At 35.8% G+C, this 71260-nt stretch overlaps 7 protein-coding genes across 8 annotated transcripts; 4 read left to right on the top strand and 3 right to left on the bottom strand.

Annotated features, from left to right (window-relative positions):
• Nucleotides 1-3208: 3208 nt before the first annotated feature.
• Nucleotides 3209-3820, bottom strand: LOC121999786 (glutathione S-transferase T3-like). Its single transcript, XM_042554422.1, has one exon. It carries the CDS (start codon nt 3818-3820, stop codon nt 3209-3211), a length of 612 nt encoding a protein of 203 aa, XP_042410356.1.
• Nucleotides 3821-5034: 1214 nt separating this feature from the next.
• Nucleotides 5035-17755, top strand: LOC122002888 (intersectin-1-like). Of its 2 annotated transcripts, XM_042558270.1 has the most exons (14): nt 5035-5353; nt 7960-8712; nt 8794-9097; nt 9400-9618; nt 9762-9970; nt 10637-10711; nt 12045-12116; nt 12391-12489; nt 12593-12664; nt 12743-12857; nt 14134-14202; nt 16149-16509; nt 16748-16865; nt 16970-17755. In XM_042558270.1, exons 1-14 carry the CDS (start codon nt 5204-5206, stop codon nt 17483-17485), a joined length of 3132 nt encoding a protein of 1043 aa, XP_042414204.1. In that variant the 5' UTR covers nt 5035-5203; the 3' UTR covers nt 17486-17755. The 2 variants fall into 2 exon arrangements, with proteins under 2 accessions (XP_042414204.1, XP_042414203.1); XM_042558269.1 differs by having other exon boundaries at nt 7960-9097.
• A 1872-nt stretch (nt 17756-19627) lies between these two features.
• Nucleotides 19628-26067, top strand: LOC122002889 (ATP-dependent Clp protease proteolytic subunit-related protein 4, chloroplastic-like). The gene is made up of 7 exons (XM_042558271.1): nt 19628-20033; nt 20494-20697; nt 21944-21999; nt 24000-24126; nt 24290-24367; nt 25367-25480; nt 25570-26067. The coding sequence occupies exons 1-7, from the start codon at nt 19740-19742 to the stop codon at nt 25639-25641; spliced, it is 945 nt and encodes a 314-aa protein (XP_042414205.1). The 5' UTR covers nt 19628-19739; the 3' UTR covers nt 25642-26067.
• Nucleotides 26068-29431: 3364 nt separating this feature from the next.
• On the top strand, nt 29432-33302 carry LOC122002890 (probable calcium-binding protein CML7). The gene is made up of 2 exons (XM_042558272.1): nt 29432-29976; nt 33038-33302. The coding sequence occupies exon 1, from the start codon at nt 29503-29505 to the stop codon at nt 29944-29946; it is 444 nt and encodes a 147-aa protein (XP_042414206.1). The 5' UTR covers nt 29432-29502; the 3' UTR covers nt 29947-29976; nt 33038-33302.
• A 1663-nt stretch (nt 33303-34965) lies between these two features.
• On the bottom strand, nt 34966-35979 carry LOC122000569. Its single transcript, XM_042554942.1, has 2 exons — nt 35318-35979; nt 34966-35167 (listed from the first exon to the last, which is right to left on the bottom strand). Exons 1-2 carry the CDS (start codon nt 35901-35903, stop codon nt 35082-35084), a joined length of 672 nt encoding a protein of 223 aa, XP_042410876.1. The 5' UTR covers nt 35904-35979; the 3' UTR covers nt 34966-35081.
• A 2199-nt stretch (nt 35980-38178) lies between these two features.
• Nucleotides 38179-46282, bottom strand: LOC122002892 (probable protein phosphatase 2C 66). The gene is made up of 5 exons (XM_042558273.1): nt 45919-46282; nt 40892-41263; nt 40597-40714; nt 39801-40024; nt 38179-38948 (listed from the first exon to the last, which is right to left on the bottom strand). The coding sequence occupies exons 1-5, from the start codon at nt 46237-46239 to the stop codon at nt 38463-38465; spliced, it is 1521 nt and encodes a 506-aa protein (XP_042414207.1). The 5' UTR covers nt 46240-46282; the 3' UTR covers nt 38179-38462.
• A 2424-nt stretch (nt 46283-48706) lies between these two features.
• On the top strand, nt 48707-59212 carry LOC122002893 (AUGMIN subunit 5-like). The gene is made up of 10 exons (XM_042558274.1): nt 48707-49377; nt 49605-50144; nt 50862-51003; nt 52174-52350; nt 53138-53347; nt 54446-54631; nt 55329-55488; nt 57030-57225; nt 58257-58389; nt 58711-59212. Exons 1-10 carry the CDS (start codon nt 48929-48931, stop codon nt 58840-58842), a joined length of 2325 nt encoding a protein of 774 aa, XP_042414208.1. The 5' UTR covers nt 48707-48928; the 3' UTR covers nt 58843-59212.
• The last annotated feature ends 12048 nt before the right edge of the window (nt 59213-71260 follow it).

Genomic DNA, 71260 nt, shown 5'->3' on the forward strand with positions numbered 1-71260 from the left:
GTGAATTACCCTACAAAAATTAAACCAAAAACCTTTCTCGGATATTCAACTAATTAACAGACACTTGTAATAATAAAAAAAGAGACTAATGAAAAGATCAGACACAAATATATTTACTTGGTTTGCAATCAGGGGATTGTTAATCCAAGGAAAGTAAGCACACTATCTGATGATCTCCTTAGGGCGGAGTAGCCTCTTTACAGCGTTGACAATACAAATAAAAGGAACAGAAATGAAAGCACAGAGAAAACTGATTACAAGTGAGATGTTTTAACTGTGCAGATCAGTGCTATATTTATAGCACTGGTCGAAGCGCCCTGGGGGGAATAAAATTTTATCCCCCATCGATCAGATCGCGTTTGACGCGATCCTGGTCAAAATCCGGGTCCGGCCGCCTCAGAGTAAAAAGTCAATAGTTGTTGACTTTTTGTCCGAGACCTCTTCTCTGGTTCAGTCCCGCCTCGGTCCGGGTCTTTCACTCCAGCTCCGCTAGCTTAGGTGATCTCGGCCATCCGGAATAGGGCTCACCCGAACCCAAGTTCCGGCCTTCTCCTCGAGCAACCTTCCTTCCCGGTTTCTCGTCCCTCGAACGCCACGCACGTTCTTCTCGTCCACCGGTGTACTCTTCCGCGGTCACCTCGTCCCTCGGACGCACCGAGCCCGTCGGCTCTCTCCCGTGCCGTCCTTCTCGGTAGCCGCGTCTTCCGCTCGACTTCCTGTGTTCCTAAGCTCCTGCACACTTAGACACAAGGGTTAAACAACGTAGGATCTAACTTAACTTGTTTGATCACATCAAAATACCTTGGGGTTCCAACAATTTTTGTGTACTTAATTACTGTAAAAAGACAAGTCCAGTGTGTTGCACTTGTTCCAAATTCTTTTATACTCGATTCTCTCTTCCATAGGTATCGATAGAGTTATTTTAGTGGATTATCCATCGATAGGTTCGCGAGACCTGAGCCTTGGAGTAGGAGTCACCGAAGGCTCCAAACAAAGTAAAACTGAACCTGTGCTCTTTTACTTATTTTTCTATTTTCGCTTTCTTATTTAGTTTTTCGCTACACACTTTGTTTCTAAAAATGAAAAAGATTTGTTTTTGAAAACCACGTGATTCACCCCCCCTCTCACGTGCGACTCGATCCAACAGGTTCCATCCTTACTACCAATGGGTTACTATATTTCTCTCATTCTCAATAATCATGTTGTGCAAAATAATATATGTATACATGATGCCTTTCAAAATATCCTTGAACCAAAATTATCCTGGACCTTTGATCATTGTCCATCGAGATTGGAGCATCCCAAATGTCGGCTCAACATCCTTTCTCGCAACCTTCTGTCATTCCTTAAACATCTTTCTCTTGGGATCTTGGGGGTACGAAAAACTCTTGACGAAAGTAGTACATTCTTGATATATCTCATCAGTTAGATAGTATTCTTTTATATATTGTGCACTATTAATTGTAAAATTAACTTATGGTGTATTTTCTTATAAGACATTGTTGAATAAAGGTAATTCATTAAATACATTAATATCATTACATGACCCTACAATTCTAAAAAAGATATGACAAATCCATAAGTCTGTAGATGCGACTGCTTCAAGCTAGTCTTTCCAAGCGACAAGATAATTTTTCTATTAACAATCTATACAATCAAGACTACTTAACATGTCAAGGAAGTCGTGTCTCTGCTTATTCATTTCAAACAAGTGTTGGATGTTAGTAACATCTTGTATTCTCAAGTATTAGGCCTTAAACATTTAATTACATGTTGGTAGAAGTTGAACAAGTATTTGATGACAATTGTTTCAATAATCCGTAGGTACTAGTTGTAATGGTCGACAGAGATTTCATATGCCAATTGGCAAATAGCCGTCATATATTTCTGAAGTGACAATAAATCTTTTTACTATAGCATCGACCGACCATTGGAAATATTCAGAATGATTTTTCAAAGTATCGACTATACGAAAAATAATTCTCTTTGCATCCAGAATAAATAATGAAACAAGTCATCTTGGCTCATCAAAGAAGTAATTATTGAAAAGACAAGCATACCTAATTTCATGATCCTAGTTCAAATAGCCCCCTCGGAGTGGTGCGGTTGTTGAAATATTGGGTGTTGCCATATGAGGTCTTAGAGTTGAAACTCGATGCATCCGAGCATGCCTTTCCCCATGCCTTGCCCACCGGTACTAATGGCTAGTAGCTACTCGTGATTTACATCCTTCGCGTTGGCCTATGGATGGGTTGGCAGGGGCGTTGGAGTAAGTGAACCGCCTTTTTGTTACATGATCCTAATTCAAATACCTTCTCCTTTGTGTTCTGTCGAAAGAATTTTAAACTCTTTAGCGCACTATTTATAATTACATATATAATTGAAATATTATTTATTCATCTATATCCATCGTATCTGTTTATTAATTCATTCATTTATTTAGAATTCATAGATCTATTAGAGCATCCACAATAGCTAGGGATATTTCTCTCAAGTATTTATGACCCCCACTTCCACATCATCTTTCAAATATCCTACTATTCAAATATCTCAACTTTCACAATGAAATATTCCACCAATCAAATATTTATGGGTCCCACCCATCAAATATTCACTCTCAAATATCCTTAATTCCACAATCAAATATCTCATCAACCAAATATTTATAGGGCCCACGACCATTTAATTAACTTACATTTAATTTTAAGAAAAATATAATAGAAGATATATAAATTTAAGTTTATACAAATATAAATATTTTATAAATTTAAAATTGAAATACAGAGATACAAATCATTTTTAATTAATAAAATACATAACGATAAACTACAGCAGATAAAATAAACCATAGAAATTAACTACATGTTCAATTTTTTCTTCAGTTGTTCACATATCGCTAGATGATTTTAAAGTTGGTCATCAGTCATGCCTCGTGTGTCCATTATGAGGAGTTGATGTGCCTGGATGAGTTGATCAACTTTCTTATTGTTATTATACTCTTCCAAATGTGTCATTGATTGTTTACATAGCCTGATTCAATTCATCAATTAGGCCTACTCTTTCTTTGCCTTTCCTCTTTGCTGCCTTCTGTCCCATTGGACGAGATCGGATTTCTCTATCATTTATATCAGCAGTTGTGTTAGGATTAGAAGAGTTAGTATGTGCACCTGATGATTCTGATGTTCTTGCTTTTTTTTTTTGTAGCCCGTCACTCTGAGGATTGAGGAGCATACAAAGGGCTATCTTTCACGATTCTCCACACATGCTCATATTGGAAAGTAGTTTTAAAAGTACTCTTGTATTCTTCATAAGCTCGCACCATCAAATCCTCATCACTCCATCCGCTTGGTCGATCATTATACCATTTATTGTAGATTCCATTGTATCTATTTACGATCTTTTTCAATGAAGCCCAATGTGATTTTGCTTTCTTCGCAGTTCTCTTTTTAGCTCCCTTAGCTCGATTGGTATTGAAGTATGCCACAACTCGTTTCCAAAATGACTCACTCTTCTGGGCATTACCAACTATTGAATCTTCACTCATAATTGTGTAAGCTGCTGCAAGGAGCTTATCATCTGCTATTATCCATACTGTTCGCTTGCTATGGTCTTCATCTGATTTGTTGCCCATCTCTGGTGTTTGATTGAGAATAATATCGTTAGACCCTATTTCAGATGAGAATAAAGGAAATTGTGAATCGGGGACTGCATAAGGTGTACCTTTATCACTATCAGTTGCATCAACACCAGCTCTTTTCGATTCATTTGATTGAATCTTTGGTGATTGAAGCGGATTAAATCCATGAGATGGGGCTTGCATGAAATACTGACTACTTTGTCAATATTCTGGAGGATATGTATAAAACGGAGCTCGAGGGTCGCCACTCAAAGAATTTAGATAACTTTGGAAATTATGGTAATATGGAGGGTATGGAAAAAGTTGGAAATTTGGTGGATGTTGAGTGAGAAATGGAAATTGAGGATTGAAGAAATTAGGATGGACTCAAGAACTTTCTTCACTAGAATTTTCGTCGATATTTGGAGAGTTGAACAAATCCCTAAAATAATGACCACAATTTTTATCCATTTCTCTCTAAATTTTTGGTAGACAATGGGTATGGAAATGATGAAAATAGATGAAAGAAAGGATGTATATATAGGGAGAAATTAAATATTATCCAACGTTTAATTTCTCGAACGTTTAATTTTTCTAACATACTCTCGTTTTTAATTTTTTAATGTTTTGAATTTAATTAAATTTAAAAAACAAAAAAATCTAAAAGTCACGGCCCACCATTTTGGTGGAACCCACCCCATTTAATTAAAATAAAAAAAAATTAAAAACTTAGAATGGTGGAAGCCCACTATTGTGATGAGCCCCACACATGTGTCCGGTGATTTCTATTCATCCCTCAAATATACCCACAATGGGAGATATTTGAGAGGGGGTGGATATTTAGAAAAATATCCCCTCTAAATGTTTCTAATTGGAGATGCTCTTAGATCAATGTGGATTTTCAAATATTTTAAATTAGAGAAGATATTTATGTAGGTGAAAAAGATAATGGTGATAGAATAGAGGATTATATTTCCTTATTTATGTATATAGACTAATTTGTAACGTTAAATTTTGGCGGTTGAAAAAAAATTTAACCGTTGTCGAACGATTTCTTTTCCTATTTTAATTTTTTTTAAAAAAAAATTAATATAAAATTATTTTAATTTTGTTTATTTTTTGCAAGGAGCTCCCTCATGGTGCCACGTCATCGGGAGCTCAATTGAGGATTTCTCAAATAATTTTTGTTTCCTTATCATTTTTCTTTTTTTTTTTTTTTTTTGTCGGCAATGAATCATGGGCTGTCCGCCGGTCCACCGTAGTAAACAGGCTGATGCCGTTGGCGCGGACGCAAATGTTCCACCAACTCCATCACTGGCCGTCCATCCAATGGCATCGCGTGATCTCCTTCCCAACCCATTTCCCGGCCGTCGATCGAGCGAATCCCGTCCCATGACCTGCCACCATAACTCCACGTTCTGAATCTGTTCCGCGTCTCCCAATCCTGGTCGGGCGAAACCCCTCCATGCTTGGTCTCCTGGCCCTCCCTCGATCGGAGGAACCTGAAGAGATCTTCCTCTCGAGTTATTCCTCCTCGATCTTGCAGAGGACCGGAGCTTGATCTCGTGGTCGATTTGGTCTCGAGAAATGGCAGCGCGGCCGGATCAGGTCGTCGACATGCGGGTGTTCGATGCCTACTTTACGAGGGCGGATGCGGATCGAGATGGGAGGATCAGCGGCTCCGAGGCGGTGGCTTTCTTTCAAGGATCTGGTTTGCCTAGAAATGTTCTGGCTCAGGTAGTGCAGATTCTCGACGTTAAGTCGTTAACTCATCCGATCTCTTCTTTATTGTTTCGTAGCTTTGTTTTATGAATCCTTCTGATATAACTGGTACCGTTTATGAGTTTCGATTCTTATAATTCCTTTGCTGACTAGTGAAAACAACTTCTTTTAATCAGGATAGATCTGTTGCCTGTTGTCTTTGAGTTTGTAAAATTACATTTTATTTTGTTTCGCCTCTGGAGTAATGGCATGTCCAAAATACCCGAATTTTGTGTAAATTAATGCTGGCACGCAACAGTGAAATTTAAATTTACCATGAAGCATTGCTTTGGCACTATTTTGGTTTATTTCAAGATATTAGTGTTGATTGTTGTTTTTGCACTGCATTGGTTGTTAATTGTAGTTTGTTGCCATTGGCAGTACCTTACTCTTTTATTAGAGTGCTATAGTCATATCTTCAAGGAGTATATTATATGGTAAAAAAGCCCAAATAAGGAACCAAGTATCATATTGGTTTCAAAACACCATAATAAAGCTCGTTATTCTAGAAACTCCTTTTACCTCCAGAACAATGTTTTGGTAAAAAAACTGTTCTTGCATTGGGAGTTTTGAGGCTTCTCACATGTTGATCACCCATCAAAATGACGAGTTTTGCCTGCGCCGATTGGCTCAAAATGAAATTTAAAACCCTGCTTTGAACTGAACTGTAGACCAAGGGCTTGCCTTCATTGACTTATAAGGTTTGAATACGTGCTTTACTTTTCACAAGACAGATGCAGGCAATGATCTAGATGCCTAGTTCACACATTAAATATATTAACGCTTGTTCTTTTTCCTTTTTTGGTATGTTTCTTCTAGCATGTTTCATTTTCTCCTCAACCAAGCCTCTTTCTTCGTCAAAAGTATCAAACGCCTTATTTTTTTTTCTTTTTAAATATTAGTTCCATCCATTTTTTTTTCTTTCCATTTTCTCTGGAACATAAATGCTAAAATCAAATCTTGGCGGGAGAAGCGAAAAGTTTTAGGCTTAGTAGAATAAACACAGAATATATAAAATTTAAGTTTAGTAATATTAGGCGTAGTTTAATAATTGTTAAAATAGAAGATGACGAGTTGTTTGTAACCGAGAATTTTAAGATCATTTTTTAAAGGGATGGAGGGATTAAGAGATACAACATCTGCTAGAATCATATTTCTACTGAGATACCTTCATGTGATCAATTCCAAGTAGGCAGTGTGCACTACTCTGTCGCTTCAATCCTCTCTTTTGTAGATCAATACCTTGTAAACCCAGGATGGGTAAGCCATCTCACTGATTGAAACAATTTACTAGACACTATGTGCACATTTGGAATCAACCTCCACTTGCAACATACGGTGACTGACAAGAAACAGAAGAGACTGATTTATATAATTCAGTTTATGCCTAATCCACAGATAAATAATTGAACATGAGAGCAAACAATATAAATGCCCAGCCAGCACAATGCTCAAGGCACACTTCTACACTTTAAAATAAACATCCACTCTCTAGATGCCTCTCTCAAATAGATGACTGTACAATGAATACTTTAAGTGCCATTGGAACACATAATACAGTCCCCTTTGTATAGATCCCTCTCCTAGTGCTTCTAGCATCTTGCACTTTGAGGCAATCAAACTGTAACTGTCATGGTTCCCAAGGACTAAAACAACAAGACATAGGCTAAAAAGTTTTGACACTACTCCTCTGTGGTCCCTAAGCAATGCAAAGACCCATCTGCCCAGGATGAGTGCACACTTTTGTCTGCTAGGGGCTGCATTTGCGCATGATTGGGCTGTGGAAGCCTTCCAACCCGACAATCATTTCATGTACTATTTCGTCTTTATATTTCTTTTTATTATTCATTTTATTTTGAGGTCTGGTTCTTACATCACCTGTTTAATTCTTGCTAAACTTGAGGCTTTTCATGCATTTAACCTTGATTTACAAGGCAAAATATATTAATATCTAGCCTAAATTGAACTCAAGTGAATTGCATTAGCATTTATTCACCAAAGAGGCAAAAAAAGATGCTCCTTTTAGATCCATAAGTTGATTGATTAGAGTGGAAATGCTTCCCCAATGACAGTGTTCAAAGTAAGAAGTGACTCAATTCACATGACACATGCTCATATTGGTAGGCATGGTGCTCTAGGAGGATGAGGAGTTAATGGAGTGGTTAGTAATTTTTGCTTGCTGGACATCTCTTTGAAAACTGTTAGAAGACCTCTTTGATTTCTTTGCTAGTAGCGGCTAATGAGGGTGGTTTGTTATTTGATGGTTTAATCAAGGCTCAAAGGTCATGAGCACGAGGACATTCAAAGCCATGAGGATACCACATAAGGATATAATTTCAGGCCAGATATCAAGTCCAATGCCTAGTATTGGTATTGAACAAAGTTTTTAACTTGGATCATCAAACAAATTCATAACTCAACCAAAGTAGAGAAGCTCATGATATTTTATAATTTTGAAAGTAGAAACAAGATACCAAAATATTTAATTCGATGCATCTACTGATTAGTTTAGTGTTCTAGTTCAGCACAGTCCTATTCAGGACTAATAAATTATTTTCCCTTCTGTCATTCTTTTCATACAGGCGTGGATGTATGCTGATCAGAAACGAGCTGGTTTCCTTGGGCGTGAAGAATTTTACAATGCTCTGAGACTTGTAACAGTTGCACAGAGAGGCATACAGCTTACACCTGACACTGTCCAGGCAGTTCTTAAAATCCCTGATGCAGCTAAAATTCCTGCACCAAAGATAAATCCTGTTCCTGGCCCCCCATCTCAGATGAACATTGCAGCCAGCAGTCCCCCCTCTCAGATGGGTGCCATGGTACCAACTAATCAAAATACTGGTTTAAGGGCACAACCACCACTAGCAAATGCTGAGATTAACCGACATGCCGTTCCCTTTGGAAACCATGTGATGAGGCCACCTCAAACCACACAGGTTTCTGTTTCACCTTTGCTTAAGGAAAGTGGTCAAATTTTACAGCAAGGAAATGACCTGGCAGTTATGCATCCTCCAAGTTCAGTTACACCAAGCTTTTCGGCTGACTGGTTCAGTGGTAGGAACAGTGGAACCTTTGCACATGAAACTCAACAACTATCAGTTGCAAGGATCCCCCCCTCAGCAAACCAAGATGGTTTGGGTGTATCCAACTTAGGGTCAGCTCCTGGAATAGTTTCTAAACCTTATACACTAGCAACAACAGCCTCAATTCCATCAAAGGCTACACATTCTACTGTGTTACGACCCCAACCAGATTCAAAAGCTTTAGTTTTGAGTGGAAACGGATTCTCTTCTGATTCAAATTATGTTGGTGATGTGTTTTCTTTAACTCAGGTAAAACAAGCAAATACCTTGGGCACCTTTCCTGAAAGTGCTACACCTAACTCTTCCAATAATGCCCCTGTTATCAAAAAGGTGCATGAAGCTGATGCTTGGCAAAATATGGCATTGGTTCCTTCTGGTGAGAACCAAACTCAACCACAGGTCAAGCAAAATCAACCAGACACAAAACAGAGTGGCCTAACAATGACTATTTCAAGTGATTCAATTGGAATTGTTGGTTTTACTTCCACTCAGCCCCAGCTCCCGTGGCCAAAATTTACTCAATCTGATATTCAGAGGTATCTTGCAATATTTTTTAAAGTAGATAATGATAGAGATGGCAAAATCACCGGTGAAGAGGCGCGCAATTTGTTCCTTAGCTGGAGACTACCTAGAGGTAGGCACTGTAGATTTCCATTTTTGTGACTTCATCTTACCAACTCATTGTGTTCATCTTTTCCAAACTTTATGAAATTTTGCCGAGCTATTATATCACATTTTCTTATGTTTAATTTTAATCTACTACTTAAATTGCTACTTTTGTTATCTATATATCTCTTTGCTTCCTTTGTTTTTTTCTCCATTTTTTAATCTTTTGTTTGTATATTGCAGAGGTTCTCTCTTCTAGTCATGGTCATGTTACTCTGTTTTATTATCTGTTTGTGGCTTAAAATTGATGTTTATTTTCTGCATTTCCAGAGGTCTTAAAACAGGTATGGGATTTATCTGATCAGGACAATGATGGTATGCTTTCTCTTAGGGAGTTTTGCATTTCCCTCTATTTAATGGAGCGGCACCATGAAAAACGTCCTCTTCCAACTGTGCTTCCTGGTAGCATTGCATCTGATCAAACTTTGCTACTTGCAACAAATCAACCTTTGACTGGATATGGTGGTCCCGTTAGCCAGCCAGCTCCTGGTACTGTTCACAAAATCATGATCTCATAGCTATCTATTACCATTTTCTGAGACAAATATTTTTGTATCTTTGTCCATATAATTAATCATCATTATCATATTTAAACATTGGTTGTTGCGTTCTGATTCACTTGTCTATACAAGGTCTAGTTATGCCACAACCTCCAATGCCTGCTACTGTAGCAAAACCGCCCATGCAAAAACGGATACCTCTGGCTGATGATTCTGGTGAGCCTGTGCAACTAAAGTCAAGAGTACCAGTGTTGGAAAAATATCTAGTTGACCAGCTGAGCAAGGAAGAACAGAGTGCATTGAACACCAAGTTTCAGGAGGCATCGGATGCAGACAAAAAGGTTAGTTCATATTTCTTTATTTTCAATTGCAGTATGCACTTAGAATCATTTTTATTGTAGAGCTCACTTCATTGGAGAAAGTAAAGAAAAACAGAATCAACCAGTGATAAGTGGCTTAACTTAGTACTTTATTGGCTTGTTTTTAGTAAAAGAGAAATACTTATCTGATAATATATATATAGTTGAACAGAGATATATATGAGTATGTGTATTTCTATCTTTAGTGTTCTGGTAGAAGTTAGCCTATGGGAATTTGTTATGGAGGTAACTTTGATTTCATGAAATATACACAAGGAGATAATAAGAAAGAGAAAGAAAGCACACATGAAGGGAACTTAATAGTTACATCTCTTCTAGATTGAGGCTGATTAGTCTAAAACTCTTTGTAGTATCCCAAAGATTATAGATAACTGTTGTGATCTCTATTTGTCACAATTATGACTTCAGTGATGGATTATGATGGATGTATTTCAGTTCATGTGGTTGCTTGGTTACTTATTTATAGCAAGTAGAGTCTCACTTGGTTATCGATCTATATTAATTATAGTTTGGGTATCCCATGCACAGCAGCTTACTTATCAGCTTATGATAATTATAATTGAACTATTATTGAGAAATAAAATTTTGTTTATATAATTTAATGCACACTTATCTTTTTGCATAAAGGTTCAAGACCTGGAGAAGGAAATATTAGATTCCAAAGAGAAAAGTGAATTTTACCGCTCTAAGATGCAAGAACTTGTGAGTTTCTTTCAGAATTACTTGACACTTCTAATTTTCTAGTAAGTTAACTATCTGTATCCTTTATATGGTTCAAGTTTCAACAGTCTAAGTACACTACAGAGAAATGAATTGTTGTCCGTTGGTAAGATGACATTGTTGTAATGACTATAACTTCTGTATTGCTTATGTCATGGAGAATATATGGTATTTTCTTTACACTACCAGAGAAACTTCTGGGATAGACACTATTTTTGATGGGTAGGCATGTGATAATTGTAGTAAAAGGTGATTACGCTCACCCTAGACGCCCCTCACAACTCTTCCTCAAGTTATGTAAAGGGAGGTAAATCACGGGGTTAGTTTATAGCCGACCGCTAAGTGGCTAGGGGGTAGGCATGTGATAATGGTTGTATTGTGTACCTATTGATTGATAATGGACTATAATAGTATATGAATTGTTTCTTAGAATAATGTTAAAATTTTATTTTATGATCACAATGAACAGTAAGATTTTTAAGACATTTGATTGATAATGGACTATTAAGTCAAAGAATTATTAATTTATGTTTATGGATATATTAGATTTCTTTTGCATGATTCATGACATGTAAGTTTGGTTTAAGCTCATGAGCTATATAGAAATATTATGTTCTAAATAACCTTATTTGTTTAAACATACCAAATGTTTGTTTGAATTTTTCTCTTGTGGGGCAAAGAAAACTCTACTAAAATTTAATACCTTGCTTTTTATTCACAATATGTCAATAGAAAAAGTTAATGCATTTATCTTACTCTTTCGGTTTTCTTTTTAAGTTGATAAAGGTTGCAAAGATTTAGATTTGGGACTGAATTTTGATAGGAAAAGGCACATGGAGATCATTGAGAATGGTTGTCAATAGAAAGGCATTGCCATCTTAGAAAAATGAAAATTCTGATTCTGGAAATTTCTTAGAAATCTAAAGTACGGGGCTAGCATATCAGATGCTAGGTAGATAAATTAATAATAATCTGAAAATTTTAACTACTTGGATATATATGTTTTGTTTGAAGTTCTTTAACACATAAATTAGTACTATAGTGAGGTTTTCAAGCCATTTTCAATTATCCAATAATAATAATAAAAAAAAAGGTAGCTCGGTGCACGAAGTTCTCTCCATGTGGGGTCCCAGGGAAGGATCACGCAGCCTTACCCTACTTTTTGCAAGAGGCTGTTTTCAGAATTCGAACCCGTGATCTTTTGGTCACAAAGCAACAACTTTGCCGTTGCACCAAAGCTCCCCTTCTTTCAATTATCCAATAATGAATCCTAATATTCGATATCCTAATGAAAATTGGTTTTTATTTTGCTTAGGTTCTTTACAAAAGTAGGTGCGATAATAGATTGAATGAAGTAACTGAAAGGGCATCTGCTGACAAACGGGAGGTACTTTTCTTTCTTTTTTCATTTACTTTGCTGCTGCTTCTACTACAATGTTTCTATCTTCTCTTGGTTTAGTTTTGGTTATCTGTCGTTGTAGTTTTTTATGCTTGGCAATTCCTCTACTGAAGTTTCTTAGTAAAAAATAACAATACCTACAGGAAAATGATAGAATATGTCGAGATTTGAAACCTTGCTTTTATATCTGATTTGCTCATCTGAAAGCTTTAAATTGAGATTTGTATTCACATTCTGCTATGAATATGTATTTCATTTTTAGGCTGAATCATTAACCAAAAGATATGAACAAAAATGCAAGCAACTTGGAGATGTGGCTTCAAAGTTAACTATTGAAGAGGCAACTTTTCATGATATTCAGGTGTACTTTCACTTAGTATTGTGTTAATAGGGGCTTAGTTTGTAAGGTTTTAGACCAACTTTTCTTGCCTTTTCCCCTTGTTTTGATCCTGAGTTGTTTTCAGGAGAAAAAAATGGAAATTTACAATGCAATATTAAAAATTGGACAAGGAGAAACTGCAGATGGTTCACTACAGGTAAGTTTTGTTAGTACTATTCTTTCATGTATATATTCAAGTCAGTTAAGTTAATTCATTCGTGTATCGGTTGTCCAGGCACGAGCTGATCATATACAGAAAGACCTTGAGGAGCTTATAAAAATTCTAAATGAAAGATCCAAACAATATGGATTGCGTGCTAAACCAACTACATTGGTGGAGCTTCCATTTGGTAATCTTATATTGATAAATTTATTTTCGATTTCCTTACACTATTTTCTTAATGTTGCAATTTAAATTTCTAGAAAGTTGTTGCAATGAGTCTTTTTGTGTTTATGGTTTTCATAGTCTACTGTTTAGATCGTCAATACTTGATACACTGTCACAGATTGTATTTTGTCTTGGTTAAAGTATTTTCTTGATTAATCCAAAGTCAAGTAGCTGTTGAACTATACCAGTGTTGGATTTTTGATGAATTATTTTTCCCTACTAAATTGGTCCACTTCAAATTCTTTGTTCTTTTTTGTGTTGTATGTTCATCACATCAATTTACTTGTAAGAGCTAGGTAAAATATCAAATATTTTTAATATAGTTTTAAATAATTACTTAAAAATGGTTCTGTAAGTAAAAAAGTTTGAAGACCAAACTATATTGTTCTTATATAAGTAAGCTTGAATTACTCATTTCTGTTTGTGATGGCATGGACTAGGTTATCCTTGCGACAGACATACTTGTTAGAATATTGTAAACATAATAACTAGGGGTATTATTGTAATTATGCTGTATATCCTTCTCTATATAAGTCAATAACTCCGTGGTGTCTAATACACGGTTTTCTCTTAACAATACTCATTTAGTAGCAGTTATATATGCTCTTGAAGGCCCAAATTTTATAATGTGTTCGATAAGGTACAATGCTTAAACCAGTGAACCTGTGTTGGCATGACGTCATCTTTCAGTGGAGCTATGGGTGTTAGCAGAGCCTAAGTTGGACACCTCTAAAGAAATCTGACGCAGCTTTGCTATTATTAACAATCGCATGGATTGGCTTATATATATAATAATTATATATAATATAATAGTATATATCAGTGCATATATATATTTTGGTATATGCATATTGTTGTGTGTATATATACATTTTCATAGATAGTTATGATGCCAAACTAATATGGTGGATAGTTGGGAAGGTTGACTGGGTACTGATGCCTTAGCTTCTCACTTTTCTAGTCCAATGATTATGACCTGCTACATACTTAAATAGAGGTTTGATTTGTTTATATTCTCTGAGTTATTTTTATTCTACATTCCTAGTTTGCTGACTTCTCATATTGTTCTGCTCCGTTATTTTATTGAACCATAAGATTATGATATTTGCATTAGTTTCTCATTGAGTTAACTGTAGGTGACTATTCATTCTAGTGCTAATTCTAGTGCTGTTAATTCCCTTTGCTTAAGTTTCTAGTAATGTACTGACATGGCAAAAAAATTTCTGTTATTTGTTAAGGTTGGCAAGCTGGCATACAGGAAGGGTCTGCTGATTGGAATGAAGACTGGGACAAATTTGAAGAAGAGGGTAGGTTGACAAATTCTCATGTTTGTATGGTCATAAGTAAATATTTGTTGATTTGTCATTACAATGAAATGTTTTGTTGTTGCTCCATGTGATGCTAAGTGATTTGAAAATGGATTTTGTGTTTGTAATTCTACTAATTAGGATTCAACTACTTTTAACTGTGTGGCTGTGTTGTATCTCTAATCCTTGCATCGGATGTTGCCCTAGCCATACCAGTTAGGAATTTGTAGTTCGAAACTTTATCGTCAAAGATCTCAATTATACACATTATTGAAATTCTCAAAACAAGAAATGCTAATTCTAGTGCTGTCTAAAATCTTAGTTACCTGTGAGGGTAATAGTGTTTATTCTCCCCATTTAATATGTGTTGCTTGAGTATATTTTATTTTTTGTTAATGTTAAGACATTGTTTTGGAAAATTTAACTTTGTAGTTGAATACCGATATAAAAGAATACCTAGATATTTATACTGCTAGGAATTCATTTTCATCTTTGAATTAATAGATTTTATGCATGATCAAAAATAGTTAATTCTGTCGGCAAGCTTTTTCAACCAAATTTATGTTGTGCCTATTATTGGTATGAATATTTTATATATAAAAAAAGGGTAGCCCAGTGCACGAAGCTCCCGCCATGCGGGGTCCCGGGGAAGGATCCATTGTACGCAGCCTTACCTTGTTTTTTTTTGCAAGAGGCTGTTTCTAGGATTCGAACCCGTGACCTTTTGGTCACATGGTAACAATTTTACCGTTGCGCCAAGCTCCCCTTTTGGTCTGAATATTTTATGAATACAAATTTTTTCAGTGTGTGTAGCTTTTCAGACTTCTTTTAGCTTATGCTTCATGAGTCTCATTAGATTTTCAAATAATTAGCTTTATTACGTTTCCATAAAAGAATTTGTTTAGAGCATGAAAAATAGAATATATGATTGCTCATGTGATAGTGTTTGTATCCACCTTTTTTTTGTACCAGTGTTTTATCATTGGCATAATGCTTTATGATGGGCATTTTAGTTCTCTATATTGTTCTTTAATTCCTTGATTTTTTAGTCAGTTTGCTAAATTTTTGGAACTTAATCAAATAGTGTTCGATTATCTAGTAATAATGTGTAATGTTATATTGTTGGAATAAACTATGTCTGACAAGCCGAATTAGCATGATAAGGGTTATTCCAGTGTCATTTCTGGCTTTTGCTTTAAATCTTCTTGTTTCTCCTCTACATTATCTATATTACTTATTCTGTACAACCCTCTAGCATTTCAGTGCTAGATAGGAGCCATAAAATCCTGTTTTGCTCTTAGTTATTCTCAAGGAAAGTATTCTATTATACATATTCTTAGTTTTATTCTCAAGGAAAGTATTCTATTATACATATTCAATTAATATGTACTATTTGTCTTTTCCATTATGTGCACATGATTTTGACTGATTCACATCACTAACACAGACTATATCTCACATTCAGTATAATTAGCCATTTCCTTTTTTTTTTAGATTTTCTCAGTTTGATGTTGTGGAATAATTATTTATGATCTTGAATCTTTAGCATTTTTTCCCGGCAAAATAATCCCCGAGAGTTGGTTTTCTACCGGCGAGGCTCATGTGCACTAAATTAAATTGACAAAACAAGTCGTTGATTTATTGTTTGATATATGTGGTAATGGGCTATCACATTAGTTTGGCTTACTAAATTTCATGCTAACATTCACATCTCAATTATCTCGCCAAGCTAATAACATAAAAATGGTTAATCTTTATTAGCTTGTATGCATTTTTTGGTGTAATTACTTAATATAACTGTTTGTTCACTGAAAATGCCTCCTATATATGATCCAATCCTGTCACTTGTAACTACAATATTTGAGTATCTATTTTTTTGGTAATTTTCTATAATTGTGCACGTAATAATATGAATATGCTAATCTATCTTAATTATTCATTTTCAGGATTTTCTATTATAAAGGAGCTTACAATAGAAGTGGAAAAGGCTATCCCCACTGAAAAGCCCAAGCCCCAAGAAGTTCAAAATGAAAAACACGAAACAGAGGAGGGGTTGCAAGCAACAACTTTGAATGGTGAGGACAAGACTGTGGCAACCTTTTCAGATGCTGAGGAAGAGACTGTGAAGCCATCAAATTCTACCATTGTCAAGCCGATTACTGAAAATGGATCAACTAATCTTGATAGATCTGATAACACTAATAACAGTCATGCAGATCCTGGATCAAGTGCTATGGAAAATTCTAAGGACCTTCACCCATTACATGCTAGACATGATGATTCTTCCCATGCAGATGAGAATAGCAGGTAACTCTGATCTTTGCTTGGAAAACTTTGTAACACATGAAAACTATAAATTACAAACGGAAGAAGTTGATGCCTCAGTCATATAAAAAGAATATAAAATTGCATACAGACTCTTCAAATTTTCTACCTCTTATCATTTGGTAAATAAATATGGCTGCATTTTTTTTTTACTTTCTGTATTCCTTTTCACACTCCACAAACTTGTATATTTTGTTGAGCATACCTCTTTCTTCCTCAGTGATCATGAGAATGCTGAGTCTTATAATTTTGATGACAAGCATGCTGTTGAGCCTTCATGGGGTCCTACTTTTGATCGTAGTGATGATATTGATTCTGTCTGGAGCTACAATTCAAAGGTAAAGCATTGTGATGACATAATTAGGAATTGACTGCTATTTACTCATTTTATGAGGTGTGTCTTGGTTCATATTTTTTTTTCATGTCTTTTATTCTGTCTCAGGAGGCCGATCGTCAGGTGCAAAGAAAACATTCCTTTGGATCCGATGACTTTGGTTTATTTCCTCCAATCAAGACAGATTCTCCTAGTGCTGCAAGTGTTAAGGGACCGTTCTTTGATTCTGTTCCAAGCACACCACTATACGGCTCTGGTTATTCTCCGAAGTTTTCAGAGGCACCAGATGACCACTCTTTCAATAGCCTCTCCCAACATGATTTCTTCAACACGCATGATACCAGTTCTTTTGGTCAGCGTGATAGCCTTGCAAGGTTTGATTCATTTCGTAGTACAACTGACTACAGCAGGGGTGAAAGCTTTGCAGCATCTGATTCCATGAGCAGCATATTTGACCACAGAAGGGGAGAAAGCTTCGCTAGGTTTGACTCCATGCGCAGCACAGCAGACTACACCGGGGGCTTTTCCAGTTTCGATGGCGTTGACTTATTTGGCTCAGGACCTTTCAAATCCTCGGACAACCACAGCCCGAAAAAGGGCACTACTAATTGGGATGCATTTTAGCATAATTACTGCAGTAGCATTGCGGATCTGTTGTCTTCTGTTTTTACATCACGAGAGCAGATTTTTTTTCCTTTTTCTGTACGATAAATACACCTCTCCCTCTCCCTCTCTTCCTTGTGTATTCATCATTATTTGTCATTCGGGTACTTGGGAAATTGTGGCTCTAAACAGTTGGCTCTTGATGTCCTTGTGTGCATGGTTTGTTCATACGCATGGTTTGCTCTTATGAACCAATAATAAGGCTCGCAAGCCTAATGCATTTTGATTCTATGTGACTTGGCATATCAGGGACAATTGTGTATTCATCATTTTGTCACAGCACATCCACCTGTGTTGTTCATTTCATTGTTCAGAAAACTTCCATTTTACAATATCATCTTTTATTCATAGTTGTATTAGATGCTATCTAGTCAGTGGTAATCTCAAGCATTCTTGTAGATTACACAAAATCTTCATTATCAAGCCAAATGCTTGTGTTAGAAGGCAAATTATGGCTTATTTGATAGCATATTATGTTTTTCGTTCAGCTTTTGTTGGATAGATGATTACATTTTCCTGTATTGTTTCAAGATAGGATATTCATGTGGTTCGAAAAACAACGGATCAAAGATCTTTATTCTTAAGATAGGTTATAGTACAGTGTTAGATCTTTCAGTTGTCATTTAGATATTTACAATTTGATTTTCAATTATAATATATTTGTAAGGATTTTTTTTCCCCAATGGGATTTGTAATGGGGAATGTTAGATTTCTGGATCGATTGTTATGAGCGTTTTTTGATTTATTATAACAATGGATAGAAAATTTTCATGCGTTTGATTGATTATTCTAAATTTAATGTTATCTAATTTTGTTATTTTTTTTATTCTTATCTCATTTGGTTGAACATTTTTTGCATTCTTAAATCTTAATTCTCACAGGTAGGTAATTACATTGGTATACACAGTAAATTTATGGTTTGACTTTTCTTCTGTATTTCGCATTGGCAGAAGCTAATGTGGTCAAAAGTTTACGTTCCCAAGTTTAATCTCTTTTGCATTTGCATATTATAGAATAGGCAGGGATGAGCGTCGGATTTGGATTAGATTCTATATCTGTTATTTTCATCTCTATTTATTATATCCTGTCATATTAACTTTTATTCTCGTATCCATGGGAGATTAAATATTCATCCTTATATCGAGTTATTGTATGTCTGTTTCTTCATTTCATCCCACCTCAATAAAAATGAATTAGAATTAACAGTAGATCTACAAAAATATATAATTTAAGAAATGGATTAAATATTTATAACACACTCCTAACTTAATCATATTTAATTAAAATAAATTAAATATCAACAAAAATAATTAGTAAGCTTTAGAAAAAAAATCATTATTTTATAGGGACATAGTCAGGAATTTCATACTAAGAGAGAGAAATATATGTATTTATATTAAGGAGAGACGACCATTAGTTAAATATTAGGGGGGGGGGCGCTATCACCCTCCTCTTTAGCTCCGTCCTTGCTATTGACTACTAGATCCATTTTCATATCCGATTATCCAAATACTTATACCCTATTATCCGTTTATTTAGTTGTGTCCAAAAATCCATTCGTATCCTTTTTCATTTGAATCAGATATCAAATTTTCTATTAAATTCGGAAAAAATTAGTATCCCTATTAATAAAAGTGAATAATTAGTTAAGTGAATCAATCTAATAGTTTAAATCGAAATAAAATAAATTGATCCTTTTTATCTAATTGAATCCATCGAATTTTTAAATAAAATTAAAATAAATCAAACAGATAAAATATTAAATAAATTGATAAAAATTAAAATAATCAAAGTTTTTATCATAGATCGAGATTGATATTTATTGATTATGTATAATCAAGTCAAATGATCAATTGTTAAATATTATATTTGATTTTTTAAGTGTAGCAATTAGTTGATTGATTGCTAATAACATAGTAGATTTTTTATTTAATTGGTTTAATTAAATTTAGATTTTTAACATTGAGACCGAAACAATTTAATCACAATAATCTATATTTTAATAATTCAAATTAATCTAACCGAAGTGAACTTATAATTTCAATCGATCAATTTTATCGATCTAAGATATATAATTATGCCACGCAGTCGCATCGCACGTGCGTTATATAGCTAGGCACATTTCCGACCCTTCGCCGCTGTCGCTTCATCGTCTTCCCTTCGAGCCGGCGGCGGAGCCATCTTTTGCCGGAGAGAAAAAGGGAGGGGACACGCCATGGAGATCGCCTTGTTCTCTCCGCGCACAATCCCTGCCGATGCCTGCCGCGTTCTTTCCATTTCCCCCAGATTGTCGTGGAGCAGCGGCAGGTCAGCGCCTAGGGCTTCCGTCTCTGCCTCCTCCTTCTCTTCCGCTTCCTCGAGGCCTTCTTCCCTAAGTTTCAGCCTCGTCGCTACTCCTTTCCTCGGCGGTGGGAGCGTCCATAGCGACTTCAACGGATTAAGGGTTCCGTCCCTGAAGCTGCCTACTCTACCCCACGCCCGCCGGCCCATGAGGGGTGTCGTTACCATGGTAAAATAACACGAGAAGAAAAATATTGTCTTTGTATCAATTGTTTGATTTGTGGGCATTCCATCCTTGTTTGCGCTGCTTTTTTCCCCAGACTGTAGTGGCGTTTATGTTTCGTTGATTCATTAGTTAAGTGTACCTTTTTAATGACTAGTACGGGAGTCAAGTTCAAAATCTTCATTTTCTTCGATTGCTACTGTTTTTGCCCTTCTTTTCTACTTCAAAACGAGTATTTTTGAGGTTTATCTGGTACATCTACGTGGAGACTTTCTTGGATATGTTAGGTTCTTGTTTGCATTATTATTATTATTATTTTTTGAGACTCCTGGGTGGAAATTTAATTACTTACAATAGCTCTTTTGCCATTTCATGAAAATATGTCTATTGTTGTTAGCCACATTGGTGAATCATTTTTTTCTGAATCGTTCTCAACTTTTGTTGCTTGATTTTACTTTCTTAATAGGTCATTCCTTTCTTGAGAGGAACAGCATGGGAGCAACCGCCTCCGGATCTAGCTTCTTACTTGTATAAAAATCGAATTGTATACTTGGGCATGTGTCTTGTTCCAGCAGTGACAGAGTTGATGATGGCAGAGTTCTTATATCTTCAATATGAAGATACTAAGAAGCCAATTTACCTATACATTAATTCCACCGGCACAACAAAGGTTAGTAGATTTTCCCTTCTTGAAGTATTATACCAATTTACCACAATGACGTACTACAGGATTTGTTGATTTAATGCATTAAAAAATGTGTGTACAACTTGTTCTTCCATCAGAATTTGCTAATTCAATCATTTTATTTGAGTGATACATGACATTGATTGCCTTGGTAGCTCTGTATTCTATTTTGTGCCATACAAAAAACTTCTTTTTTGTTGAGTTACATTTGGGCGCTTCATGTAACTGTTGAAATATAATTTTGGCTAATGATATCAACTAAATCTCTAGTCGAAGCATTTCTGTATGGCTTCGCTTGCATTTTGTTTGCTTCATTTCATGATAATTATTGGTTCATTGTTTTGCATTTGTTCTTTTTTGGTCTGGTCATGATTTGAAAGGCATAATATCTATTTTGCTTGGTGCCTGTTTTTCTAGAAATATTCTGTGTTTCTGTGCCATTTCTTGCATCTCTACGTTACTTCTTCTCGATATGGTTAGTAAGATTTTTTCCCCCAAAGATTTGGTTTCTTTGCCATCACATTTCTTATATAATCTTGAATAAGATGATATTTATTGATTTAAATTTACCATGGACCGAAGGATTACTGGGTGGGAATTTGTAAACTTTCTATTTAGTAGCAAGAAAAATAATGTAATCACGTTTTTGCTCTTGTATGAATCTATTTCATTGATGATCTAGTTAGTCTTGTTTTGCACGTCGTTCTGGAATTATAGTTTCAGTGACATGCATAGTTTGTGGACAACAAAAAATAGCCTTTTTATTTATTAGTTTCCCTTTGTCATAGTTAAGTATAGAATTAAGGTCATCTTAGATTACAATCGAAATTGGACATGGACATGTGCGTATTTTACCGAGTTATTTTTGTTTTAGAAATATGTTTTTGGCTTGCATGACCAAATGAAACTAGCCTAATTCACAACATTAGACAAACTGAACAGCTAAAATGAGTTTTTCCTGGATGAATCCTCTAGAATCTGTTTGTGTTCACTAAAATTTGATGTTCTGTATTGCCAAAAACTTCCATATCTAAATAAAAAATTCGGCCAATGAATTTCTCATAAATCATAATTATGAATCTAGGTTAAATTGCTCCTTTGATCATTTATAGAGTTCATGTTATTCCATTAACGCCTTTTCTTCTTTTTATGACTGTTACATTCTGGAACCTAACCATATTATTTGTGCACATAGTAATTTTCGCTGAACTAACCCTGTTAGTTCCTGTAGGGCGGAGAAAAGTTGGGCTATGAGACAGAAGCATTTGCAATTTATGATGTTATGAGGTTAATTCATTTACTCATTCTATTTAAACAATGCAATTTTTCTATTTATTTTGTTTCTAGTCTGTTGGCCGCTTGTCAACGCTCTTGATGCTATGAAGTGCCACTTTCATATGTTGCTCAAATGATAGGCATTTGCTTGAGCGAACTAGAGAACGCATACTTATTGTAAACTCTAAAACCCATTGGAGGTTTTTTAAGGGATAATGTTCCTAGAATAAATAATGTATTATCATATCTGTTAGAATATAATGCTAAATAAGGATGACAATAATATGTTAAACCTTTACATTGGCACGAAAACTTTTAGAGTTGGTTTAAGTAACGTGTCAATCGAGTAATCAAAGAACTATCTAAACTCTAAAGTGCTAGCAAGTTGGATCCTTAGGTTCTTAGTTCTCTTCATGTCCATTTGATGGATGCTCTTTTTTCGTGTTTATCAATTAATCATGGAAGGGTAAGGTTGTGTACAATAGGCCTTCCCTAGAACCTCGTATTCGCGGGAGCTTGGTGCACCGGGCTACCCTTTTTTATCAATTAATCATGGAAATTTTGAAAAGTTGTCAAGACATTAAGTAGAGAAATTGAAAAACAAAAAATAGAGATAAGTAAAGAAAATAGCATAACTAATTTCATATGAAATTAGAAAGAAAGTGAATATACTCTTAAGAAAAAGTAATAGTGAAGGAGAAAGATTAATATTGTGTTTACTTGAGTGGAAAGGAGTCCAAATGGAGGGAAAGGAGGAAAAACAATCTTTTCCTTTGTCACTTCGGTGGAAGAAAGAAGAAAAGATCAATTTCAAGGTTCTTTTTCCACTTTGGGTTCCTTCCAGAAGTGGTGGGAAGTAGAGAGGAAAAGAGTAAATCTCTATTTGGTTTGGCAATGACATAAACAAAGGTTAATTTGCTATTTTCTGTAATTTTTTGTGTTTTCCTCTCTTTTCAAGTAGACAAAACAAAGTAAATCTCTCCCCTCTCGGTTCCCCAACACTTTCCCTTTCTTTCCCCTCTTCCTTCAAGTAGACACAATAAGAGATGAAAAGCTGCAAGAAATTTTCTTCCAGAAAGAAAGTAGAGAGAGATAAATAAAGAAGTATCAGGAGCAATGGCAAGTACTTTAAGTTACCAACTGATGTAATGTATTTCACAGAGGTAGTACTCGTAACAGTAGCACCAAGGAGAAAGGGGAAGAGAATATGCTGGAGTTGGAAGTGGAGAAAATGAGAAGCTGGAGGTTTCTCATAGAGAAGATGAAAAAAGATAGGAAAAGTGAAGGGAGCTGAATAAGAAAAGGAAACCTTCTGAGATGCCAGATAGACTCGACAAGGGAGAAAGATGAGGAAAGTAAAGAAGGGAGTTTAAGAAAAAGTCATAGTAAAGACGGGAGATTTAAAGATGACAAAATGTAAGAAATTTTCTTCAAAGAAGAAACTAGAAGAGAAAAATAAAGGAGAGAGAGATAAGTTCATAGTCTACTCTGCAGGCATGCTGATCACAACCAGTACCTATTGGTACCTGGTTAGACCAGCGTGTGGTGGGTTTTTGCTTTCCGTATTTTTCAGTTTAAATTCATAGTCTTTCAAAAGTCATAATCCCTTGACAATGATATCTAAGCTCTTCCCAGAAAACCCTGAAAATGAAACCAAAATAAAGAAACAAGATTGATCACAGTGGAAATATCTTAACTGAAAACCCCAAAAGTCATAATCCCTTTGATATGTTTTTTTTGTCAATTGTTCTCTTTAGATATTTAATATAGTAACTGAAACGATTTTCTTGTAACAGTTTAGTGTCGTGTTGCCAAAATGGAATTATTTTCTTCCTTTATTGATTGCCTTGCTTCTTTTATGTTTGAGGACCAATCCGTCTAGATGTGAACCTTTGAAATGACTGTTATTCAATATTTTTCTCATTTCTTATTTAGAATAGAATGCGTCACTTCTGACATACTGAGTGAACACAAATACATGTGCAAATGCATTTCTTACTTTCAAAATACAGGTACATTAAAACTCCAATATTTACACTGTGTGTTGGCAATGCTTGGGGAGAGGCTGCACTGCTCTTGGCCGCTGGTGCTAAAGGAAACCGTTCCGCTTTACCATCATCAACAATAATGATAAGACAGGTAGGGGTCATCAATCTCCACTTATCTCTTGCTAATTTTAAGTCTAATTGTTGTATGCTTTGCTTCTTGATCTGCCTGCCATTCACTGGAGCTAGTAGTATATTCTTTTTTTTTAGTTGTGTGTGTATTCAGATAGATGACTGAAACAATGCTTATATCGCAGCCTATTGCAAGATTTCAAGGTCAAGCGTCAGATGTTGACATTGCAAGAAAAGAAATAAGCAATGTCAAGGCTGAATTGGTATATCACTCTTCTTTAAACTGTTTAAGCATGATGCAGTTTGCAAGTTTAGCTAATAAGATCATTCATATTCTCTATGTTAATATTAATTATTTTAAAGGTCACTCAAATATATGCTATTTTGCTCTATGCTCTTAACATTACTAGAATGTGGTTCTCCTCTAAGAAGAGTTTTTGTGAATATCAAATAGCTAACCTAGTCATATCTGCACATGATACATTGAACATTTTTAAAAATTACTACGGAAAAGATTGTGTGTAGAAAAACTAGCTGTCTGCAAATAATATCTATTGGGAGTTTCAGATTTATCTTAGGAGTTTGTGTTAGAGATTGCATATTCAATTCACAAGGTGAACCTGGCACTGACAAAAGTAGCTGATTCATTACATGCCTATTCCTTGAGCTGATTCTTATATTCTCTCTTTTTCTATTCCTTTTCAAGTGAGATTTTGCAGTACAGGGTGATAAATAGACCTGGTCAGAACCGATCTGGAGTGAACTATAGGTTTCTGCCGTAAATATACTGAAGCTATTTATCCCCGAACCAAGTGAGTGATCTGCTCTTGAATCTTGCCGCCCTGAGAGACAACAATGTGAATGAATGTCCAGATCTCAGTGGAAGTTGTACTCTACTTCTTTTCTCATTATTCTCCTCCGAATATATATGCTTATTTCCTGTTCTTGGTCACCAACATATCTCTCTTCAGGATCATGAAACTAGTTGTCGTAGCTTTTATCGTATGCTTGCATGACGATTAACATCTCTCAAATGCTTTGCATTTCTACTACATAAAAACCCTGGAATATACTGGATTTTGCTGTCTAAACCAGTTAGCTTATTGTAATAGGACATGCTTATGAATTATAATATAGCATGTATATCTAGTATCTAGTAGTATGTTTTTATGTTTCTGACATTTGAATGCAGATTAGATGAATATAAACAAGATTGATATAATACATCTTGTCAACTTCAAAACTGACCTTGACGTGTTCAGGTTGGTCTATACTCGAGACATATAGGAAAATCCCGTGAGCAGATCGAAGAAGACATCAGACGCCCTAAATATTTCAGTCCTAGTGAAGCAGTCGAATACGGGATCATCGATAAGGTAAATATTTGACAAGATAGTATTTCTTCTTCTTCTTTTTCTTTCTTGAAACTATATAGAAACTATCTAAAATTTTGGTTTATTATCAGGTATTGTACAACGAAAAAAGACAGGAAGATCAAAGTGTTATCTCTGATCTTAAAAAGGGACAACTCTCATAGACTGGTTAATGCAAATGGCTGGTAACAAAAATGTTAAATTACATTAAGTTGTTATTACCACTTTATTCATTTCCCATTTGCTGTAACTTAAAGTAAACAAGATTAGTAGAGTTTCTTATTATTAATTCGGGAGCTTCGTGCATCAAATTGCCCTTTAGTAATGTGTATTGCCAATGAGAATCAATTGGGGGAAGGAGATGCCAATGAGGATCAATTGGGGAAGGAGATGCAACGAACCTTCAAACATCAATCCCCAGAGCAAGAATGGGATTTATATATAGGTTGAGATTGGCAAGGTTTATCGCTGAAAGCACATGATCTTTCTAATGCTTCAATCGATAGCTAAGGATGCTCTTAAAATATTCTTATTGTGCTACAACAATGCAAGCTATCATCTTAGTGTTGAAATAAATGTTTATTGGTAAATTTAGTGTTTGGTTTGGAAAGAAGTTATTTATATTTATTCAAGATATATATGTTGATGTGGTGAGCACTAACGGTGTAACTCAGGTTTTGATAAATGACAAAGTAGGTTAAGTTAGTTTCGTTGTGATCTAATACTTTGAATAAGTGTGCCGAAGAAGTCCAGCTAGGTCGACGAGCTGATCTAATAGCTGGCACGAAGCCCAGTTAGATCGACGGGCCGATCTGATAGCTAACACGAAATCCAAAATGGTCGATGGATTGACCTAATGTTTGGCACAAAATCCAGACCAGTCGACGGGCTGACTTGATAGCTGGCACGAAGTCCAGCTAGGTTGACGGACTGACCTGATAGCTGGCACGAAGTCCACACGGGTCGATGGGCTGATCGGACGTTTGACAGGTAAGTTAAGGTAAGTCACTAGAGGGGAGTGACTTGGTGAGGACGCGTTCCCCATTCGAGGGAACAGTAGGCGTCGATCCAACTTAGAACCATTTCGAGAATCTAAGTTGAGATTGTGATTAGATTTCGGTCTCGGTGAGATGGAATCTAATTACTACTCTTTTATTATATTTGTGCTAACTTTTGTTTTGTAGAATAGTATAACTTTTATTTTACCTCGGACTAATATTTTCTTGCAGGAGAAGGACTTTCTAGAAGATGGTGGTCCGGGCGCTCGGAGTTGGTCCGGGCGCCTGAAATCGGTCCAGGCGCTCGGAAGATAAAACTCTATCATGTCGCAACGAGGAGCACGCTGATTGGTCGGACCTCCGTCACGGTCCGGGCGTTCGGGCGTTTGGAGCGTCCTATATAAGGAGGTCTCACCCTGGAGCAAAACACAACAACATCTTTCAATGACTGCTCTACTGCGCTGTGCTCTTGCGACGCTGCGTAACTTCTCCGACAACTTGCTGCTAAAAGTTTTCTTTCTTTCATTATTGTCGGTATTTCTTATTTAAAAGTTCTTGTACTTACATTTTGTATCCTTTTTGCGAACTGTTAGTAAATTGCCCAATGAAAGCACTCGACGAGTGCGGGGCTTGGAGTAGGAGTCGATAAAGACTCCGAATCAAGTAAAAATAATCTATGTTAGCGTTGTATTTTGCTTTTTTTTTCGCTGCTTACTCCAACTCGCTATGAATTTTGAAATCGCTATTCACTGCCCTCCCCCGGCGAGCTCTACGATCTAACAATATAAAGTTAATTAAATGATCAATCTTGAATAATATATTGTACTAAATGAATAAGTTTGTATATATGTATATATTTGGTAGTTAATATTTATGAGATTGTGAATTATTTATGAATAATGTATATAAATAATAACCACAAATAAGATTTATAAATCATCCAAAAAAAAAAAAAAATAGTGGTGATACCTTGTACATCCTATTCGTAGGTGATTGTTGAGCAACTCTCATTGAATTCGGGTGCATGGATCCTTATCAAGTGCCTTGAGTGGATTTTGCCCTCTCGAGGCGCCTAGGAGGGATCCGAGCTCTTGGACTTAGTGAGAGTCATCTAACAGTCGCTTATAAATGGATGTGCAAGTATATATATATATATATATATATATATGTGTGTGTGTTAAGGATACTAACAAAATGATTAGAGTTAATTGTTTCACGGTTAATTGTCCTGGGCCGGACGGGTTTAGTTATAGGCCTGTGTCAGATCCAGTTCAGGCCTGACCTGAGGTCAAATTTTAAATTTCAAAAATATGCAATGCTTTCCTATGATATCTCTCTTCTTTCTACGTTCAAAAATTTCCTTTCCACGCTTAAAATTTTCTCAATCGTTCTAAAAATTCATCGATATTAATTTATATTGTTGAATTCAGATATGAAAAATTATTGTTGAATTCAGATATGAAAGCATGAATATATTAAGGAAGTTTTTAGAAGTATATTAATTTTAGTTATTCAAAGTTCTTTGATTTATTAATCAATTTCGAACAAAACTAACGGATAGATATATACCATTTAAAAATTTAAAAATTTGATATTTTAATAATTAGGAGAGTTTTAAATATAGCAAAAGGTAATTACGCTCACTTCAAACTTCCTTAAGGAGATAAATTATGAGGTCAATTTATTGTCGACTGTCAAGTTGACTAATGGGTAAGAAGAATTTTTTTTCCTGAGGACATACGCTTATCGGTAGGGGTGTAAATGAGTCAAGCCGCTCGTGAGCTATTCGAAGCTCGATTCGATAAAAGCTCGTTTAATGAGGCTCGTTAAGATAAACAAACTAAGCTCAAGTTTCACAATATTCGGCTTGTTAGCTGGTGAACACGTTCGTTAAGCTCATAAATCAACTTTTAAATAAAAAAATAATAATTTTGATATTGAATTTATAAATTTTACACTCTACTTATGAAAAACATAAACAAATATATTTAATTTATTTATTAGAATAAAATTATAAATTTTAACAAGAATATTATAATTTTTTTAAAATATATAATTTAGTTTTTAATGAATATTTAAATTTATAATTTATATTTATTAAGCTCGTTTAGGCTCGATAAAAGCTCGAATAAGCTCGTGAGTCATGAATATATTCGTTAAATAAAGCTCGAGCTCAGCTCGATTATAAACGAGCCAAACTCAAACATCCAAGAGTTCGGCCCGGCTCGGCTCGATTACACCCCTACTTATCAGAAATTGATCTCTTGCTCTATTGTAGTAAGTCTGTTATCCTCTTACCAACTAGGCATCTCCTGGAACAATTAGGGGAGTTTTAAGAATCCATTGGTGGTGTTAATGAGTAAGTATTATTGTCCTACATTTGATAAATAAATTTTATTAAGTCTTTTCTTATTTAAAAATTTATTATTTTATAATATATTTATGGAGGATCGTAGAAATATATTAGTTTTGATTTAAAGTAATTTAAAGTTCTTTAAATTTATTAGTTAATATTATTTGAAATGACTTAAAGTTCTAAAGAACTCTATTTATGTCTTTATAATTTGACCGTGTAAATTAAGAGAATTTTTAAATGAGTAGAGTAAAATTTTGAACATAGTATAATGGAAAAGTATTATTTATTTTTGGAATTTGAAAACTTGATTGTGTCAAATGGGTAATACTGAAGCTCACACGGTTTAGTAAAATGCCGCTTATTTATTTATGAAATTTAAATGCGAAATTATATTGTTCTAAACATATTTTTATAGGTAGGTAAATCAATAGACAACTCATTTAGTATTTCATCTACACAATTTAATTCTAGCAATAGCCACAAGTCTACAATATTTTAAATCTTTTTTAATTTTAGACCTTCTTCCAATTTTGTAATTTTTTAAATTGTAAGCACGTTTTGACAAGAAGACCACACAATTCGCAATAGAGTAGAATAAAAGGAAAGGGGGCAGCGGAGCAGGCCGCGGAAGAGAGAGAGAGAGAGAGAGAAGGGAGAGAGCAGCGGCGGTGATGGGGAAGGAGCCGACAGACGAGCAGGTGGCGTCGATGAAGGAGGCCTTCAACTTGTTCGACACCGACGGCGATGGTCGGATCGCGCCGTCGGAGCTGGGCATCCTGATGCGCTCCCTGGGCGGCAACCCCACCCAGGCGCAGCTCAAGGATATCGCCGCCACCGAGGGCCTCAACGACCCCTTCGACTTCCCCAGATTCCTGGATCTCATGCGCAAGCACCTCCGCCCCGAGCCCTTCGACCGCCTGCTCCGCGATGCCTTCCGCGTCCTCGACAAGGATTCCACCGGCAAAGTCGCCGTCGCCGACCTGCGCCACGTCCTCACCAGCATCGGCGAGAAACTCGATCCCGCCGAGTTTGATGAGTGGATCCGCGAGGTGGAGGTGGGACCCGAGGGTACCATCCAATACGAGGACTTCATCCTTCGCATGGTCGCCAAGTGATCCCTTCGTTTCCGGCGGCGTGTGAACTAGGTATGTACTGATCTTTGATTCCATTATGCGATCTGGTCGTCCTGGATGAGATCTGATCATACTTCGACCTTAAATTTATCCCTCAAACCTCAATTATGTCGATGATTAGGGTCTCCACTTATTTCTGCTTACCGTCTGATCTGAATGCATTTGCAAAGTACATCGAGTATATGATGTTAAACTGTACGATTGTGTAAACATTTTCTCTGATTGCATATTTTCGTTCTCCAAATCCACTTTTTTTGTTAAAAAAAATTATTTCACTTCGTGTCACGATTCATTTGTTTTGAAGGATTGTGTTTCTATACTTCAATGAAGGTCTATTCATGTTCTTAGGAAGCGTAGAATTTTTTAGAAGTAAATAAATATTTCTATACCAACCTAGTTTTATGCGTTTATAGTTCACATATGAATATAATTTACAGACAAATGGACTCAAAGCTCTTCTTTTGCGAGCTAGATTCTCCCATTGACACAACCAAAATTCTCCATCTATTGATACTTTTTTTTACCTATAAAATTAATATCTCTACTCTCCATCTAAAATTGAAGACAAACTTTAGTTTAGTCAGAAAATGCCCTTATCAATCCTTATCGGATTTAGAAAGACGACTTACAACTATTGAGCTATCTAATCTCATTTGCTCCCCTACCTTTCATCTCTCGGTATCTTGGTCTATCTCAATTAGTATGAGTATCAAAGATCTAGGAGCAAAAAAAAAAAAAAAAAAAAATAGAATCATAGTTGTAAATTGATTGTATTTTTAGAACTCTATCTCTAATTTTGCTTTTCTCGTCTTGAATCTTGCACTCTGGTGGAGATGGTAAACTATCATTATACCACTGATCAGATTTTATTTATATCCTCTCATGGTGTTAAAAGACTTAAATGTCCAAGTTCCCTATAAACTTATAATATCGATGGCTAATCTGTCAAATAATATGGTTACATCTAGATGTTAGTTGTCATTTTGACAAAATCTGTGAAAGTAATGTACCAACCATTATAACCAATAACATATTTAAGTAATTTGAGGTACTTTTCTCATTGAAAGACGCCCCCAAATTGTGTCAATGGTTATTTCATAGTAAGATAAAGTCGTTTGGAGAAATTGGATAAGGCATGTTTGTTGGCAGTTATGGAAACAAACAAATTCATGAGATGTATAGAGCTTTATAAACAGTGTAGATGGTTTAGCATAATATCACAAAGGTATACGTTGAAGATTAAATCCTGCCAAATACCAACAATTACAACAACAAAACACCTGTTCGAACTATTGCTTTTGTAGATGTATTTTTTCTGCCAATATAACCATTTTATTGGGTATTTTCATGTAAAGAAAACTTGCCAGATGGAGTAAACAATAAGAGGCATATAGCATTGCATTACAAAAATATATTTGAAACTGAGATAAATATGTTTGTTTAGGCTTTCTGTTCCGAAATTCCATAGTTCCATTGAAATATTTTGATGATTAGAAACTTAAAACACCACCAGAATATGCCAAAGTAAAAGAAAAAAAAAATAATAAGAGCATAAAACTCTTACCCAATCTTATTTGATGATCCCTATTGGGTTTTAGTGCTAGGTATTAACATTAAGCTCGTGCTTCTCCTACTTGATCCTTTTCAAGTTCTTTGTCAAACAACTATCTTAGTGCTTTTCTGGATTGAGAGATTTGGGAGGGAATCAAGAGGATGGATTTGGTTTCGATTATTTGTGAAGCCAATTAAAAGGATGGATTATCTTTCAATTTTTCCTTCACATTTTTGCATGGCAATTTGGAGATATTCATTTGTCTTCTGTTCACCTCTAGTTGTTTCTTTTACTCCCCTTCCCTCTCCCATGATTATGAGTTCCTATACAAACATTAGTAGAAGTCCAATATATTCTATAGTTAACAATTTAAATCGATTTGGAGGTGTGAGGAATAGAGAGAGGAAATTAAAACTAAAGTAAACATAATTAAATAAGAAATCCGAATATTACTAGTGATATTGCAATATAGTCAATGTTAAAGAGTTGGATTAACATGGCTGATGATAAAAACATTGGTAAAAGTCTTTTTTAAGTCTTTCCATTTTGCTATCACACTTATAGATATCAAATGAACTCTTTATAGTTTACCTCTATTAATTTATAGACAATTTTTCTGTTACAGTTCAACTTTAAAAGATTCAACTCTTTGAACTATAGAGTCTACTATTTGTCTTCGAACATTCCAATACCATATCTTGTACAGGACTATACTAACTCAAATATAGGTTTCACCCTATCGGCATACCAATTGAGCTTCGCCTAGTGGTACACTATCGATGCTGGCCTTGTTGCTCCGAATCCATTTGAGACATATCCCCTTGGCCTCATGGACAACTCTTTCTTCCTCGTACAGCTCTCTTCCTTTCTTGTGATGGACTCGAACTAGGATAATCCCAAACATAAAATTGTTTTTATTTACGTTTTCAAATACATTTTATATGAGCATATTAGTATAATATGCTATGTGATAGAACAGACATGCGGTGGGTGGCATGCGTCAAAATTCCAGATAAGAGCTATGTGATAGATACATTTGAATACCTACATCCTGCTGATACTTTGTGATAATATGGTTCAATATGAGTTCAGATGTCTACTATATCTGTTTAGAGTTTCTTGTCAGTCATTTCCTTCAACAAAGGCATATTCAATGATGAACAATCAAAGAAAACACAATGAATTCATATAGTCGAATAGAATAGTTGATCCCAAATAGTTGGGATATAAATGCAGGCTTGATGATAATGATTAGAATGTGGGTATATCCATGGTTTTGATTGAATCTACATGACCTTGCAGAACTTCGTATGCTTGTGAATTTCAGTATACTTATTGCTAGTCGTTTTTCTATCTCGACGCTTTTAGTAATTTTTTTTTGTGCATCATATGATTAAATTTTCAGGTAAATCTTCAATTAGATTGTATCTTGATATTATCTAACACATGAACTACTGTTTTCCGTGCTACTCAAAACTTTGAGAAGTTTTCCCTGATTTTATTTACCGCGAACTTTTTCAGACTTTCCTTCCAAGCAAGATCGTTCCTTCCAAGCGACAAGCGTGATCGTTCGACGAACAGGTCACGACCGATGGTTGTATCGAGTGAGTTGTGTTACCTTTTCTCCAGTGTTATGTCGGACTCGGTCATTTACATTAGCTTGATTAGCATTTTGTCTTAGTGTTTCGATTGTTACCATAAAACTTATCGTGTGGCATTCTCTAATGCTATTTTGTTTGTAATGAATTTGGCATTTGCAAAGTATCGTAGCCGAACACAATTTCGACATCGTCCGTTTAAAGTAAATATGATTAAAAAAAATATTAGTATTTTATTAGATTTGAGATGTATTAATTTTTTAATTTCAATTTGCACTTGTTCAATAAATCTAATTGTATTAATTTAGCAGGCATTTATTTATTAATTTTGTAGATTAATTGAGTATTTTTAATCAACTGTAGTTGTACTAAAATAAATTATTGAACTAGCAGTACCGAACATGAGATGGCTGGTTCAGTTTTATGAGAATTTTTTATCAGCGGTTATGGTAAATTGGGAAGTATTCATAACGGCAGCTCAGAAGCTTATCATCTTATGGTTGTATGTTCTATTTGTAGGAAAAAATTTTATGTGTCTTAGTTGAGTTCGAACCGTGGATTTTTGAGTGATAACTTGACATCTTTCTGCTGCATTTTAACTTTGGGTCTAAAATGTTGAACTAGGTAACACCGAACTTGAGTTGATTGATTGAGTCACATGGGAGTTTTCCATTAGCTGTGAGGGTAAATTGGGAAGTGCTCGCGGTGGGTGGCCCAATAGTCCATCATTCTGTACTTGTGTGTTCCATTTGGAAGGAAAATTTCTACAAATACGTCATAGTTGGAATCGAATGGTGGGTGAAAAATGTTGAACTAGGTGAAATCGAACATGAGGTGATCGGTCTAGTTTTACGGAAGTTTTTCATTGGCCTTTAGGTTAAATCAGGAAGCACTCACGATGAATAGCCTAGAAATCGAAGATTCTGCAGTTATGTACTTTATTTGAAGGAAATATTTCGACAAATACATTATAATTGGGTATCAAATCGTAGATGTCTGAGTGATAATTTGATATCCTTTCATTGCATCATAACTCCGAGGGTAAAAATATTAAACTAGGTGATACTGAACTTGGGTAATCAGTATGATCCTATAGAAATTTTCATCGATCATAAAATAAATTTAAAAGTACTTATAATGGATAATCTTATGATTGGGTATCCCATTTAAAAATATATATATATATGTACCGTAATTAAAATTGAATCGCATAAGCCTAAAGATAATTTAGCGCTCTCCCACTCCACGGAGCCCGGGACTCAACTGTAGGTCTACTGGTTCTACATGCCAAGATGCACAAAACAATATTGGTAGATGCACCTATTTAATTAAAATTATTATTTTTTAAATAATAAACTAATTTTTTTTAGCCTAAGGAAGTATGAATATTTACATAGCCTATTTAATTAATACAAGTTAATTTATAAATTATGTTATAATTTAATCTTTCATCCATTAGCTTTCGTCCATATAACATACTCGAAATAATTTTCCGTATAAATTCCTACGGATAGTTATTATAACGTGAACAAACTACCGAGTCTAAGTTACAATGTATTCGAAGGGTTTAGAATTTACTAAAAACTATCTAATAGTGTCATAAAACGTATTTCTGGTGAGTTGAAAGTTAGTTAAAGATGCATTAGTATATCAAAAATCTTATAACTTGATACAAACAATTAAACTTCATTAAAAATTATTTTAAAACCGATTACAGTAAAATTATATGGAATGAAAACAAAATATTCTCGCGAAAATTGTTAATTTCTTTTACAAACTCAAAATTTCCGTGAGAGAAGAGAGAAACTGCCACAATTATTAGAAAATATGAACAGAGGAAGAGAAGGGAGATGTGAAAGCCCAACGGAATGCTATCTCCAACACACAAAATCCAGCTGCATTATTAGTATTATGATTCACAGAGAAAGAAGCAAAGAGGGAAGAAGAAGAACCTCTCTCTCGATCTCTCAACTACTCAGACGCGACGCCGAAGTGAGAGCCACCGCTTGAGCCCAAACCTTCAGCCGCGCCTTCACGTCCTTGGGATCGTCGCCTGCGCAACAAAAAAAAGGCCATGGCGTTCTTGATCACCAACTGTTCGACGAAATGTTCGAAGAGCTCGAAGATCGGAAAGTAATCGTGGAGAAGCCTCGAATTGCGTAAGAAAGGGAAAAATCTGTGGAGATGTTGATCGGATCTGTACCTGGACTCGAGATCCTCCAGCTGACGGGGGAGTTTCCGCCGCTGCTTGTGTCGGCCGTCAGATCGGAGAAGGTTTCGGGGATCTCGAACTTCCAGTCCGCCGGCAGGCCGATGCCGAGGTCGCGGCACGCCCGGACTTCCTCCATGTCCATCCGCATCCGCCCGGATCCGCACCGCGGCCGGACGACCACCCGGCACTCGGCGGCCGATCCGTCCTCCGCGGCCGCGTGGCTCTTCTTCAACTGCCACGCCCGCTCCAGACGCCGCTCCCTCCGCCGCCGCCCGTGGCGCCTCCTCCGCCCGCCGCCGCGGGCTTCTGTCTCGCTCGCGTACTCCTTGACCCAATCCTGCCCCGGCAGGCCGCGGATCGGCGTCCCCGGCATCGACGACACTCCCGTGCCCGAACCCTCGTCCTCCTCCTTGCTCGATCCGCCCGATCGCATACCGCCGCCGCCGCCGCCGACGGCACTCTTAGGCGCGCTCCTCGAGCCTTCGTCCTCCGACGAGGGCTCCACGTCGGCGTCGTCCCCCTCCGACTCCAGCGAGAGGCGAGACATCCTGTAGCTACTCGCCTCCTCGAACGCCATGGGGATGTGCTCGAATGTGACCAAAAAGAGCAGGGAGACACGGAATCGACTCCGGGGGTTAAAGTCTGATTAACGGCTTTATATATAGCAAATCAAAAGCCAAGCATTCATTAAATATAGGGTAAAAATAAAAAAGACGACTTAAATAAAAAAAAAAGGGTTAAATAACATAAACAAAATATCGATTCAATCTATTAATTAGAAAATTCAATTTTAAAAAAAAACAAATTTCGATTATTTTGATTTTAATTTTTAAATTTAAATTTCGAATAAATCGATTAAGTGGAATCAATTGGTAGGAGTGATGATCAACTACTCTACTTTAATAGGTATTTTTTTAAAAAAAAAAATCCTAGAAATTGTTGACTCTCAACTCCCAACTCTGATGTGTAATACTAACAAGTTTAATTAATTTGATAATCAATTGAATTAATTAATTTTCTTATTTATTCTATTTCTTTCATTATCGTGATTAAGTTTGGTCGGTTTAATTTGTTAAAAAAAAAATTAATTTACTTAATTTAATGGGTTAAATTTTTGACCAATTACTTAATCTTATATCACTCATATGTTTTATATATCAAAAATATCTCTTATTCTAATACTTTGAGAGTAAAAAAATAATTATTTTATTTTAATCAAAATTATTATATGTAGAACACTGTTTTATCATATTTTAAAATAATTATAATTACTTTGAATTAACTTAATTAAAATTATTTTAAATTGATGATTTCGTAAGAATATTTTTGAGATAAAAATGATATAACGAGGCATTCTTCTGATTTTAATATTTTTTTTTAAAAAAATATCTTTTGATATCTGCCTAGAGCAATTATCCAACAGGCCCCCTGATATGTCAAAATTTTAAAATAAAAGATATTTTTGGCGTAGGTTGCGCTATAAAACTAGTCTGAATTCAAATATTTTAATGTATCGAGGGCTTGACTGGGTAATTGCTCTCGAGATAACGCTCGTGTGAAATGGAAGATAACACATAATGCGAGATAACGAATTAAGTTAATCAAAGAAATTAGTGTTAAGTAGGCTCCTTAACCACGCTGTTTTGCTGTAACAACACTATTAGTCACCAAGTTAATGGTTTGGTTGTACTCAAATTAATTATAAGGTTGTCCGGAGATATACGGCACGTGACCTAATATCACGTGAGATAATATTTTTAGTATTTTTATTATTTTATAAATTTAAACTCTATTTTCCAACATTTAATATCAAATGGATTATCCATTGTCGTGTTGAATAATATATATATATATATATATAAATAAAAGGAATTACTTTAATTATTTACATGACGTCATATATCCTTAAAAGAATTACTTTCCCGCAATTCCCGCAGCAAACGGGTATCTCCTACCAGAACCATTGTCTCACAGGACAATCCTGGCCGTCCAAGTGGCTGGACAGCGACTGCCACGTCAAAATGGTCGATGCGGATGGCTCTTTTTCGCCTACCGTACGGCGACGCCAGGGGCCCACGCGTGGCCCGGACCGACACGTACCCTTTGCGAGCCCAGTGGGCCCGCCGCGCCTGACTCGTGTGGAAGACCAGGAGATCCACGTAGTCCGCCTGCCGACAGCGTGGACCGCGTCCTGTTGCTTTTCTCAAAAAAAAATTGCCGGCTTACGGAGGGTTCTGAACCACCGACCCTCGGCGATAACTTCTGTGGGCCCCATACGATAGACCAGTGACATTCTCGGTGGAGCGAGAGGGGGACCGCTGCGCGGCAGCACGTTCGCGGCAGGGTCCTCAAAGCGAAAAAGCTCCATCAGATTCCTCCACGTGGACGAGCATCGGAGTGCCACGGCACGTTATCCACTGCGGCAAATCTTCCTTATCCGCTTCGTAACGTCACGCACGAGAGGATAAGGGAAGAGAGAGAAGAATACCTTGTTTACTTTGAAGGACGGATTCACCTTCCATTCCTTGCGATCTTCTCCCTCAAAGTAAACGCACAGGTAGACCCATTGATATTTAATAGGACAGAGTAAGCCACGTGTCAGCAAGTGTCACAGTGAGCTATACAAAGCCGACTTAGTCAACTTAATGCGCGTGAGATTTTCAAACCGGCCAGGTCAACTCATTCGTCATAGTCAACATAATCTTAACAATTCACGTAAGCTTTCATTAACGATTTAATAATAATATTATTATTATTTAACACTAATGACTTCGTGAGAAAGATAAAACGACTACTCTTGGATTTTTTAATCAAATGACAGTTACATCAATTATTAATTTAAACCGATCAGATTGACCAAAGCTTCCAGTCAACTTGATGAGCTCCTACCGAAAGTCGTTATAACTAATCTAATTAAATTAGCTATTTTCTTAAAAGTGAAGAAACATACATATTTCACAAGCAAGTAAAAAAAGAAGATTGTGAACTTACTGCAGAATCATAATGCTCCAATGATCTATGTGATCATACACTTTCAGATATCGAAGAAGCTCCGAGTCTACTAGCTTTTGTTTCAGACTTTCCTGAGAATCTGAGATATCAAACAATGGAAAGAATGGAGAAATCTATCTTTAAATCAATAATCTGTAGATCTTTTTCCAGTATTCAAAGATCTTGGAATATCGAGTATCGAGTTCACTCTCGTTACGCCTTCGAGAGCAGACCATTCATCATCCTCAACAGTCGATATGCAAGCAGCAAGGGTCTTATTAGGTTCTTCAGTTACTGGTACAATCTCATCCAGTGGAGAATTATGATTCTCAGTTCCATCAACCGAATGATCCATTTCTAGCATGGTTGTAGCTTCTTTATCTGAAGGACCCTCCGTCGATTCTGATGAGTGAGTAGGTGTTTTCTTGGAATCGGCTTTCTGAAATTGGTCGGTTGATGATTGCTTCTCAAAGAACAGACAGACAACAGCACAATCATCGATCTTTGAGGTAGGAAATTTCAGCCTCCAGCATTGCACCGCACAGTCGACAAGGGCTCTTGCGGCCGTCGCACGAGATGGTGCTGAAGCAACAATGTCAACAGCCTCCTTGTTCGATAGAACATCCCATACCTATCAAAGATTCGCGAACAGTCAGTAACATAATCAAGCAATACATTCTCGAAGATCATTTAGTTACACGACTCCAATATCCGACAAGGCTGTTGTTAACCGTATCATCACAATTTAAAATTTAACACTACTGCCATTAAGTCAAGATCAATGATGAAAGCGAGCTGAAGAACTAGTAGTTATTTCAAGAAGAGAAAATAACACAGAAAAAAACAAAGGAATTGATCGACAAAAAAGAGTACTATAGGTTGGACAATTTTGGTGTATGGACGAAAGCATCCTTGCTAGCCTCCTACAACATAAAGCTGACAAATTTGTGCTAATTTAGAAAAGATTACACTGATGCAAAAAGATTGTACTGTGAAGATTTCATAGGAGAAGTTAGAATTTTATATATCTTTGGCCACCAAGATTACAATCTAACAACAAACATGTCGATGATGTTGCCAACACATGACAATGAGGAAAACCTCTAAACTAAGGAATATTAAACATGTTGAAGATTAGGCATACCAAGACATGAAATACATAAAGGACAATGAAGATACATGGACTATAGAAGCAATTAGGCGACATGAGACTATGAAAATACATACATTAATTGAGGATGAGAGAGACCAAAGAAGACTTGATTATCAATGCTAAAATAAGATAAAATTCATTTAAATAAGGATATAGTAAGAGATCGAGTCAAATGACGTAGAAGGATCATATAACCAACTCTACATAGTGGGGTAAAGGTTTGATTATTGTTGTTGTTGTAGATTATATGAAACAATGGCAATAAATTGTCTGTGTTATTTCTAGTTCATAAGTTGAAATGTGATTCTTTGACACAGTAAAAAAACATACCCCGTCAGAAGCAAGAATGATAAATTTATCTTTATCTGTGAGACGGTGATACAAGATATCTGGCACAGATATCAAACCATAATCTTTTAGGCAGAAGTCCCCAAAAGCTCTTGACATGGCCAGGCCTGGTGAGTCCCTGTTTGGTAGCCATAAACGTGCAGTTTCTGGTTCGTCCTTCAGGGCAAACACTCTTCCTTTGCATTTCCGAATTCTTGCTGCTTCTCCTAGATAATGGTATGCCGATGTTTCATTGCCGAAAAAATGATAATGCCTCAACAATGAGGCTTTATAACAACATAAAAATTCACCACGGGGAGCGGTAAGCCTTAGTGCCACAATAAGTCTGCTCTATGACTCAAATAAATCTCCAGTGGTAGAACAAGTTTTATATAATAATCCCATCTAAAGACTGAATTAGTGGGGGTCGCTCATGCATGGGTTGTCAACTTTCCCAACGCCATTCAAAATAATGTTGATTGTTGGATGGACTGAAAAAGACACACTACAGAGATATCAAAGTTATCTTGCTTTCGCTTAATTCAAAATAACAAAAAGTGGTGGATAAGACTGTCTGCTCAACTCTAGCTTAACCCAGTACAAAAACAGCACCAAGTTTAATTTTGGGTCTTAAACAAATTTGATGAAAGAAATAGAAATATAACAAGATGATTGGTGAACTAGGAAATAGACATGTACAACTTCCAAGAAAAATCAATGTGTTGAGTAAAAATCTAAACACTCTTAGTCAGTTGGTGAGCATATCATATAGTTGGGGAACGAGAGAAAGGCATTATACCTGGAAGATTAGGCTTGAAATCCACAGTCATCTGTACTGCAATCAAATTGTTATCTTTATCTCTGGTGCCCATCACTGCTCTTGAGTCACCTAGATTTCCAATTACAAGATCTTGTCCCTGGATAATTGTAGGAAATACAAGTTAAAATGCATAGACTGGAAGCTTATCTTCATTGTGTTTTTTGGAATACCAAAACTAGAACAAAAATTAGGACAAGTTCTATCAATTGAAACAAGAGACAATGTCTAACTTTTTTTTGGAGGAGGAAAAGACAAATGTTTTAGAACTTGTTACCTGCTTCACCATAGTAACAGCAGTAGTTCCACTACAGAAACAGTCAACTGCTGAGTTATCTTTCAAATCTTTGTCAACTACCTTAAAGGCTTCTAAGAAGGATTTCTTTAGTGGAGGATACATTTCAGGTACTGTGCCATCCCCATAGACCTCCGAGGAGTCACTAGGTTCTTCATCAGGTTCTTCATCAGTATTGAAGGATGTCATTTCTTCAGAATCCTTACTTCTCACCTTAGCAATAAGGTTAGCGCTCCATTTGTTAGACAATTTGAAAGGAAGAGAATCTCTGACCTTTTGGGCCACCAGGTGACCAAATGGACCATGACCATCGAACACTCCACAGAAGATGGTGTCGCTTCTTGATACAAAATTCTACAGGAACAAGAATGTCATTGTACCTCAAGGAATTTTTGGCGTGTTAAGCAGGAATTTAATTAATATCAGTAAATCAACTGCATAAAGATTTACATGACTATATTTGTAATGCTTCTCGGTTCTCAGATAACATATTTGTTATAACTGAAATATAAAAGTAAGCAATTAAAGCGGAAAGGCACTAATTGAACGAATCACAGACATTGACAGAAGAGTTGCCTGAGGAGCAGCTCATATTGCAAAATATCCTTGATAATTAGATAAGCCACCAATGCACACCGATGGATGCATGGTCAGGCTTAAAAGATGTGCACCTGTGGAAACTAAAATTATAAGATAATGGTCATGAAGTACGCATATAAATATCTAATTGAAAAACTAAAACTGACAGAATTTGATTCAATTGGCGTAACTGGATACAGAGAAAAACTGAAGTTGGGTCCATGATGATTGGAGAAAGAAATTAAGTGGAATGTGCTTGAAATTTTTTGTAGTTCCACACGATAACATTCATAACCACTTCAATAAAGCTAGAGCATGTTTAAATGTCCATGTTTTAGGAAGTAAACCTGATCCTATTGTTGGACATTTAATATGAAGATATTAGGACTTTTGAACAACTACCTAGGGGAAAATATATAAGTCATTCTACAGGGGTGGGATAGGACATAAATCACAGTTAAAACAGATACATTGCTAGCTAGGAGAATCTATGACTTTAAATTTTGTTGACAAGACTTGGCCATTGTTAGAGTGTATACTAAAAGCCTAGCTTTTTGTAAACATTTATTTTGAAATAAAGAATCACATTGGTCAAATGTCTACATTTATATGCTAAGTGTAGCTGTTCAATTAATTTATATTGTAGATAACATGGTGTATGGTGTCACACGCAGAAGATCATGTTATCAGTTCCTTATAAATTATAAATAGTAGCTCACGACTAAGATGGATAGGAACAAATCATTGGAAAAATCGTAGTGTAATTTGGTGTTAGTTTATCTTGACTATAAAATTACACTAGTACACTCTGAGTGTATTGAGCAAGACCATTTAAGATAGTTTCTTTTTATACTGAATGCATAAAAGAACAAGACCTTTGTTATTATGGAAGTGTGTGCTCTTAATCCTGATATAATAACAAGTACATATATCTAGTATTTATTTCTTTGACTTATCAATGGTTGAGATTTAGCTCGATAAATCAAAAGACCCGATAAGTTGGGAAATGATATTATTTATAGTGTGTGTTGTTGATTATAGAAGGAAACTGTATCCTAGGAATCTAAGTTGATGATGTCCCCAAGAGGAGCTCATAAGGTTTGTCATGTAAACCCTGCAGGTGGACTTAGTCCGACATGACAATAAAGTTGAGTGGTACTACTCTTGGAGTTAGATATTAATTAAGTGAGTTGTCAGTAACTCATTTAATTAGTGGACATTCGATATCTTAAACACAGGGAGATTAACACACTCATGATAAGGAGCCCATATAGTAATATGGGATTGGTGCGGTAGTTCAATAATAACTCTTTAGTGATATGAGTTATTATTAATGAATTCGAGTTGGGTGTTCGGGGCGAACACGGGAAGCTCAAGTTCATCGGGAGACCAAAACTAATTCCTCCTCTCGATCCCTGTCGTAGCCTCTTATTTATAAAGTCTTATACTCACCCATACCTACCTTCTTACCCATCCTAAGGTGGTCGGCCAAGCCAAGCTTGGAGCCCAAGCAAGGGCCGACCAAGATAAGCCTTGAAGGATCAAGTGGTGGCCGACCCTAGCTTGGAACCCAAGTAGGTGGCCGGCCACAATAAAATTAAAAGGGATTTTAATTTTAAAATCTTTCCTTATGTGGAAGCCATGATTTAAAAGAGAATTTTAAAATTAAATCTTTCCTTTTATAGTTTCTACAAAAGATTAAGAGAAAGGTTTGATATCTTTCCTTATTTGTAGTTAAAAGAAAGATTTTAATTTTGGAGAAAACTTTCCTTTTTGTAATCATCCATATGTTTTAATAGAGAGATTTTAATTTATAAAAGTTTCCTTTTATAACCAACCATGAAGGGAATTTTTAAAGAGAGAAATTTTTATTTTAAAAAAATTCCGAAAACAAATTAGGAAGTTTTAATTTTGTGTTTAAAATTTTCCTTATTTGGAGGACTTGTAGGGGTCGGCCATTAAAAGAATAAAAGAAAATTTTTAATTAAATTTTCCTTTTGTTCATTGGCAAGGGAAAATAAGGAAGTTTTAATTATGTTTAAAACTTTCCTTAATTGTCAAGATCAAGGAATATAAAAGAGAGGGTAGAGGTGTCTCACCTTACAAGACATCTATTATTTCTCTCCTCTCTTTTCCTTGGTGGTGGACGACCCTCTCCTCTCTTCTTTCTCTCTTCTCCTTTTGTTGAGGCCGGCGACACTTGGAGGCTTTATTTCATCTTGGTGACCGATTGCTTGTGGAGAAGAAGAAGAGAAAGAAAGTTTCCCTTCAAGAAGAGTTGGTGGCCGAAACTTGCTAGGAGAAGAAAGAGCCTTGGGTGGATTCTCATCTCGGTAGATCGTCGCCCACACGACGTCCGAGATAAGAAGAGGAATACGGCAGAAGATCGTGAGGTTTATAAGCTACAAAAGGTATAACTAGTTATTAGTTTTCGCATCATAACTAGTTCATTCTTTTGTTTAGATCTTGAAATACCAAATACGAGAGGCTAGTGATTCTAGGTTTCGAATTTATGATTCGAATTTGTGTTTCTTTTGTTTTTCGATCTTGTGATTCAATTGTTCTTATTGGGTAAACCTAGGGTTACTATAAGGAGATTAAATATTGAATTTCGTTGAAAGGCTTTGTCTAGGAAGTGGTGGATGCTCCCATAACCAAGAAGGCCTAGTGTCTCGCCATGTTTAACCTGGAAGTCGATCTCTGAAATAAATATTTAATCGAATTTGTAACATGGGTGGATTTGGATTAATAATGTTAAGCATCGTTTGCGATCCAAGTCTAAACCTCTAAGAATAGATAAGTTGAATTTGGAATCAATAATGTTAAGTTCTATTTGCGATTCCAAATTTAATTTCTAAAAAACACAATAGGTTGTTAGGAAAGGTTCAGGACTTGTACAAAATTTTTGTACAGGAGAACCAGTACGATATTCCGAGTAACAACCAACAGCCATATCAATGAATTATTGTTTACACTGAATAACATGATAAAGTGGGAATCCAACCACTCTTAGACCAACTAACGATAATCCCAGTTAGCCTCATTGACTATCCCTGGGGTGACCGGCTCGGTCCCATAGAAATTTCCCACCGGCCACCAAGGTAAATCAGGAAGCGCACACGGCGGCCAACCCAGAAGCCCATCATCCTTTGATTGCACCCCCCATTTGGAGGAAAAATTCTTACAAATACGTCATAGCTAGGATTCGAATTGCAGGTACCTGGGTGACAACCTGGATGTCCTACCGTGACACCATAGCTCCGGGGACTAAAACTAAGGTAGGAAAAACTTTTTATAGTGGCTGGCCCCACCGCTGAGCGGCCCCATACCCAAGAAACCCCCATAGGGATTTTTTGGGAAGGCACAGTTCCACTTTGCTGCTAAGAGGACTTGAACACGGTACCTCAGGCAACATTATGCAAATATTGCATTTTCATTTGTTGCTAAGAGGGCTCGAACCCGACACCTCGGGCAACATGGTATCAATGTGCTAGCCACTAGGGCAAAGCAACGCCAATCCCTAAAATGGCATCATCGAGAATGGAGAGAGAGAGAGAGATTGGACTTGTTGGAGGAAATCTCTAACCTCACACACTGGTTATATTGTACTGAATTGAATGCCTTTAGGTTGCATATTGATTGTCTATTTATAGAATTACATGGAGAACTAATAAAATTAGTTAACCTTATCACAAGGTCTATAGACCAATGATATTATGTAACATATTCTGTGGACTAATCATGTTATTTAACCTACTCTAATATCCTATTGTCTCTATTGTTGCTGCTTGGATTCTTTTTGGCCTGATCCATTTGGTTGATTGATTGATTCATCCTTCTCAAGTCCAATCCATGTGGAGAGCAAGTACATAGCATCTCTTCTCTCTGGAAAATTGTACACATCCTCAAGCATGAAGTTTGACCATCTTTAATGGAGTATTTTCAACTCATGATGGACCGAGGGGACTTGTTGATGATAGGATGCTTAGTCCAACAAGTACAGTGTTATCTCCAAGGGTAAACCTTCCTAAATGACTAGTTATTTGGGCATGGAATGAACTCTAACCCAGTTTAACATATATCTTCTTGTCAAATCTCCACTTGCTGGAATCCTTCTAAATTCCCTCGCCCTTCCTATTTCTTCTTCCTCCCTTCACAAATTTTCTGTGATCAATCACATTTGCTAATTTTATTGTTATGTGATTCTCATTTTGAAGGGATTCCACTTGATTTTTCTTGACAGTTTGAAAATGAAAGGAAACCCAGAGAACATCTTAAACCACTAAAAAGCTTACTATGATGTGATGAACAATTGCCCAAATGGGGCTAATCCAATATGAATCCCTAACCAGAAAACCCCCCCTTCTTCCGCATTCAATCCCCCAAATGACAGAAAGTAGAAGGCGAAAAAAATTCATTTTGACCGATACCTCCCAAACGATCATCGCGTCCTGGTTGGACCGTTTATGCCCCTGCTGCGTGTGAAGGCAGGCCATCTCGCTGGCCCCGTTCGAGAACAGACGACCAGTAAAGCGGTGCAGCTCATCCTCCTCGAACTCGCAAGCCACAGACTCGACTTCCAGCAGCCGTCCTTTGCCGCCGCCGCCGCCACTAACCTCCGTCCCTTCCTCCTGCTTGGGCTTCTTCCTCGACCTCCGATTAGCAGAGTCGCCCAAGTAACGGGACGATGATGCAGCGGAGGTCTGCCCCACTTCTGCCGGCGGCCGGAAGCACGACAAGCACACGCCCATTATCTGCGACCGGCGTGGGGACGAAACCGACGACCGAAGGAGCGTCTCGATGCGGTCGGTTGGTAAGTTACATAATATTTTAAATTTTATTTATTTTTTCTTTAACCTTTTAGCCAATATATTTTCATAATATATTACTAATCAAAATGATTAGTAGTAATTAATTACACATTATTTTTGAAGATATTAACCTTCCCGATGTCAACATTAACAGAAATTCAGATTATTATTCAAATATTCGCTATGATATATTTATTTATAGAAAATTTTTCTTTAAATACGATCCTTCTAACTGGATTTATTATTTACCCATCAATTTGATTTTAAAATGCTTGTTGATTTTATTGTTAAGGAGTTTTTTTTTTCTTTCAATGGCACGTGACTTAGAATGTAGAATACTTTGATTAATAATCACTCTAAACTTTCTCCTTGTTGAAGGAAGGAATTAAAGCATGATTATTGCTTCGGGTTAATGATTTACTCATTAAATTAGTGGGTCTTTACTCAAATTATATACATTGCATATGAGAAATTGTTTATGGGCAAAAATTTAAAAAGGTAATTATTATTAAAAAATATTTGATTTTTTAAAAAATTTAAATTATTTATAAGATATATTAAAAATTAAAACAACTTTTTTATCCAAAGGAAGATCCTAGTATCAAAACTATGACAAATAACACACACAATATTATAATATTGGATCATATCTGACTCGGCATGGACCTGATATTTTTTATATCATGCCCAACATGCATGATATGAGAAAATATTAGGCTCAGTGTGGGCCTGATATTTCTATATCAGGTCCACGCTGAGCCTGATATTAGACTATTTCATGCCAGAGTAGGCCTGTTATGGAAAAATATTAAGTCCATCGTTGGTCCGATATGAAATCATATAAAGTCCAACGATGGGTCTGATACGAAAATATATTAGACTTTTTGGAGAAAAAAAATGATAATCTCAGTTAATCTCATTGACTATCTCTGGGGTGACCAGCCCGACTCTACGGAAGTTTCCCACATGCCACCAGGGTAAATCGGGAAGCACACACGACGATCAGCCCAGAAGCCCAGCATCCTTTGATTGCGCCCCCTATTTGGAGGAAAAATTTCTACAAATATATTATAGTTGTGATTCGAATCATGAATACTTGGACGATAATCTAAATGTCTTATGATAGTACCATAGTCCGGGGATAACTTTTTGGAAAAAGAGTGGCAAAAGGCGATATCACTCGCCCCCAGTACCCCCGCCGCACCCTGCCCAAGGCCTTCACGAGGGAGGTAAATCACGATAGCTGGAGAAGCTAGTGCGCAGTGGGAAGAGGTACACAGGGGCCAGAGAATTACGCCCTGACTATCCCACGGTTCGAACCTACCCACGCTCTCAAGTAGCAAGCTTCTACGCACTAACCACTTAAGATAAACTCATGGGGCAACTTTTTGGAGAAAGAGTAGAAAAAAAAGCGATATCGCTCGCCTCCAGCGCCCCCGTCACACCCTGCCCAAGGTCTTGACGAGAGAGGTAAATCACGATAGCTGGAGAAGCCAGTGCACAATGAAAAAAGATACATAGGAACCAGAAAATTACGTCTTGACTATCTCATAATTCAAACTCACATTCTCAAATAATAAATTTCTATGCACTAACCACTCCATATAAATCCGTGGAGCAACTTGCTGCAAGAAAAGGTGGGTGTGAGAGAGAGAGGGGGATTTAGAAGAGATATAATTTTGTTTTTATAAATAAGGAAACATGGTGGCGCGTTTTGGTAAAGCCGAAATTAAACAGTTCTAGGATACAGATCGAAAGGTATCCAATTTTTTTTTAATCATACAGGACATCCACTTTTATTTATTTATTTTCACAAAAAGACGTTTCTTGTTTATTCTCTCACTCTTTAATATTATTCTTATTACTATTTTCCGCTTAAACCGATTAAATACGTTGTAATAGTTATAGTATGTAGTTACTATATATATTATACTAATTATAATTTCATAATTATTATAATATTTATTTAATATGTTTAAAAATATTCATATTTTAACAATTAAATTTCATAATCATTACCATGCAAATTCAACCTGTGTCCTTATTCACTTATCATTTAGCTTATAGCAACTATAAAATTATATCTATTATAAATGTGTCAAAGTTATGATTTTATATCTGAGAATTTAAAATGTAAGATAATAATAAAAATAATACTAGGACGGAAAGATCATGTTAAAGAGTGAGAAGGGACATCATTTTAATTTAAAAGCCAGTGGGGCTCCCTATTATTCGAAAAAAAAGTTGTGCCTTTATTTTTTATTTTGAATATATATATTTTATTAATAAATTTTAATATTTTTAATGAATAAATTTAAATAATCATGATAAATAAATTTAAACACAAACAAATTTGAACGGCTAAGTTCGGCTTGACTCAACTCAACTCAGCTCGTCCGCACCCCTTCGACTCGGCTCGTCTACGCAGAGGCGCACTAATAACGCCGGCGCATTTTAAAAGCCCTCCTCTCCTCTGTCTCGGCCGGCCTCCTTCAACTGCCCGCCTGCGCATCCATCTCCAGTTCACGAACCCTAACTCTACATCGAGATCTACTCGCTTTGATTCCCCAACTGGATCTGAATCGCGATTCCTGATCCCGTCGTGGGTGGTCGAGATCCAGTCGTCACAATGCAGGGCCACGGGACCGCAGCCGCCCGCCCGGAGGCGATCCTGGAGTGGCTCCTCAAGGAGATGGGCTACCCTTCGACGCCGCCCTCCCCGGAGCAGCTGCGCAAGATCTGCCGCGGGAACATGGTGCCCGTGTGGAGCTTCCTCCTGCAGAGGGTCCGGTCCGAGCACACCGTGGCGACGGTGCGGAGGAACATGTTGGTACACGGCGTGGCTCCAGCGGTGGGGACCGCGGAGGTGGGCAGGGGGAGGCGGAGGGAGAGGGAGGAGGGCTCCTCCGCGGAGGCCCGGGAGGTCGCTATCCGGGAGAGAGATCTGGCGCAGGAGGAGGCTGAGAGATTAAGGAACGTGGTGCGGCGGCAGAGGAAGGAGTTGAAGGCTCGGATGGCCGAGGTCGCCCGGGAGGAATCTGAGCGAAAGAAGATGCTTGATGAGAGATCGAATGCAAGGTAAGGATTGCCCTTCCTCTATTTGAAGCAAATGATGATATGGAAAGAAAAAGGGGAAAAATGATCTCTTTACTCTATGGTCTTGATTCATTTGTATGCTCGAGCATCATGTAGTCTTGTAGGTTTTCCCATCGTAGACTTATATGCACATTTGCAAAATTTAGCTCTGTGCATTTGTAAGTAGCTGCATAGTTTAGTTGTTAATTTATTGTGTTTTAATGTATTAGGCACAAACAGGTGATCTTGGAAGCATATGACCAGCAATGTGATGAGGCAGCAAAGATATTTGCAGAGTATCAAAGGAGGCTTCATCACTATATTGATCAAGCAAGGGATGTCCGTAGGTTGATTACAAGCGGTAACAATGATGTTACTGATGAACTTCGTACTCCTGGTGAGAAAGAAGTTTATTCAACTGTCAAAGGCATCCGATCCTTGGAAGATATTGTGCTTGTAGAAACGTCAAGAGAGAGAGATACTCGGAAAGCTAGTGAAGTTCTTGCTTCTCACTTGATTGAAAAGATAAGGAGAACTTTTCCTGCATATGAAGGGATGGGTGTCAACCTCAACTCCCAGATAGATGCTGCCAAACTAGGAATTGAGTTTGATGGAGAAATACCTGAAGATGCTAAAGCAATTGTGAGGGATAAACTTAAAAATCCTTCCCTTTTACTTAAGTCAATCACTTCATGTGCTATGAGGGATAGCACACTCATTCACAAGGAAACTGAAAAGATTGATATCAGGGCCGATGCAGAACTCTTAAGGTAGTTCGCTGAACTTTCTATTTTGTTTATTTGGACTGAGTTATCTATTCTTTTAGTTTTGTAGCCATATCACTTTGTTCCCATTGGCAATAGTTTGATTTGGTTACTCGAGTAACTGTTCATTTATACTGTGCCACATAGATTATTTTCATGTTAAAGCTGCAATACTTCCTGCTATAAAAGCTTTAGTTCTCCAGAATATACGTTGTAGAATCATACTCCAGCAATCCTCATTTTGTAGTTTGTAAGTTTGTCACTGCTTATTAATGTCCTTATATGTAGTTTTGAGGTTGACTATGGAATTATACTATGTTGATTTGTTGCTAGATCTTTGTTCCCATTGGCAATAGTTTGATTTGGTTACTAGAGTAACTGTTCATTCATTTATACTGTGCCACATAGATTATTTTCATGTTAAACCTGCAATACTTCCTGCTATAAAAGCTTTAGTTCTTCAGAATATACTTTGTAGAATCATACTCTAGCAATCCTCATTTTGTAGTTTGTAAGTTTGTCACTGCTTATTAATGTCCTTGTATGTAGGTTTGTGATTGACTATGGAATTATACTATGTTGATTTGTTGCTAGATTTCTCTAGTGGGCTCACTGCCAATGTTATTTACTGACAATTATTGATTATTTGAAGGTCTTGGCACACATTTTTGATTCAGTCGAAATGCTTTTGCTTATTAAGTTGTTACTAAAATAATTTTTTAGATACAAGTATGAAAATGACATGGTACTAGATGCTGCTTCTCCTGATTCAAGCTCACCCTTACCTTACCAAGTGTATGGTAATAGTAAGGTTGGAACAGAGATACCTACAAAAGCAACATATGATCAGCTTCTTGAAAGACAGGTACTGTCTATTATCCAGACATTTTACGGAATGGATACTTTTGCTATCCATTCGGTTCAAAGAATTCATGTCTCAAACTTGAAATGCGATCTTGATTAGATCAAATTTGATTGAAGTTCTATATCTTGAAACTTTTATTTGATTCTGTTGAAGTTGATTAACAATCAACACATCAACAACACCTAGAAAGGCTACGAGAAGGACTATTTTTCTAATGTTGGCCCTGAATGAGTCTTAAGTCTTAGGTTGTTTTCTATCTTTACACTTGAGTTGGGATTTGGGATATAATTCTTGGTGATGACACTATTTTCTTCAAAAATTGTTATTTTTTAATCATTCTACTGCCAAATTTAATCCTGTCTGAGGCCGTTAGCTTCATTTGAACCGTAGGCTCAAAAGTTAATGTCTAACTTGATTTTTGATTCATCTAAGCTCAAAATTTGAAATGGAATAGGTCTACCTTGTGATATTTCTCAAAAGATGCATAAATTATAGAACCATATCTATAAACCATGAATACTCCTCTATGGAGATTGGCTTCTTGTTAATACTCTATCTTGTTACTGCAATTTTTCAACTACTGTACTTTTGTTATCCTGGTTACAGCTTGTTTGCTGCTTGTGTAGTCTATTTTTTGGTGTAATACCTTATGTTATCCTTGAATAGTTTTGCATATGTTTTTATCTTTCAGCCAAATGTTGGCTTATTTTGTCAAATAATGTAACTCAAATATTGCCTCCAGTACACACTATAAACTATAATCTGAACCCTGAACCTTTTTATACTTGTATACCAATTATTGCAATCATTTGGGTTTCTAATAAATGGAGGTATTTATTTAACCTGAGTCTAGTTCCAATCATTAACTTTACTATAAAATAGCGAATAGGATCTTACTTCCACCTTTCTCCACGTCTTGTTTAATGCAGACTGTGGTTAATAAATTTAAATTACGAACAATTTAAAAGCCTTAACCAATTGCATTATTTTTATCATATCTATCTCAAAGTGTTCCTAATCAATTCTGAATATACAACCCTATGCACTTGCAGATAAATTTTGTGGATTTATCAGCAAAATATGCTTTACGCCATCTCAGACACAGTTTTTATATTTCAGTACTATTTTTATTTGATTCTAGGAGTTTGCAAAATTTGTTTTGCCTTGCAGAAAGCACATGTCCAACAATTTGTAGCCACTGAAGATGCATTGAACAAAGCTGCAGAAGCTAAGGCCTTATGTCAAAAGCTTTTAGAACGTTTACATGGAAGCAATGATATGGTTGCTTTACAGACACTTCCTGCTGGAGGCACTACTCAAAACCTTGGAGCTATCCATAATTTTGAGGTATGTGGCTTCTTCCATCCTTAAAATGATGATATCATAAAGGTTTGAATTGACATCTGAGTCAGTCTTGATACATTTGTTTATGAAGTTTTAGTTGGAGAGCACATTATAATTTCTAGAGAACACTTACAATATTGTCATATTTTTCCCTCCATACTTTTGAACCATTGTTGAAATACCCCCTCTGTCACTTACTGGCAGGGACACTAATTTTCTGTTAGTCGTGTGCATAACATGCAAAATGTGACAGGGAAAGGGAGGGGCTAATTTTTGATGGTGCAAGCTCAATTGAAAATCAATTTATGGTCTAAAAATTAAAATTTTGGTCTTTTTGAAATTTTCAACAACATTAGAGATACATATCAGGCTTTTTTAGACCACCCCCCAAAAAATTATTTTGATGAAATTTTCTTACTTTGTGGCAATTTTGTGCCTCTTGAAAATTCACCTGTGAGTTACAGATTGAAGATTTTAGCCACTTTGAAGTCAACAACATCACTAGAGGGATATATGCCAATTTTGTGTCAGTTATGACGGCACAAGCTAAAAAATTTGTGATTTAAAAATATAGTTTATTCATATCCCAGTGCAGCTGATGGAATAAATCTTCCACTATAAGGCTGGGAAACATCTCTATATAATGTGACTTGGATCTTCTCTGTCTTCTGCAGATGTTTTTGCCATCCTAATGTTCTCATTTCTTAATTACTTTGTTGGTGCTGCTTCACTTCCTTCGAGTTAGTGTTTGTTTATTTCTTATCCTTTTTTTTTTGTGTGTGCCATATAGTTGGAGGTCTTAGGCAGGGAAAGAGAAGTTGCTGGACTCAGAGCAAGTTTAGGTACACTGACATCTGAGGTGCAACGTTTAAACAATTTGTGTGCAGAGTGGAAAGAAGCTGAAGATTTGTTGAAGAAGAAGTGGAAAAAAATAGAAGGATTTGATGCTCGTAGATCAGAATTGGAGAATGTTTATACTGCTCTTGTCAAGGCCAACATGGTTAGAAAGTTTTTTAATTCTCATCTTGTCTTTTAGCAACTATGATCTTAATTGATATTGCACATATTATCTGTTGTGTGAATATGATATTCTTATGAAATATATTTAAAAATAAATAATATGATCACCTGTTTTTTGTGTGTGTGAAGGAATGTATATTCCTATCCTGAGGAACAACTTACTATCATATACATTTGTACCAATGTTCTATTTTATTGAGCCATAAACATATTGCCAACTGGGCAACGTTTAACTGTAAATATTAATGAAAAAGACACCATACTTCTGCCTGTTCTTTGAGCATCTGATAGGTGCTCCATTATCCCTGCAATTATCAATCATGCATAAAGATAGTACCCTAGGCTCTTTGTTTGGGTATGTATATATTTTGTTAATGTTTATGGTAATCCCAAATTCCCAATATTTTAATGTTTACTGAGCCAAATACAACTAATTTTAAACTACTACTGTTACACTGCAAGTAATCAAAGTTATCTGCTTTGGCAATGAAAGACCTGCCCTGAAGTCAATTAAATCTGGCACTAAATATAGAAATATCTCGTCATCCTCATGTATGAATTTCACTTTGTGATTCATATGCACATATTCTGAAGGGGAGCCTTGGCACAACGGTAAAGTTGCTGCCATGTGAGGTCATGGGTTCGAGTCTTGGAAATAACATCTTGCAAAGTAGGGTAAGGCTGCGCACAATAGACCCTTCCCCGGGATCTCGCATTGGCGGGGGCTTCATGCACCGGGCTGCTCCCTATTCGTATGCACATATTCTCTCAAAACATGTTTTGCCAGGTAGTAGAGTCATCAGTTGTAAAGCTCTTTCATTCATGTTAATAAAAAGTTTGGCAGTTTGCATGTTTCATAATAGTAACAATGTGGATAAAATAATTTCCTTTTCATATTTTTTCTTAAATGTTGCTAGATTTTGTCTAATTAATCTCACCTTTTTTATCAACAGAAGCTTAATGCATTTTTCTTAATGTCTCAGTTATGATATACGACTACAACCTTCTTATTAACAGACTCATAATTGCATGCATTAACAGTGAAAAAAATTCTTTATCTGTCTCTGTCACACTGCAGGAGGCAGCGACATTCTGGGAACAACAACCATTGGCTGCCCGAGACCATGCAGCAAAGACTATTCTTCCAACATGTACAGCTGTGGTGAACATTTCAAACAATTCGAAGGATCTCATAGAGAGAGAATTGTCTTCCTTTTATCAAAGTTTAGACAATAGTATATACATGCTTCCTGCAACCCCACAGGTTTGCTACCAGATTGCAAGTATCTTGTCTGTCAAATTACAGTGGAACAAGTACTATTTTCATGCCTTCAAGGCTACAAAAGGTCCATTCAATTTTTTACGGGTCATGAAAAACTTAAAAAGCAAATGGTTGATTAATTTCGGCACCAGAAGAGAATGTGCCTTTTTAAGTCTTAATCATGGGGGTTATTTAATATTTAGGGATTCAATAAACCTTTTAATATTATGCTTCTCCACTTCAACCAGGCATTCCTTGTTCTAAATCTTGTACTAGATTGCTGATATGGGTGATTTGTGATTGTCTGATGCCTGACCCAGTAAAGCTGACTGACAAATTTCAGTTGGTTTGCCATGGACAGCTTGTACAAGTGGCAGTGCCTTCTATGCTGTTAACACTGAGCGGTATACTGCCCAATTTTGAGCTCTACAAGGATTTATAAAAATATGAAGTTATGGAATAATTATTTGAATAAAAAGTGAAATTATAGAGGGACTCCAATTTTTAGCTAAATACATTTTGAAGGGATGTTGTCATGCCATCTGTAGTGTCATACATAAGACAACCCTATCATGGGCAATATCAGTACCATACCTAAATTTTCAACCGTTGTTGCAAGTTTGTTAAAGTTTATTTGTATTTTAGTTCATAAAACAAAATACTGGACAGTTAAGCTTTGTTTGTTTTAATATTTGATCAGGAGCTTGTGGAGTCTATTGGTGTCCCTGGTGCCACAGGACCTGAAGCATTTGCAGCTGCTGAGAAAAATGCTGCAATATTAACAACAAGAGCTGGTGCTAGAGATCCATCTGCCATCCCATCTATATGCCGCATATCTGCTGCTCTCCAATTTCGTTCCGGTCAGTGGCAATGCCATCCTATTGTTTGACAGTTTAATGCAAAGAATGCATATTATGCTGATTTTTTTTGTGTGTTTTTGTTCCCTCTCCCAATTTGTTACCATAATACAAGGGCCATGCTAACATCATTATAATCTTATCCAGATAAGATGTTATCCAGCAGCTTGAGTTATCACGAAAATGATTCCATTTTATGCATTTTAATTGTGAGGTTTCCTAGGTTTGTCATTTTTTTTCTAGGTTGATATCAGTCATGGTTTCTAGGATCATTATTTTGTGATCCTTGTCACTTATAGCCCTATGGTAGGACTATCATGGAAAATAGCAATAAGCTTGAAAGCATTTGCAAAGTCAATATTGTTCAATTGATCCAAAAATCTTGTATTGACCATATCAGATCAGGTGGGAATGGGGAAAAACAATATTAATCTAAAAATATAAAGTAAGTGAAAAGGAAAAAAATAGTTATATATCCATAAACATTAAATAATTTGATTTATATAAATTATTAACGATGGTACTAAATTATTGTACTTATAGATTAGATTATCAATTTGAGTTATTTAATTACAACTATATTGGCCTGTTAGTTATTTATTTGTTGCGATAAATTCTTGAATAGTTAATAAATACAATAAGATTAATAATTTTAAAATCTTAGACTGCACTTCTGTTAATATAATTAGTTAATCAAACAAATTTGTACAAAAAATAAAAAGAAGTCGAGCTTACAAATCTATGAAACTGCATTGTTTATATATTTTATGATTCAATTGCTAATGAATTATTAGTTGGGAAAATTGTATTACAAATTATCATTTATGATTGAAATTTTAGTTTTATATATCTAACATTCATTGTAGTGTTGACTATACATGTTTTATAGCATTCTTAATTATATTATATTCAATTAATTATATTACCCCTTCTATGTTGTGGATTTCTTAAAAAAGTTGTAAATTGGAAAATATTAATTAAGTATGAAGATATATCTTGTTAATTTCTTACAGAAGATCGCTATTAGTGATTTGCTAATATTTCTGTAAACACTTGGAATTGCAAGTATTATAGGGTTTTCTGTTCTTTATATGTATTTTGTTACATATGACTTGGAAGATAAAAAAATATTTTCTTTTATGCATTAATTTAACTTGATATAAACTTTTCATTATTCAATAGCTCAATATTTTTATGTTGTAGATGTATAACCTCAATATTTTCTTTTCCATATCTGTGTATTTTTATCGATAGAAATTATTCTAAAAAATACAATCTTTAAAAGTTTTTTGTTTCTGTAGTCAGCGCATTGAATTATTAGTAATTCATCTACTTTGGTTTCATTAGTAAAATAAATAATCTTTTTGAATCTTTCCATGTTTCGAGATCCCTGGTTTCTAACATGCAGTTGAAAATATTCTATATATTTTTGCCATGCTGTTCAACCTTTCTAAATAACTTCGATTTGTTCACAAATCCCATATCCAAAATTTCTTACTAGAATTTATAAATTTTTTATCTGAATCATGTGTATTTTTGAGTAGGTGTTGAAGGTGCAGATGCTGGCTTAGCATCTGTCTTAGAGTCATTGGAATTTTGTTTAAAGCTTAGGGGTTCTGAGGCTAACATCTTGGAGGATTTATCCAAGGCAATTAATCTTGTACATACGAGACGGAACCTTGTTGAGAATGACTGCATTTTACTGAACCATGCACACCGGATGCAACAAGATTATGAAAGGTAATTTTTTCCTGGTTTATAGTTTGATCAAGCCTCCTAGGCCTATTAAAGATCAGAACTGTTGAATACAGGCTGGCAATTCACGTTTCACATTGTAAATTATTTCAGTGAATTATTGAATCGTGAATCATGCCAAACCATGAATTGTAAGAGTTTAGATAAAAAATTATAGTCCCCGGGGCACGGTTGAGTTGGCTAGTGCGGGGCAAAGTTGCTACCATAGGACAAGGGTTCAAATCTCGGCAAAGCCGAGGAAAAAAAAACCCTCCCGCTCTAGCCAACTAAAGATTCCCAATTTACCTCCTCATAGATGGTCGTAGGGCCGATCGTGTGAGGCCGGTGGGTGGCGGATTCCACCTTTTGCTACCATAGATAAAAAATTATAATATTTGATAAAAGATTTTCACTTTGTTTTTAGAATAGATATCTAAAATTATATAAAATAATATAATGCTTCATTTAATAGCAAAACCTCAGAATCATCACAGTTGGTCGACATGGAATTGGAGAGAAATGATTGGGATCGTTGTGGAAGGGTAACACAATGGACTGCATAGAGGAAGCCCTAGGGTGGTAGGGAAGCCAGTCTAGAGTAGACTGCAGACCTTTGGCCTTCCAAACCTTAAGCTGTTTGGTGCTTAGTTGATGGTCTCGATGCCTACACTGTCCCCAGCCAACAACTATCCAAGAAAGAAGATAATTAAATAATGGTCCTTTGTAAAACATTTAGATCATTTGCTGCCAATGAAGGAAACATGCTTAAAAGTGTTTAACATTCTTGATGTCAGCTTATAAGGATGAATCGAATAAGATCTCATGTACTTTGTGTACTTATTTCACCTATGTAGTCATTGACAACAGCTGCCTTAGATCTTTGTTTCATCTTTCATTTTGCTGCATATAGCTCTTTTGCTGCAAGTTTAAAGGCGAACCATTATCAATTGGGTTTTTAAATATACCAAAGAACAATAATTTTTTTGTCCCTGACCTGTTTCTTGCGCAAATTCATTATTTACTGGTTGAACTTGCAGGGTTGCCAGTTATTGTTTGAAGTTAGCTGGTGAACAAGAAAAAATAGTTGCAGACAGATGGCTGCCTGAACTTCGTAAGGCTGTCTTGGATGCGCAAAGATGCTTGGAGAATTGCCAACGTGTTAGATGCTTGGTGAGAAACTACTCGTCAATTTGTTAATAGTTCATACGACAGAATAATTTATTTAACTCTGTTTTTTGTTTTATAACACAGCTTGTAGTTTTATTATGATAATGTGTGCCTATTGCAGGCTACTTCCTTCAGCAATCTTTTCATATGGTCGTTGGTTTATTTCATTTCTTTGCTAGGTAGCTTGTTACCTGTAAAAACTCAGAAGTTGTGCACTTATAATCTCTTTCTAGGTGGCTTTGTAGGTGTATAAATTAGGATGTTAGGCACACATTTTAAGTAGGTAACGATGGTGTGTCGTTTCATAAATCCTCTTTTTTGAAGGTTGATGAATGGTGGGAGCAGCCAGCCGCAACTGCCGTTGACTGGGTTACCGTTGACGGCCTCAATGTCGGTGCTTGGCTCAACTGGGTGAAACAACTCCAGATGGCGTTCTACGACCAGAAGCTGTTGTGATGTTACCCTGCTGACTCCCTCAAATTCTCAGGCAGCTGCTCCACGCATTCCTCTCGGAACTCTTCTTTGTGTAAGACTGTCGTTGTATGTGCTGTTTGGTATGCGTTCAGCTCATCATTGCAAGCTGTGGTTTTGCTAATTGATGTTGATATTGCCCAGCCCAAATGCCTAATGCGCACACTCTTTGTAACTCCAGGTTTTAGTTAGCTCAAAATGAGTGGGTTATAATGAACTGATACCCCTTGTAATTAAAGGTTATATAAAACTATCGCTCTGATTTTGTTGAGAGAACCAAGCTGAGTCAAGTTTTATGTTATTCAAACTTATTTAATAAGGTAATCAAGTTGAGCTAAGTTAAATTTAAAATGAATCAAATTATTGAAATGATTGATGAAACTTAGCTTATTTTTTTTTAATGAACTTGAGCTTAGGTCAAGTTAGCATGAGTTTAGTTTATTTAGATGTAATGAGCTCGTGTTTAATTGTGTAAAAATTTTATATTTTTAAACATGTTTAGTTGGTTAGTGAATTTAATTTAAATTTTAATTTTTTTTTAGTATATTGATAAAAAAAATTGATGTATATAATTTATAAATTTTGTTTGGAATTTATAATTTTTATTCATAAATATTGACGAGCTATATATTGTAATAAAAGTTATTATGCTCACTTTAAACATCATTCACAGTCTATCCCTAAGATATGTGAAAGAACTCAGTGATTAGAGGGTAAAAAAGTTATTTATATATATATATATATATATATATAACATATGAGGATGTCTCAATGTACTCTGTTTTATATAAGTAGAAAGAGTAGTAATAGGTTGTTTTTTTGATATTCAAGAAAATATCGTATCTCCAATGAAAAATGCAAAGCCGGAAGTGCTTCTCCGGTCATCACAGTCTCCACCCCAATCACTATCTGAATAGTCTGTGATTCATAGTACCTCGGACATAACGAAGGATTCGTTTAGCTGCCTTCCAATGAGTCTCTTTAGGCTCTTCCATGAACCTGCTCACAAGACCGACTCCATATAATATATCCGGTCGAGTGCAAGTTAGGTACCGCAAGCTTCCCACCAAACTTTTGAAACGTGTGAGATCAACCGCATTTCCTTCGTCACTCTTAGATAGCTTTGTTCCGCAGTCCACCGGTGTGTTAACTAGATTATTGTTCTTGAGGATCTCCTTTGCATATTGTTCTTGAGTCATAAATATGTCATCAACTCCTTGTTTCACCTCCAAGCCGAGAAAGTAGGACATAAGTCCCATATCGATCATATCGAATGCTTTTGCCGTAGCTTCCTTAAAAATTTATATATATATATAGTCTGTCCATTCATTCAGTACATACTTCTAGGCGATTCTCATATGTTCAGACATCCAGATATCCTCCCGAGCGTCTCAATTTTTAAAAGTGAATTGGGGTGCTTGGGAGGATTCTGGGCGTCTGGATACAAAGTCGTCTCAAAATTCCCCGAGGTCCTAGGCAATAATAATAATAATAATAATAACCCTTTAATATATTTTTATATTTTTTTCTCAAGTTTTTTTCATTTGAACTTGAGATTAAGAATGATCGGTTTAAAAAAAAATTGATTTATTTTATAAAAAAAAATATTATTTTTATATAAAATTTAGTTTTCTCGCTAGTATGTAGATATTTTTTTAACATTGTTAAATTATTTAATTTTTTTTAAGACATTGTTAAATGTCAATAAAACTTTATTAATTTTAATTTTGATTTTTTTTTTCTGATGAAGTATTTTATTTTATGTTGTCTGAATAAAAAAAAATCTGATTTATGTTATTATCGAGGAAGAAAAAAAAAAGTGAGAAAGAAATATTATCGGCGAGGGAGGAGAAGAGAATAATGATCATAAAAAAACGACCCCGACAAGAGCATAAATATATAAAATTAATGATCATAAAAAAAATAGGAGCACTGGTCAGAGAATAATTAGAATTTTTTTAGAGATATTGAAAATGAAAGAATTTATTATTTTTTATGAGCTATGATATGTTCAAAGAAAAATTTCAATGAAATTCTCAAGGATAGACACATAAATTCATGGTCCGGTTATTTCACTTTTTGTGAGCCCCATCATTTTACGTGTCTATCCTTGAGTTTTTCATTGAAATTCTTTTTTTGAGCATATCATTTTTCTTAATTTTATAAGATATATAATTAAATAGAATAAAATCTTGGCTAAGTGCAATTATGAGGAAATAAGATTAAATAAAATTAAAATTTAGCTAATTGTAATGATGAGGAAATAAAAAAATATAAATAAGAATAATGAATTAATTGAAAAAATATAATTAATGACTTAACATGATATTTCTTAATGGGTATGCTATCACTAATTAATATTAATGATCTAATTTAATTTTTTTAATATCTACTTAGTTATTTAATATATTTGTTTACTTCATTTAACACTACCGGAAAACAATTCATCAGAATGAGTTGCTTCCCCTCATTGTGGGTCTATCCACGTGTCTTAATTTGTTTTTTTTTTTTTAATGAATTCATTCATAGCTATTTTTATTCAAGCGAGATTTTTTTTTATTCAATCGAAAATTTCTATAATAGTTAAGATTCAAACTTTAAACGTGTGATGAACCATTTAAAAAACTTTACCAGTATACCGTAACCAGGGACATTCGCAAACAGATCACTCCCACACATGCCCAATTATTTTTTCTGAAACAGTTCGTTTTAAAAAGACATTCTACCGTTAGATGATCGATTTGTTCTTATAATTTTTTTATATTTCAATTTATAATTAAGATAAATTTAAAAGTACTCAAAGTTGAAGTGTTGGAGTAGAGTTAGGTAGATCAATGGATTCGAGCTTGAGTTAGCGGTGATGCAAAATGGAGATCTTAGACTCCATCCGACACTATAGTTGGTCGATCATATTATAAGAGTATCCTCCACATGATCTAGTCCGTCCAATAGAAATATGCCACGTGATAAATGAAATCCATATTGCCCAATAGTAATATGCCACATGTCACCCGTCATTCTTTTCTCACATTGATTATTGGCCAAGCCATGTGCTTACTAAACATCGAGCTTTAGGACATTTGACTAACACGTCATCTTCTACTATTCGAAATGCTAATAATGTATGTATTTCATTTATCGAATGGTACTTGAGATTAGTGGATAATTTTACTCATATTACAATTCATGAGTTAGATAGATCACAATGCAAAAAGTAAGACAAGATGATTATAATTCATGCACGAGCTTTCTTTTCCTCTCCTTCTTCTCCTTCTCCTCGCTTCCCTTCTTTGTCAATGCTTGTAGAAGGTGAAGAAGGAGACTAGGGTGGCACCAATGACTACACCAATTGCCGGTGCGAGAATGAAGGAGGAACTCACGGGGCCCGGAGCAGGGGCCTCACCGGCTAGGGCATGGGTGGCAGAGGTGCCGACGATAAGAATGGCATAGGCTATCTTTTTCATCTCCATTATTGCGATTAAGTAGGCAAAATAACTTAGAGATGAGAAAGAGGTAGATTGATTTGTGATTTATTAATCTCCTTGATTTAGAAACTTGATGAGGAATAAATTTATAGGGTGGTCTAGGGGTTGAGATGATCCTCCGGAGTTAGGCGTTGACTTTTTCATCTTTAGTACTAATTTTGACCGTTGACAATGTTTAATAATTAATAAATTATTCGTTATAATAAATATATATATATAAGACTAGCTAAATGAATATTATTTTTATTATTTTGGTTTATTCGACTACAATCACTTAAACACCTTTGATATAACACTCAAAGTTAGGCCAAATTTAATATGGACAGACTCAAGGAATTTCAGGAGTAAAATAATATCTATTTGGCACAAATTTAAGGTCTTTAAGATTATCAAAAACTTTTAATAAAAAGTGTTCGATAGTTATCAAGAACTCAAAATCTTAACAAAAAAACAAAACATGAAGTGTGTCAAAACTTTCAAAAACAGTTCAGATCTTCTGATTTCTTATTCTTGATCTCCTCTTAGTCTACTATATCATTTCAATGTCTTTCATCGAGTGAATTTATTTTTTAAAAACTTATCATTTAAATTGTCTTAATTCCATGTATAAATTATAATTTTTTTATATTTTTTAACCTTATCAATATATTTAATTGGATTTTTTTTTTAGGGATCAAAGTTACAAAAAAAAAATCTCAATTAAATATATTAATAAGCTAAAAAATCAAAAAATTATAATTTAGGTATAGAATTGAGATAATTTAGATGATAATTTTTTATAAATTCACTAGATGAAAGGTATCGAAATCGTATAGTAAACCATGAGAAGACCAGGGTTAAGGGACCAGGATCTGAACGGTTTCAAAAGTGCAATAATATACCTATTTGACACAAATATGAAAGGACTAATTCACTTTCTATGAACCTACAAGATCATCAGTTGTTGGTCACTTATCAAATACTTAGAAAAAATAAAATCAGGAGCCTCTAGTGTCTATAAGTACATGATACGCTTCCCAATCCGTTGCACCCTCTCATGGACTGGAGCTTAACTGATGTCAAAAAAAATAAAATCAGGAGCCTCTGGAGTTTGACTGATGTCAGAGAATATCGGATGTCAGGACCTGTTGAGTGATGGAGGACTTGTTGCACCCTCCCATGAACTAAAAGAAGGTTCCATTCGCAGATGACCGCAGACTATTGAAATATTCCCTGACATACAACAGTTATTCTCTGACGAGCGATTACGATTCCTGACCTTGTTGTCAGCTAGTGCCTTCTGTCTCGCCCGGGTTTGACTAGGGGCAGCTTAGGATGATCTTTCGGGTATACACCTAGCTCGAGTCATGATTAGAAGAAGGAGTTATGGCGAGACCCCCATCTTCCCGTTTGGATTGCTAAAGAGTCGACCAGGAGTTGGCCAACTTAGAGCACCAGGCCTAAATATGTAGACCGAATTGAAAAAACCTGACCAGTCGGAATAGGTCAGGCATTAGCCTGGTTGCACATTATGTCTCAAATCTAGGATCCTGATTTGTAATCACCCGACCGGGAATTATGTGGCTGATGACATCAGGCAGCCCCACTTCTTCTTTCCCTAACTGCTGACTGTCACGTCCCCCTAACTGCTGACTGTTACGTCCCCTGACTGCTGACTGTTATGTCTACTGACTGTCACGTCCCCTTGACTTTTGACTATTACATCTCCTTTACTTTTGACTACCACATCCCCTTAACTTCTGATTGTTACATCCCCTTGACTTCTGACTGCCACATCATCTTGACTTTTGACCGCTTAACCTTATCGAACACTACCATTATGCACCGTATTAATATATATGAAAAAATATATTAATATTATCAAACAATATTATCAAATAATATATGTGTAAAAATCAAACGTCCCAAAATAAAAGAAACATCACATGCACATCCTTTTTCCCAAAAACTTAAATGGCGACCCTCTCATAATTTTATCATAAAAATACCTTTAGATTTAGTATTATTGTAAAAAGCTCCTGATAGCTAATATAACATGTTTAAATTAAATTTAGGATTTACATCGTATAAAAGATACCCAATAATTACTATAATTTGTTAAGGGTGAGTTTAACATTTAGGATTTAGGAAGCTACATAATAGCTTTTATCACTATTTTAAAATAATTTTAATGAAATTTAAATAATTTTGACAAAGTTGATAAATAGCATTTTGATATAATAGTGTTGAGAGATCCTAAATTATAAACCCAAACCTCATCCTAAATACATTGTAACAGATTCTATAAATTATAGTAGCTACTTGATATCTTCTATACAATATAAATACTAAATTATAAATTTACCATAAATATATTATAGCAGATAACTTATATACATTGTAAAAGCATGTAGAAACTATTCATTAACTTCTACACATTATAGAAATTACTTGATAATTTTTATAATAATGCAGGATGTAAATTGCTTCTCCCACCCCCTCTGACACATTCACCTCCCTGCCCCGTCATAAATTTAAAGATATTCATATTTATACCCTTTTATACTTTATTTGTTATTTTTTTATTTTTTAATCTTTTTTTTTGTAACAATAAAAAAACAAACATTTTTTTTATTTTCGAACCCCCAATATACAATTTTTTTTGGCCGGCCCCAATATTTTTTTATTGGTTTTGTTTGTTTTTTTGTTAAAAAAACAAAACTAATAAAAAAACTAAAATAAAATAAATTTTGACCGGCCCCAACATTTTTTTATTAGTTTTGTTTTTAAAAAACAAAATTAATAAAAAATAAACAAAACTAAAAAAAAAATTGGCTGGCCCCAATAATTTTTTTATTGATTTTGTTTGTTTGGTTTTTTGTTAATAAACAAACAAAACTAAAAAAAAAGAAATGACAAAGGGTATCAGTGTAATTTTTGGAATGGAGGCCGGGAAGGGATGTGTCAAAAGAGTGCGAAAGGCAACTCTCATGCGGGATTAAGGGGTATTTTTGAAATAAAATGGAGGGGCGCTCATTTAATTTAATTTGTAAAATTTAAAGTGCTCTTTTGATTTTTCATTGAATTAAGGGTATTTTTGGAAATAAATGTCTCCACGTAATAAATTATTTTTTAGCAAATCTTAAAAAAGGTAAAATAGATTATTATTATTATTATTTTTAAGAAATCAAGTGCAAATTAGATCTATTAAAAATATTATTATAATAACTTTGAGTCAGATGTTGTAGTGTGTGAGTAGCATGTTATGTTCCTGACAACAAGCATGGTACAAAGCGGCTGATGCGCCTGCTCTGCCTCTCCCAGCAACAAAACATACTGCTCTGCCTCATCTGCCACTGCCATCTGCCACTGCCATCCTTATGCATGCTCGTCATCGCACCCTCAAACTCAACTAAAAGTAATAAATTTTTTTTCCGGAACAACGGATATGAGATCCTCCATCCCTAAAATGTTATGTTCCCATATCTCAATATCGATCGGACGATTATAATATTTTCATGATATACATTACATCCTTAAGATATAATTTAGTTCGTCCGATCGACGCTGGGACATGGAGACATAATATTTCAGGACAGAGGATCTCATCTCAGAACAACGGTCTAAGAGTTAGATCATCCAACGAATCATTAAGATTTAAAACTTGAGTCTCAATTAAGTATTAGTTAGTGTAATCATCTAAGTTAAAAGTTGACCAATTTAATTAAGTTTAGATTGGTCCGAACTTAAGTTTCAATATTTGATAATGTGTGAGAGAGAAGTCCAGAAAATCAATGGAGGATTGGATGCTTGACTGGGAAAGACTTAATTAAACGAAAAGTTTTAACTGAAGATTAGGTAATGAGAAGTCTTAATTAGAGGTTATGCAACGAGAAATCCTAGCTGGGCTATGCAATGAAAGACCTAGTTGAGAATTAAGCAATGGAAATCCTAACCTGACTAGGCAGTGGAAGAACTAGTTGGAAATTAGGCAATAGAAGTTCTAACAAGGCTAGACAAGGAAAAAATCCAAGTGGATTAAAAGTTGATCAGACGCTTGGTAAAGAAGCCCTGACAAGTCAAGGTTGACCAAATACAAGGCAATGAGAAGTCTCAAAGAGCCATAGATGACTTTAGAGTTGGGCAATCGATTGGATCAATCGATTGAACTAGTCAATTAGCTCAATCGATTGGATAAATCAATTAAGAGAGTAGTTTTCTTGAAGCATAGTAGGTTGTTGAATCGATTCAGCATGGTCAATTGATTGGGGCAATTGATTGAATGTGTTTTCACGAGAGCATAGAAGGTCATGGAATCTATTGGAGTAATCAATTGAAGTTTAGTCAATCGATCAGGTTAATTAATTGGGAGTCTTTTCGCAATAGAAGAGAAAGTGCTAAATTCAACTAGGACAATCGATTGGAGACTTTCTCAAGAGCATAGAAGGTGCTAAAATTGATTAGGCGCCATTTTCTCTCACGAATAAAAGCTTCGGAATCGATTGACTTAATCAATTAGAAGCTGGTAATCGATTGGTCTGACTTACCAATCGATTAGTCAAGCGAAAAAGAGTCGTTTTATATATTTTGAATGGTCAATCTGACATAACAATCGATCAATCGATTGGGAGGCATTTTCCAGTATGAAAAGAACCCTAGAAAAGGAAAGTTCATGGACATTTGAAGACGCAAGTTCTTGCTAGTTCTTGAAGATTCTGAAGTGAAGTGTTGTTGTATTTCCGAGTCAACAAGAGATATTTTCAAACAACAAGAGATCAAACAAGAAGATGTTCATTGTATTTTGTATTTACTTCCTGTCTTGTATTCGAGTTTGTACAAGGTTTCTCTTTCTTCAAAAAGTTTCTGAGAATGAGGTTTTCATAGTGAAGTTGTGAGAGAGAGAGACGAACCTTTGAATTAGTCACTTCAAGAGGAGGTGGATACTAAGTAAATCGAAGACGTTAGCATTTTGACGTGCTTTACTTCAAGTTTTCGCTGCAAATCAAAATCGAAGAAGTGAAACAAGCTATTTACCCCTCCCCCCCTCATAAGTGTCCTAACAAGTTGTATCAAATCGAGACCGTTTTTCACCAGACTAACCACTAGAGGGAGTCAAGAAATAGAGGAAGAAGAAGAAGTTGAAGTTTTAAGCTCATCAATTTCAACAAGTCAATGGATTAATCATCAAAAGAGCTCAACTTTAAAATGAATTCCCGAGATAGATTCAGATATGACATTCAAGCACCTCTATCTTTCGGATTAAGAGGCATCGATCCTTGGAAATCAATGAATAGCAAAGGAAAACCTCTCTGGGAGAGCAAATGGTCTAAGGAGCAAGTTCAAAAATCCGATGCAAATGATAGGGTAATTAGATTACTAGTTAATATTTTACCTAATAATATTTTGTATAAGATAGGTAAATACAAAGATGTCAAGGAGTTACAAAGTAAATTAGACAAGCTCCATGAAGATCCAACTTTAACGTAAATTGAAAGTAAATCCAAAGATGAGGAGACTCATTGGATCAAGAGCTTAAGGATTCGGAGGTTAGAGGTGCTCAACATCCGAGGATAAAATTGAAAAAACAACATCTATATCAAGGATTGAGGAGGAGAGTTCATTGACACCGGAATGAGAAGAAGTTTCAACTTCATGAACCAATGAAAATAAGGAGTGTTCCACCCTTACAAGTCAAGAGAGCACAAATCATGAAGGTATAACTATTTCGATTTGTAAAAGTAAAGATCATATAATGTGTTCTGAGTATACGGAGAAGCCAAGAAAAGGTATTTCCTTGATACGAAAAGGCAAAGAGCACATTGTGTGCTTCTTGTGCAATAACAAAGGTCATTATCAAAATCAATATCCAAAGAGGAGATTTTAAAGCAAAAGCAAATGAGAATGCTCAAATCAAGGGGACATTCTAAGAGCAAAACTAAGATATTATTAGTTAATGATATTTCTTCATTTCAAAAGGTAGATCCGCTACCTTAGCGGCCCCCCTAGTGTCGGTCCCACGGATATGGAGGAAGGTTCATTTCAAGATAACAAGCATGGTAGAAATAACAAGCATGGTAGAAACGTAAGGAAAATTACAAATCATATTATACTAGAACAAGCGGAAATATATTATAAAAATAACAAGCATGGTAGAAATATATGTTATCATTTTAGTGTTGTTTATTATAAAAATAGAAAACATGACCATCATAAGGAAAATTACAAATCATATTATACTAGAACAACCTTACCTAATGATAGAAATGTAAAAATAGTTTAGGCAAGAATACTAAGTTAGATATATGCCTAAAAATAAAAATGTCCAAGGCAATAATGAAAAATCAAAGTTTGAGGATTTAAGGATCGAAAATCAAGTTTTAAGGTCAAGACTTGAAAAATTAGAGAATACCCTAGAGAAAATGACAATTAATGTCAAAGGGTCCAATAAGCAAAATCTAGGTTTAGGAAGATAAAAATTATTTATAGACAAAAGAAGTTTGGGATACAAATCCAAGTTCAAGGAGAATGTGTCATCGTCACATAGAGTTTTATGTAGCTATGGAACTAATCATAAATCTAAGAGTCAAGTCAAGATTACAAGGGAAATTATCCCTATTGTTGATTTTGAGGAGACTATTATGACTAAGACTTCTAAGAAGTATAAAAAAGTCAATAGGAAGTTATCTAGAGAAGCTATCCCTAGTGAGCACTTAGTACACCCAAGGAGCGTCAATAGGTATTGATTCCTAAGAGTGTGATTTCTTCACACTAAATGGGTACTTTAAAGAGAACCATGATAGTACATATTTGTATATAAAAAACAACCAGGGAAAATTACTAATCAGATTTAAAGTTATTTTTAGTATGAAAAAAGGACATTAACATAATTTTATTTTGGGTTTCATCAAAATTAGTTATTAAAGGATTTAGATTCTTAATTATATAAAAAGCATACATTTATTGGTCTTTTGGCTATAAGTGAAATATTTATTCTAATCAGTTTAATATCTCATATAAAAAATTAAATTAATTTTTTATGAGGAAAAATCTAGGGGTGTCAAAAATGAACTCAACCCGACGACCCAACCCAAGTCGACCCGAAAAAAATCAGATTCGGGTTGGGCATTTTCGGGTTCGGGTCGGGTTCGGGTTGAAGGGTTGGAGAGTAAAAGAATTTCGGGTTGGGTCGGGTCGGGTTCGGGTTGACCCGGGTACTTAAATATAGGGTTTTGTGGATTTTTTGGGGTTAAATCAAATTTTATTTTAAAAATTTAGATGCTTTTATGCATATTAATATCATGTTTGTATGATAATGATGGAGTATTGAGATAAAAGTAAAGAATTATAGGGAAAATAGTTCAAAAAAGTCGTTTTGAATCGGATTTTCGGGTTATATGGGTCGGGTTCGGGTTGATCGGGTTGGTCGGGTTCGGGTTGAGGTGTTTTGGGTTGAACTTGGGTTCGGGTCGGGTTCGGGTTGAGTTAAAAAAAAAAACTCAACCCAACCGAACCCGACCCGATCCACCCGAATTGACACCCATATGAAAATCCATTACAATAGCTTGCTGGAGTTCTCAAGTGTCGCCCTTGCGTTGCACTACTACATGGGTCTGACGGACCCTTACCAAGTCTAATTTCTTAGTTTGAGATACTAATTTATGTATATTCATACATTATATTACACATGTATATCCTATACGACTTATCCTACACACCCCGTGCACAGTTAAAAATTTTTCGATTTAAATTTTCTTTTTACTTAATACTATAATATAATCCATAAACTCTAAAGTCAAAATTTTATTGGCATAATCAGAAACTTAAAAAAATTAAACGGAAAAAAATCACCGTGTTTGGCGATGATCCTGTCCAAGAGTCAAGGCAATGGATGTTGGGGGACGTGTCGCTCCTGTTGACCGTTGGAGGACTCCGCGCTGGAGGATCCTGCAATCACAACAACGTCAGTGCTGAGACACGGAGGGGTTCCCCGGCGATGACCCTCCGACGCTCAAGTCAATCTCCGGTGATGTGTAAGTAAGGAAGCGAAGAAGCAGAGTAACAGTATAGCTACAGTAGAAATTATGCATACCTCTATTGAAACTTGGTGCTCCTTATATAGGGCTACCGGGAGCGCGTGTGCACGCTTTTCGAGGCGTGCACGACTCTCAAAGCTTTCCCTGAAAAGACATACCGGGAAAGCGTCTCTGACACCATACCTCAATGACCCAAGCATATCTTTGACATGACAGTGGAAGCTTCCATCGTACGATCCTCTGGCCGGCCATGCCGCCAACCATGCCGCCTGTCGGTGGCACGAGTTCCCACAAGGATATCGGCTGATCCTCCTTTTGTTTGTTAGTGGGCCGAGCGGGATGGCCGCTCAGCCATCCCTTAGCCATCCGGGTGTCTAGCCCTTGGGTCGAGTGGGGTGACCGCTCGGCCAACATTCCACTGTCCGAGCTCTGCTGTTGTGCCGAGATATATTTGAGTGTGATTGCTCGGTTGCGCTCCCGTTTCGCCGATTCTGAGGTTCAACTTAAGTCCAAGCGAGCTGGCCGCTCGACGTGTGCCTTGCCGGCACATGGTTTTCTGAGTGTCTGAAGCTCGGTATGTGACTGAGCTGTGGTAACATTAGGTTGATATCAGCCTGGCTATCCTTCGCCCTGGTTGGACAAGTGGGTTGTTCGACTAGCCAGCAATACAGGGGTGTTGACTGCTTATATTTTGACTGTAGGGGATCTTGAGGCCGGCTAGAAGGGGGGTTGAATGGACGGCGCCCCCAATTACTCACTTCCTACGTATTAGTTAGTGCGCAAGCGGAAATACAAATACTAATTACGAATACAAAAGCTAATGACAAAGAAAAGAACAAGCAAACCAATGCACGTCGATGTAATGTGGTTCAGAGATGATGCTCCTACTCCACGACTGTCCGTAAG

Source organism: Zingiber officinale, chromosome 7A (genome assembly GCF_018446385.1).
Source record: "Zingiber officinale cultivar Zhangliang chromosome 7A, Zo_v1.1, whole genome shotgun sequence".
Classification (NCBI taxonomy): domain Eukaryota; kingdom Viridiplantae; phylum Streptophyta; class Magnoliopsida; order Zingiberales; family Zingiberaceae; genus Zingiber; species Zingiber officinale.

Excerpts from the sequence above, each read along its gene's own strand:
- LOC121999786 (XM_042554422.1), bottom strand. The coding sequence starts at position 3,820 with ATGCAAGCCCCATCTCATGGATTTAATCCGCTTCAATCACCAAAGATT.
- LOC122002888 (XM_042558269.1), top strand. The coding sequence starts at position 5,204 with ATGGCAGCGCGGCCGGATCAGGTCGTCGACATGCGGGTGTTCGATGCC. Across the intron at positions 5,354-7,959 it reads CTAGAAATGTTCTGGCTCAG|GCGTGGATGTATGCTGATCA; the intron begins GTAGTGCAGATT and ends CTTTTCATACAG. Across the intron at positions 9,971-10,636 it reads CATCGGATGCAGACAAAAAG|GTTCAAGACCTGGAGAAGGA; the intron begins GTTAGTTCATAT and ends TTTTGCATAAAG.
- LOC122002889 (XM_042558271.1), top strand. The coding sequence starts at position 19,740 with ATGGAGATCGCCTTGTTCTCTCCGCGCACAATCCCTGCCGATGCCTGC. Across the intron at positions 20,034-20,493 it reads TGAGGGGTGTCGTTACCATG|GTCATTCCTTTCTTGAGAGG; the intron begins GTAAAATAACAC and ends CTTTCTTAATAG. Across the intron at positions 20,698-21,943 it reads ATTCCACCGGCACAACAAAG|GGCGGAGAAAAGTTGGGCTA; the intron begins GTTAGTAGATTT and ends TAGTTCCTGTAG.
- LOC122002890 (XM_042558272.1), top strand. The coding sequence starts at position 29,503 with ATGGGGAAGGAGCCGACAGACGAGCAGGTGGCGTCGATGAAGGAGGCC.
- LOC122000569 (XM_042554942.1), bottom strand. The coding sequence starts at position 35,903 with ATGGCGTTCGAGGAGGCGAGTAGCTACAGGATGTCTCGCCTCTCGCTG. Across the intron at positions 35,168-35,317 it reads CTGGAGGATCTCGAGTCCAG|GCGACGATCCCAAGGACGTG; the intron begins GTACAGATCCGA and ends TTTGTTGCGCAG.
- LOC122002892 (XM_042558273.1), bottom strand. The coding sequence starts at position 46,239 with ATGGGCGTGTGCTTGTCGTGCTTCCGGCCGCCGGCAGAAGTGGGGCAG. Across the intron at positions 41,264-45,918 it reads ACGCGATGATCGTTTGGGAG|AATTTTGTATCAAGAAGCGA; the intron begins GTATCGGTCAAA and ends TTGTTCCTGTAG. Across the intron at positions 40,715-40,891 it reads CTGTTACTATGGTGAAGCAG|GGACAAGATCTTGTAATTGG; the intron begins GTAACAAGTTCT and ends ACAATTATCCAG.
- LOC122002893 (XM_042558274.1), top strand. The coding sequence starts at position 48,929 with ATGCAGGGCCACGGGACCGCAGCCGCCCGCCCGGAGGCGATCCTGGAG. Across the intron at positions 51,004-52,173 it reads ATCAGCTTCTTGAAAGACAG|AAAGCACATGTCCAACAATT; the intron begins GTACTGTCTATT and ends TTTGCCTTGCAG. Across the intron at positions 52,351-53,137 it reads GAGCTATCCATAATTTTGAG|TTGGAGGTCTTAGGCAGGGA; the intron begins GTATGTGGCTTC and ends TGTGCCATATAG.